The sequence below is a fragment of the Symsagittifera roscoffensis genome, chromosome 1 (assembly GCF_963678635.1).
Source record: "Symsagittifera roscoffensis chromosome 1, txSymRosc1.1, whole genome shotgun sequence".
In the NCBI taxonomy this organism is placed as follows: domain Eukaryota; kingdom Metazoa; phylum Xenacoelomorpha; order Acoela; family Convolutidae; genus Symsagittifera; species Symsagittifera roscoffensis.
Window position 1 is genome coordinate 377576 of NC_087062.1, and position 72089 is coordinate 449664.

The following is a 72089-nucleotide window of genomic DNA, read 5'->3' on the forward strand; positions in this document are numbered from 1 at the left end:
CCTGATACGCGAAATAACAGTTTAAATTCGACCGTCATACACAATGAAAACCTTAATGGAACTAGGAATTTTACTCAACAAGATATTCAAACACCATCACACTTCATAAATGAAGAAATCGTCCAAACAACAACAACTACACAACAAAGTATTTCACCGATACGTCCAAATTTAACAACACCAAGAAATACAAACACTTCACTAGCACAGGTAACCTTACAATCAACCGTTAAACCTTCGGTTGCTCCAAAATATTCACAAATGGATTGTCAAACATATAGACCCATGACAGTACCGTCAAAAACACGCAGAACGTTCACAAGAAACACTTTTGCGGAACACAATTATAATTACGCACATTCATCAAAAACAAACTATCCCCCACGAAAAAATGATAATAATCAGATAAGATCTCGATATTGGGATAACCCAATGGCAACAACCAACTCAAACAAATTTTCAAACTAATTCACATCCTCCACAGGATCGTAGTGAAAATTACCCATTTTTTCTACAAAATAAAAATAAAAAGCAAGCACCTCATCATACGGATTATTTATCCTCTGATGATGATTATTTACAACCAGATATATTTGCACCATATACTCAAGAATATCGTGGACAAGGAGTGCAAAAACCACATACATATCATAGAATTTTTTCTCCACATCCAACAGATACACAAAATCAACAACCAATACAAATGCAAAACCCAATTAATACACAATCTTTTCAACCAATTCAGCCACAAAGCCCAATGATTACACACTCGTATCAACCAACACAAATGCAAGATGAAATACCACTCCCATATTACCTTCAACAACGCGAAATAACAAAAAATCAACTTTCAAACTTTTCACAAATGCCAAATGCCGCAGAATCATTACAAATGACAATGAATCCATACCTTATGGGTGGATCATCAATAACATCAAATAAACCATTAATGGTATTCACAGGAACAGACCCTGAATATTCTGTAGAAGATTATTTAAATGCAGTAACAGCAAATTTAATTTTAAATATAGGACCTGAACCAATTAATACGCCACTACATCAAAATTGGATACATCGACGCACAGCGTTGATACAAACAACCTTAGATGGCGCAGCCCAAAAATGGTTTTCAGTATTGCCTATAGAAATAAAATCAAATTGGAAAAGATTTACACAAGAATTTTCAAAAATGTTTGACTCCGAGAGAAATAAACAACAACAAAGAGTTTTATGTAATGAAATTCGCAGATTACCAAATGAAACCATCAAACAACTAGCAGTACGTATCGAAACACTAGTTCGAAAAGCATATTCATTAAATACGCACGACTATAAAAACACAAAAATGACAGAAATCTTAATGATGACCTTAACACCTCAATTAAAGAAAATAGCAATAAAAAAGAGAGCATCCCATCCCTCCTCAATTCGAGAGCCTGATCTAGATTTTCGAAAACTAGTAGACAAACTAGAACAAGCAGAAATCACAATGAAACTTGAAGAAACAGAAAATCTGAAGTTACAATATGTTAATCGAATTGAAACAAATACCACAAATATCAACAATATACAGGAATCAGATACAGACCTCGTTGAAAAAAATCACTGAAATACTCAATATTTATGAAAAACACCCAAACTTCAAAGGCAAACCATCTTTCAAAAAATGGTGTAAATATTGCCGACGATACGGACATAGTATTTCTGAATGTAGACAAAAACAACAGGACAATCAAAACAAACCTCAAAAATATAAAGAACCAAATAAATCATTCTATCAATACATGAAGAAAGATCAAAATCTACCAAACAAAAATGTATACAGCAACAACAGTTCAGGAAAACCACTTCCGAACAATACCAATTACACGAGAAATCAATCACCATATAACTCAAGTTATGGAGGAAGATCACCAGAACGAAGAAATACACAAAATTCTTCACAAAATCATTATAATCGACCAAATAGTCGAAATAACTACTCCAGATCAAATTCAAATAAAACACAATTTGTTTCTAGATCTAATTCCCAATCAAGGAATAAATACTATCCAAACAATCAATCACGAAACTCATCATATAATAGAAATAGAAACTATTCAAATAATCGAAATAAGTTATTCAAACAACCGAAATCAGAATTACCCGAACAATCGATCAAGGAATAACTCATATAACAGATCAAACTATCACAGATCAAACGATAATTATCAAAACAGATCACGAAACAATTCACAAAATCGACATTCAAGTTATAATAATCGTTATAGAAATTATTCCCAATCACCACATAGAAATAATAACCATTATAATAATTCTAAACATCGCCACAGAAGTAGTACACCCAAACATCAAAGACATATTAATCAAGTACAATCAAATGAAGAAACAACATCAGACCCCCCAGGTATTGATGACACAGAAAATAACGAATTACAACTAAATCAAATAAACTGTGGATCATCAGACACAGAAAGTGATATAGAAAACACTCTCTCCATAAATATGATAGCAGTCGAAAACGACTACGAACCTATTATATATGAACAACCTTTTTCATCACATATATATGAAAATCAATTAGAACTCCTTCACAATTATTATATTGAACCCATCCATACTACACAAACGGCACAAGAAACTAACGAAATCAACACTGTAAATAAATCCAATGAAAATGACAAAACAAAATGCTTGAATACAAATCACATCTATCAAAATATACAAAAAGAACAACCCAAAGAAAAAATTTGGACAATACTATTTCTTTTAGAAAGTCCAAGAAACAAAGAATTTCAACCACCAGATCTTGAAATTGATTTTTTAATTGATTCAGGAGCAGAATCAAACAAAATAAACATTCCCACATGAAATGAAATCAAAACATTACACCCAAAATTAACACCTCTTGCAACCTCCAGTAAACTAGCAACAGCACAAGGATCAACATTGGTAAACTATGGAAAAGTTCAATTATTTTTTCTCCCCACAAGAACAATGGAGCAAAGTAAAATTTTATCCAAGCCATTTAAACAAATATTTCATATCACTGATATTAAACACAATATAATTGGAATACCATTTATCTCTAAATATATAACAACAATCAACATCTTGAATAGTAAAATACTAATCAAAGATAAGTACACAAAAACAAAAGACACAGCCCTAACATTTTTTCAAAGATTAAATAAACAACCACCATTCTTTTCAAAATTTTATCCAATTTATAACCAACAACGAAAACACCTGAAACCACTATCAGGAAACATATATAATTTTTCAATAAAACAAGTTCACCAATATGATAAAAATCAAAATAAACAACAACTCTATATGTCAGACTTTGAATTCAAACCTATCCATAAGTTTTTCAAAATCACAATTTCATCCATAAAATTTTTGAAAAATACGAATTCAGATGTCATTTCGTTACATGTATACAACAATACACCGTATCAAGTAACATTACCCTCAGGACTTTTAGGATATTGCGAAACCAACGCTACAATATCACCAATACATGAAAAAGCATACCGCGTAAATAATATACTCCAATTATTAGATATTTGTCAATCCACAATTCTTAACGAAGAACTATCCATAAATAATATAATAAGTAATGAAAAAAGAAATACAGATTATTTCACAAAAACCCCATATTTCAAACCTACATTCAACATAAATAACTATACAGTGGATCAACAGAAATTTTTAACAATGTTTAACTTCCAACATTCACAAATAACACAAGACGAATTTGATAAGTTAGCCAAACAGCTAATAAAATATTCATCAGTCTATGCAACATCCAAATTTGATGTTGGCAAAATCAGTTTATCACTACATCTCCCGTTAAAACCTGACGCAGTTTTCAAAAAACAAAGAGCAAGTAAAGTACCAATTCATTTACACGATAAAGTGAACAGATTACTCGATATTTTAGAGCAATACAAAATTATCTCACCGGTAAACAAAGAAGAACAACCAAAGGGTAACACATTTATCAACCCTGTTATCATCCTAGCAAAAGGAGAATCATTAAAAATAGTTCTAGACGCTAGATATCTTAATTCACTAATAGACGAATCAAAATGCAATTGGCCTATTGAACCAATACAAGTTATTTTAACAAAAATAAACGGAAAATACTTTACAACCGCAGATATGAATAGTGCATACAATCAAATGCCACTAGATGAACAATCGCGACGCTTAACACAATTTGTTATTGGAAATCAACAATATGAATTCAACCGCCTATTCTATGGAATATCCATAGGACCAGCAGCATTTTCAGCTTTTATGAGCAAAATTTTTAGACCACTGATACTCAAGAAAAACGCAATCACCTATTTAGACGATGTTTTTATGCAATCACAGACCAAAGAAGAAATGTTTAAAGTTTTAAAACACTATCACAAAATACTTCAGAACGAAAATCTGAAGGCCGCCCCCGATAAATCACACTTCTTTTTAACACCAGTTAAATTTTTAGGACACAATATAGAAAGAAAAACAATCACTCCATTAAAATCACGCATTGATGCTATTCAGAAACTTCAACCACCAACAAACAAAAAGAAAATCCAAGAATTCCTTGGAATGTTAAATTTTTTAAGCAAATACGTCTATAAAATGCAATTATACTTAAGACCATTCTATAATATACTCAGACAACAAAATAATTTTGAATGGAATACAGAACATCAAATACGATTTGAAGAAATTAAAAAACTCTTAACTGAACAAATTTCGAATACAATTCCAGATCCAAATCAACCATTCTATGCAATGTGCGATGCTTCGAATTTTGGCATCGGCGCAGCATTATTACAATCACACAATGGTACAAACAAAATGAACCTTATATCAGCAAATTCTCGATTATTCACTCAAGCAGAGCTACGACTCTCAACTCTAATGAGAGAATGTACAGCTATAATTTATACACTTACAGAATTTGAATTTCTGATACTTGGATCAAAACATCCAACAGTTCTATTCACAGATCACAAACCAATCATTTTTCTCTTTACACAAAAGTCCAACCCAAATCACCGAGTTTATAGATTTCAATTAATTCTAATGAAATTTCCAAACTTACATATAGTTTGGACAGTAGGAAAAAATCTTGCATTATCAGACACATTAAGTCGAAATACACCACCTGAATTACTTACACGTAAAACTACAGTTGAAATACCCAAAAATATAAAATTTTACCTTGCAGAAAACGAAACATCACCCCGACTAGAATGCAAATATGCAGTAAAAACTGACAATGAACAATCACAGATAAATAATCTACAACACTTTCCACTTTGTTTAGATTGCCAAAATAACCACTACGAAGTTGATCTACTTGGAACATCAACTTTCAAACCAATTCCATATTCACAATGGATAAAAAATAACACCCAACAAAAAAGAGTAAAACAACACTCGCATAAAAAATACCTTTTCCCGTTGATTGAAAAAGAAAATCTAGCTGATAAAATAAATTTATCAGGACCACAAACAAACGATTCAAAATACACAATAAATCAAGTTTTTGACCTCCACGACCCACTTGACACAATTCCTTTATCTAAATTAGAAATTGAAAAAATTTTTCTCCCTCCAACAGAAAAAATTACAATTAATACCTTGAAACAATATCAAAATCTTGACCCAGTAATTAGACAACTAAAATCATGGCACAAATATAAAACTAAACCCGTAAAGGCAGATACCACAATTTTAGGAAATAAAACACTCCTCCGATATTTTCGAAAATTTAATAATACAACAATTAATGAAAACACAGACCTTCTAGAATACCGATTAAATGAATCTACAGTTCCCTGTCTCCCTTTAAGTATGATTTTCATAGCTTTTCATATCTCACATACACAAAACATTAAAGGACACTCTGGATCAGAGAAAACATATTCAAATTTCATACAAAATTTTTATTTCCCAAATGCACCAATTTGGATAAAAGAACTATGCAATGATTGTATAGTATGTCAGTTAAATAAACCTTATCCAAATCAAAAACAAATAGCACAAAAACAAGATTTTAAAGGACAAACCACCGTATTTCATTTGATACAAAAGGACCAATTTCACCATCATCCGAAGGAAACTCCTACATTATGGTAATTGTTGACGCATTTACACATTATGTAGCACTTAACCCAGTACCACATTGTAACGCTTATTACGCTTACACAACACTTTATGAACACTGGATAGCCAAGTTCGGACTACCCGAAATTTTAGTTACAGACAACGGTACAGAATTCGTAAATAATGAAATCATCACACTATGTCATTTATATAATATCAAACACAAACCACGTACATCTCATGCACCTTGGACAAACGGCTTAGTCGAAGGTATGAACCGTTCACTACAAGAATATCTTAGATGTATCATCAATGGAAATGATACAAGATACACCGAATGGTCAGCAGATGTAAAACTATTTCCCTTAGCATATAATTCACAAATCACGACAACTCTAGGAATGTCACCATATGAAATGGTTTTTAATCAAAAGCCACGCAAACCAATTATGTTTACAGCAAACTCTCATAAAAATGCACAAAGTCATTGTCAACCGAATAAAGACTCAATTTGTTATAACCTACCTTTACACACACATGATGAAGATCATTTTCATCACCCACAAATTCTTAAATTAGCCTCCGGTACACACACCGAATGGATTTTAAATAGAGATAAAAAACACAATGAAATTTACCAAAAAGTAACAAAAAAGTTGTTACAAAGGCAAAACATTAATGAACAAATAAATTCACGCTTTACACCAGCCTCCGATTTAAAAATTGGAACATTTGTTTTAATACCCAATTTTAACACTCAAAAAGGAATTTCTAAAAAATTACAACCCCTTCGTAAAGGATCATACCAAATAATTGCCAAACCCACTGACGTCACATATAAAATCACCGACACAGACCAAAAAGAAATAGTTCAACATCGAAACAATCTATTACCTTATTACCCAAAAGAATACGCACTACGCGAACTAACTCAATTATATTCTTTCACAGGTTTAAAAGTTATTCAAAATAACCCACATACGGAAAATGAAACAAAAGACCAACATGACATTCATCTCGAAATCCAAAATAAAAAATCAACTACAATGAAAAACAATACAAAAAAGCTAGATCAAAATATTCCTCAAAAAGAAAGAAAAATTAGAAAAATGACAGAAAAAATTATACCCCAAGAACAAATCGACAAATCAGAACATAGAGAGTCATCACGACTTAGAAATCAACCACGCAAAAACTATAAAACATTCATCCCACAATCTAAAATATTAAAGAAAGTTGAAATTCAAAAACAGCTTTAATTTTACAATTAATAATCTTTGCACCTCTGAAATATTTTGAACTTTCATTTTTCAAAATAACATGCTGACAGACACGCAGCGATTCTAGTTCAAAATTAGCCAATAGGATTCATCCAATCCGTCACCTTCTATAACTCTAACACAAACCAACTAGACGAACGATATTAAACTCCAGGCATATCTATAACTATAACTTCACAACCTCCAGGTCAAAAATAAGCAAACCATTCCAACTTGACAACTAAAATAAATATCACCATAATATCATAACCCTCCCTTATCTAATAACCCAAAGATCAACAATATTTCCCCAACTCAGACCTCAAATACCCTCCAAACAAAAATGTTAAATTAGCCTAAAGTAAAAGAACGACCATTTTAATTAGCCTAAAGTATAAAAATCTCAAAAATACCCCAGATCACTTGACAAATAAAAATAAAGAAAAAGAAGACCTCCCGAACACCATAAAATTCGCCGCCAAGAATTTTTCACAAAACTCAACCCAATTGTCAAAAAACCAATAAATAATTCGACCACTCTTGAAAATTGCCTCAAACAACAAAAAATATTCGATCGAGAAGCCATTTCTTAAATGCTCTTCTGTCGATCAGTCAACATAATTCTTAACATTTTCATAAACTTTTTAACAATATTTAAACTTTTAATCATATTTCTTTTTGATACCTTTGAAGCTTTTGTAATAATCTTAATCATTTTTTGCAATATTTTTTTAATTTTCTATTCCATATTTGAACTATACCTCCAACTTTCAAAAGCCATTGACCATATCCACAAGTACGATTCACAAAACTTATCTAAATGATACGAACCATTTTTAGTAGAACCGATATTTTTTTACTATTTGAATTTTTTATAACATTTCTATCATCCCTCATCTTGACAATATGCAAATGTATAAAGAAAGCAATCATCACATTCGCCTTAGCATTAATCCTTCTAATTCTTTTTCTAGAAGAATACTACAATAAACATAAATTTTTTCACTAAAAGATATAGATCAAAAACCATCAAAATTGCTAACCAACAATCACACAGTCAGTCTTTACCGACATCATCCCAAGATAACCCAACACCACCTATAACTACCCAAAACCCTCAAACATCTACACGAATTTCTTTTCAAGATAACCCATATACCTTTGAAGAACGACACGCTCGCTTATCTGAACCACTAGAACCAGTTCAACGACAAGCACCTCTAAGTGAACCAACATATAACTTGTACCCAATACTACCACAAGAATTAAGTAGAATACGAAATCTTAGTCAAAATCAAAATACAGTTGAAATAAATAGACAAATTATACATCCTCGACGAAACAGAAATTTTCAAACCCCCCGAGTTCATTTTGATATACCCCAATCCCCATCACAAAGTACTCCAGAAAACCCCAATGGTATATTACCAGAAACCCCTGCACTTCTTTCACAACGTAGCACCTCAAGCCTACCCTCAGATTACTTAGGTTCAACACCAACATCTGAACAAATACGTGAAAATCCCTTTAACCCCCCAAACCAAACATCACGACTACCATATTGGACAACACAATCATTCACACAAGGTGAACCAAATTTAATCAATGATCCAATAGATATTTCTACGGATACAACAACATCCTCATCACTACCAGAAACATTATCACTACCATCAACACCATCAATAAGCCAGATTTCACCGACGCCTTCTACTTTAAATTTCCCAAATAACCTCGACGCTAGATATCGAGAACAATCATCAACAAATATCCCTTTAAGATTAGACTGGAATACATTCACAGCACCCCCACCATTATTTGGACAACACCCAGAAAGTAACCGACTCCACAACTGGGCACTCAATAGATTACAATATAGACAAGACATCCACGAAGACATTCGTGATCATAACATCCAAATACTCCAACAAAATAGTCTACAATTAAAATTTGAAATCACGGTTAAACTAAACAACGTTGCTCAACATCCTTACCCATTAAACCCACCAAATATAACAGCTCAATCACTACCACCACCATTTATAACAACTGAAGTAATATACAAATACGACAGATATACCAAAAAGACAATTGGTTACATCACATTTTATAACCCATACTCAGGATTATCATACACATGTATATTCTAAAAATATTAATTTTTCTCCAACTCTTTTTTCTAGTAATTTCCAATCAGAACATAAATCCTTCCCCCCGCACAGGACCCCAAGATTTATTAGTAACACATTACGATTGTGAAGAAAATGAACAAAAAACACTACACAAATATGCAATAAATCAAGTATCACAATGCGAAACAGAACCACAAGCTATAGAAACTACAAATGTAATAGCGACACTCTATTCAAAAGCCCGAGCAACAACAGTTATAGGATATAAATTCACAGCAACATTTTCTGAAAAGAAAGTACATTGTTCACAAGTCTCAAATGGAAATAAAAACCGACTTGACCACGAATCATTCTACCAGAGTAATATCGAACGACTTTTACATCTCAACCCCGAAGATTGTAAAAACGAGTTACTCAGACTAAATATCACAAAAAATAAAAACACCGATAGAAAGTTGGTGTATTTCCAAGTTTTTGCAGATTCTGTACATCAAGCAGAACTTGAAAGATATCAAGGACATATAAAACTAGATGAAAAATACCCATACAACGGCGCACACGGAAGATTAACTTATGACATACACGATAAACACTGGATACCGCACATTGGTATAAATAACCCATCAAACTGCAAAGCAGACACAAAAAATAAAGGATATCAAGAAATAATGTTTTTCGATTGGAAAATACAACTCGAAAAGATACAACTCACACGCGATTTATCTGACAACACAATGATCTATCAAGGAATTAGATTACCTTGTAAAAACGATCACGGCTATTGTGACCCTACAACACGAACACAAGCAACAATTGTTTGGTTCCCCGAAGACACATGTACATTTCAAGTAGCAAAAATACACGCCCGAATGATAAAATTTCACGAAAAATATTTTATACAATCAATTCCATATGAAAAAGTAAATCCATCACGAAAACAAAGTACTAATTTTAGAAACATTCACAATATAGAAAATAAATTGACACGTTTTCAAATATATCAAGAAACAGAACTTGCATGCAAATACAGAAACCCACTTCACAAAACACAATACTCCGAAATATTAGTTGAATACGAAAAAGGATTCGACATGACCACTGGAAAAATAAAAATCGACCCATATGCCACAAGTCATCCTCTGAACGAAGAAACATCATATATACCAGTTAATTTTCAAAAAAGTAAAGGTCAACCTGGTGGACATCTAAAGCCCCATGACACTAGAAGCACACGTTTACAAGAACTATCACTAATGAATAGTACTTATTTTGGTAATATCCACTATGATATTCACTTAGATATGAAATTAGACTACACAATTAGCCGAATTTTTCAGGAAATGTCACTCTCTGAATTAGAAACACTTCACCAACTATGCGAATTAGAACGAACACAAATCTTACAATCACTTGTACTAGCAGTATTAAAAATACCCTACGCAGGATATTTACTATCAGGAAATAGATCAAATTTTTTAGACTACGAAGGAAATATTTTATGGTTTTATACCTGTACCAAAAAGGTATCACCACTATATGTTTTTGAAGATAAACGATGCTATAAAAGAATCCCTATCTTTTATAAGAATAAAGTACATTTCGTTGACACACTTTCAAGACGAACCTATTTCTGGGATACCGCAGTTCCATGTGGATCAGAAAATAGCCACAATGTAGTACAACTGAACCCTGATGAAGATAAATATTTTCTCCTTACCCCATACCCCACATTAATGCAATCACTCAAAAAATTTTCACCAGAAAGCATTAAAGCTATTGCTCGAAACCCAAATATCGACCTACAATCAATTGGAATATATTCAAAATCCGATATCCAACATCACATTAGAACACAACAATTTCAAGAATTGTTAACACCAATGGACACTATACAAAGACAATCAATTGACCAAAACTTACGCAAACTTGCCGAAACCGAAGGATTTGCAGATATCTATACACAAGATTATAGCGGATATTTTAAAGACATTAAAGATAATATATATCTAAACGGCGAAAAATACCGTCCCCAAGATATATCACCAATCAACATTTTTAGCTTTGTTACACTCAAGAATGAAATTCTTGATTTTCTAGGATGGCCCTATTACATCTTAGAAAAGTTGACTATTCTATACGCAATGTTTAACTTTATAGGATTTCTTTTTTCACTTTCTTTTTCACTTTCACATGTGCTATACACACAAGTCAATAGACAAGAAAGTGTAGCACGCATACTATTTGCAGGATTCTTTGGAATTTTTTCATCATCAATAAACAAAATTCTTTTAGACGCACAAATAAAAGAATACAATACAAAAATAGCAACAAGACAGAACACATACGACGAAGAACATAATAATGTAGAAATAACGCCTACAGCACCACAGTTACCACCCCTACCACATAACCATCCATTATCCCTAGTCCCACGAAATTTTCGAAATTTAGCAATAACACATAATCCAAATTTTAGACCAACCATATCACAAAGTCCCATTCAACATATAATGACACATCATTCACAAGATGAAAATACATATGAACAAATTATAGAACAACCCCATACCACCGCTTTTCAGTCTCAAAATAATAATTTTTTTAGCCCACGATGAGCCGACAACTTGGATCCCTACACCGCTCAAATTCCCACCCAACCAACCTCAACACTCCAATTACAATAATTCCACTTTTTGCTTTCCCGCCACCCGATTTCCCAACCAATAATATAACATCAGGCATGAATTCAGACACTAATTCACATATTTCAGTTTTATACTCCATTTCACAACTCAATAACCCTAATATTGAAACCCCTGATGAATTTGCAGACTCTGAACCATCTCCATCCAATAATTTTCAAACCAACTCCTCAATTTTTTCAACACCCCCTTTTCAACCAATCCCACCAAATAACCCACTTCCATCCATTTCTACACCCTCTTACGCTTCCCAAGTCACCCCAACCTACTCTTCATTTCATTCAGACCGATCATCCAATTCTCCAGATACTCCCCAAATCTCCCAAGAACTAGATAATTTTATCACCCTACAACAACAACCCTTCCACCTTGACACCCCCACTATAAATCAGATTTCATCCACAATAGAATCATCAAACCCACCTACCCCTACACTCTCTTCAGCTTATACCGCATCATTAGCACCATCATCCACACCCACCGAATCATCAAATAGCACTAATAGAGCTTATCGCACTTTCAAAAGAAAATTCCCAAACCATCCATTTCCAACAAAACCAGGAACAGCCCGTGAATATATTAATCATCCAAATCACACTAACACGAAAGATTTTCTAGCAATCACCTTACCTTCATTTCCACAGTATACTTTAAACACCCCTCATGACACTAACGACACACGTAGTTTTGTAGATGAACATGTTTTAATGCCTACACTTCATTGGACATCATATTATCATTTTACTAATCCCCTTTGCCTACCATTATCTAATACTCATATCGATATAGAAAGAAATCAAGATATGCTATACCGACTCACCACACCACTAACACATAGACAATTTACTTATATAGGATATAAAAAGTCACTAAAAACATTCACTGCACCCCGAGCTAACGAATATACGCTAGAATATTACGATCATAACATCATCCGAGCTAACCAAGACCAATTTTTAGATGATGATCGCTTCGCTAACCCACAAATCACAGAAAAATTCTTCATCAAAACACCATATGTATTTACACTCAATATATTTGATCGCAAATTCGACCACGTCATTTCTGAAGCACTAACCGACATGCAAGCTTACGAAAGTTTTAAAGAAAGATTTCAATTATTTTCACAAACCTTCAATTTCCTTGCACCACATGAACGCGATTTGCACTGCTCACACGACATTATGTTACGCACTAAACAAACCCACACATAAACATATTATCGTTTCATACAAAATCATTTTGATCTGCACACTCCATCAAGACAACCACACGACCGTTTTCAGTTTATTAATTCTAAATACACTTCACCATTTTTTCTTAACTTCACATATTGCATCAAAGATACTAACCTTCACGGTATTCTCCTCAATTATGATCCCATAACCCAAATCTATATATTTTGTCCCATCACGAAGACCCTTAACGCAGAAGAATCCAGACCCTTCCTTATCACACATGAATTTATTCAACCTATTGAAATCCCAATATTAGAATTCATCCACAACACTAAATACAATCACAAATTATATAATCTCATTCAAAACACACCTTATGAGTTTGCAGTTGGCACTGAAGAACTAAAAACTATTAAAGCACTTCAATTGCTTTGGCCACTGCTTCAAACTAAAAACATCATTCGCATACTAGCAAAATTACTAACAAATTCCGACATAATACACGACATCTTCCCCCACGGTTTTTTCCCTGACGACTAAACAGGTAAGTATAATTTATATATATTCTTAACTAATAAATTTACATTAAAACTAACCATTCTTTATCCATGTCTCATTTAGATTTTTAGTCTTCATCCCACGATCATCTGCAAAAAACACAAAAGAAAAATAAAAAATAGAAAACTTCTTCAAATTCTTCTAAACTCTATTAATATTTTGCACTAGATAAATATAATAAAATTCATACCAATGTAGTAAATTAATTTATAAATTGTTTCCCCAAAAGCAGTAAATTTAGTAATGATGAAAATTTGTAACTTAATTTTTCCCCAAAACTAGCAGTAAAATTGAAATTCTATGTAGTAAATTGATAAGACGAAAATGCAGTACTAACCTTTTGATATTTTCATTCACTCGCACAAGAATTCTATCCAAACTCGCACAGCTCGCCCACGAAGAATTGTTTAAATAATGAATTTCAGTTTCAAGTTTTCACACTCAACAACTCTAACACACGATAACAAGTTTCAAACTTTCCTTTAACCCGGTTGGAAAGGAATTATATACTAAACAAAACTAACCAACGCAGCTTACTAAACACCACAACACATAGAATAAAAGAATGACTAAGAAAAGAAAACCAACGGTACCCAAACCGGATTAACCCAGTTTAAAACTGGATAATTTATTCTTTTGAAGACTATTATAAAGTCTAAAAAAGAAATAATAAAACACAAAAAATTCGAAAGACAAACCCATACCAAAAACGATTTTTGAAAAAAGGACACAACCAACGAAACATAAGAAAAACCACCACAAACCCGACATAAAACGTTATCACATAACAGGACCTCTCACAGAAACCGCACGAAATCATACTCCCACTCCTGGCCTAACCCACCAGAGAGGACGTCCTGAGCATGCTCTATAGCCGGCCTAACCCACCGCGCTACATCCACGCTTTGTGACCACACTTCTATTTTTAATAAGAGGTACTCAAGGGTGAGTAACTCTTCAAAATAACCGAACTAAAACTAAATGCTTTTGTGAAAACAACTAACCAAAATCATAATTAAAACACTGAACTAATAAAAATTTTATAAAATGTAAATTATACCTTGCAGTATATAGATCAGCATACAACAACCAAGACGAACATCCAAAGACAAAATGACCCCACTACACTCGAAAAAGAATGGCCAACCACAACCAATATGCCGTCCACAATCACAACTCAAAGGATTTAGAGTACGACTTGACTTCGCAGAAAAGGACTTCATTGAACTAGACCAATGACCACCTCGATGCTCAAGTATACGTACAGATCCGAGTAACAAGGCATCCCCTCCACGCACAATCTCCACGCCATTCCCAGACGAGGTCGAACACAAAAGAAGTTCTCTACATGAAACAGAAAAACCCGTCATAGCAAACCATTCTTAAATCAGATTGATTTCGTTGGGAAACACAGTCGTTGTTACAAGAAAACACAACGATTGATATCCATCATTCCAGCGTCCTGTTAATTTACTAATTGTCCTTGAACTAGTGAAGACACTAATGGAACCTGATCTAAACTACATTTTATGATTGGATAAATTAGATATTTTACCACTGTAAAGTATTTAATATTAACCAATCATGATCCATCTAACTAACAACCCACTTATTTGTAAGTGCTGAAATTATTTGTAATTTCAGCACCAGAGAGATTTGAATTTAACTTAGAAATTAGTTGCCTCTCCAAGAGAACTTCAGCAGCCGCAATAAACCAGTATATCCTAGATCTATTGAGCCTAGCAGAGACTAGTTAAACAACCTGAGACTAGATAGTATAAGAGTAAGATTAGGATCGGTATTAGACTAAGAAGTTGCACGAATCTATCCGGCCGAAAATAAGATAGCGTGACGAGCAGACGGTGTACCCTATCCGAAATTACTCTATGAGTTAACCACTTCGGTCCTAACTCACTAATATAGGTTGTGTTATTTTGTTTTTCATTTCAGTCTCAATTTTGAGTTTTTCTTCATTTACTTCAAATTAATCAGCTTAATGATGGGCTTTTCACGCACTCGATTGCGAAAGCGGAAATGGCGCGAAAACTGCAGACCATTTTTAATTTTTGAAAGTGGGTTTTAGTTAAAAGTTTTTCCAGTAGAATAAAAAATTGCCTGTTGATCCAGGCTTTCTCAAATTGGGTTGGTTTTATCACGCTGTCGGTTAGCAATGGCTATCAAATCAGAGTATCGGCTTCAGAGAAGGTTGATTCCATAGTTTGGGTTGTTTTGAGTACTTCAGTGGATTTTTTTTCTCTCCTCTTCCAAGTCTCACACTGCGGCCCCCGTTGGGTTGTTTGTGGGTAGAAGGGGTGTGCTGAGTCCAGTAACTGAGACATCTAGTGATTCTTGTAGCAGTACCCGTTTCGGTGAATCACCAAGCTATGTTTGAGGTGTTCATTTTTGTCTATACCGTATCTGCGGAACAGCAGACAGGAGAACAGAAAAGCAATGAGCATGAGTCAGTGTTAAGCTCGACTGGTGTGCTTGAGGGCTGATAAAACTCGAGTGTCGTAGGGTTTTGGGGAGATTGTAAGAAGTGGGAGAATACTCTCCTCTCCCGCAACCTCCCACTAATCGCCCTAACTGAATTCTCACTCAATTGAAAGGCCCACTCCAGCCTCGCCCAACTAAGCTCCAAATACCCCCTCCCTACTTTAGTCCTTCCTCGACAGACTTCACTCATGTGTTCCCAATGAATGTCAAAAGTGCTTCGTCATCCCCACACCATACCAACCACTTCTTTCAATCTCCTCAAAACCCTGCCACACTCACTTCTCTTTCGCTCTGGTCCAATCCAGTCGAGGCTTCTCCTTCACTCGGGTTGCATCAGCTCTCAAGCACATCAGTCGAGCTCAACGTTGGCTCATAGCTTGGCTATGAAACCAAAACTGTGTCTCTGACTTGGATATGACGACGAAATATCACTCAAGTACTGTAAACAACCAAAACCAAGCAATCACCTTCTCAGAAGTGCTGTACTAACGTGTCAATCGTTCCGGATGGAAATTTCATGCGCTGCCTCTAGATGGGGCAACTACAACAACAACATTGATCGAAAGAACCACAGATATCAAACAGCTCGCCGGAGATAAACAGCTCTAGTGCGTCCAAGTGGAAAAAACTCACCTACCACCCGCCCTCCCCTGCCTCGAAATAAAATCGGAATCTCTGTGTTTATAATTGCTCAGCATGTACTTCATTTATGTTTACTAATTGTGAGGCGCGAATTTGAGAATTTTTTAGTCATGTGATTCTAACAATTTGTGGTTTGTGTCTAAGTTATATTTTTATAACAAGATTAGAGCGTCACGTGTTTCTAAAAAGAGAGTTCCTTTGCGTCTTTAATCTATTTTGTTCACCGCAGTTCGTATGATACGCAGTATATTAGCTACGAAGAAAAAAGTATACCTTACTCTTGTTAGCTCTCCAGAAGGTGTTTAGTTGATCTATTTGTAGCTGCTAATTAGATCTGTCGCCGAAAACATAATTGTTCATTTGAAACTTATTGTGAGCATAGCTCTACCGAAAAAAAAATGTGAGCATGATTGAAAATGCTAAATTTGTCTCTACTGAATGTGAAAATTTATCCTCCTACCGTTCCCAGATCCTTGGCAGGTGATTGGACGGCACATCTCAAACATCCCTCCCCTGCTGAAAGAGAGATCGAGAGACATGCTCGTTACTTGGGAGACAGAGGCCATTTGATCACCTCAATCAGTGCTCCTGACATTGCATCTTCTGGCCTTGTGACAGAGCGAGAGCTGCGGCATATTCTGAATCCGACCAAAAAATACGACTTCAGTTTCGACAATGAAATCGCAGTGACTAATTTGTTTTTCAGTGAGAAACAGAAACAGTTTTTTAAGTTCAAACAGATCATTAAAGCGCCTGACCCGAAAACCATCCAACATTTTCTCAGTTTTTTGCCCATTTTTGCTAAAATTTTCCAGTCTTTGGAGAAGTTTTTGACAATATGCATTCGTTTTGAAGAAAAAAATGACGAGTTGGCTGAGCTTAAAAAAGAGATCAGAAGCTGGAAGGAAAAAAATAGTGATATTGAGCTGGAATTTGCAGTGGGCAGCGAAAGCTTCTTCTGTTTGGAGCCAATGAGAAGGAGTCGTCAGAGGAAGGAAGAAGAAGAAAAGTTGAGATTGCTTTTGGGAAGCATGCTGAGATCATGTGGAGCTGACGAAGACTGCATGTTGACTCTGCAGAGAAAAAACATACTTCTCGGCCGACAAAAACTGGATCTTGTTGAAGATCTGGCAAAGATAGCGAGCAGCTCCGATAACCACAACGGTCTAATATCAATTCCAAATGGCCAAGACCTTATTGGCAAATGTGCAGAACGTGAAACGGATAAGTATGGAACGTTGAGTTGTGAAGCAGTGCGAAAATATAGCGGGGAAATTGCAGATTTCTACGACAAAGTAATCAAAGCGATGGCGGATAAAATGGGAGGAACTGCCGTCTATTCAGTCTCTGAGAAGATGCTGCATAGCTACATCAAGATGGCAAAGGGACATCGATACGAGTTTGACTGGACATTGTTCACGCACAACAGTGTGTTCTTCATTGAAGTCAGTGATGCCAAACATCGTAATAAAGTAAGTTTATAAAAGTGAAAAAGACTTCCTGCTACTGCTTATTTTTAGCCCCATAAAAAGTTTGATTAATAAATGTTTAAATCAATTTCTTCATTTTATATGGTTTCGCTCTGGGGCAAAACCATAGGTTTTTGTTTTCTTTTTCACTTAGTTTAGAGTGAAAGAAGTGTTTACTTTTTTGCAGCTCCTTGATGAGCGTTGTTTTTGTTAAAGAAAAATTTTTTTAGGTTTAAGTTGCTCTACTTCGCAAAAACTGTCACAAAATTGTATTGTCTGAGTTTGAAACTTTATTCAGATAGCTTTTGAAAATTTTTTGATTGAAAAAGCGATACACTATCTTTATGGGAAATTGTATGACAAGCATTTATGGAAAAGGCTTGTCATACCATTTTCATTGAAGGGTATTATATCACTTTCAGTCAACTAGTTTTTTTAGAAGAACCATAAACTGAAGTTAGGGATGAAAATCCGGCCAAATTTGTTCATCCTCATATAAAATCTCAAAAAATCGAAGAAAAAAATCAGTATTTTGAAGCAAAAATTGCGTGCTTGGCAGAAGACGTGTAAAAAAGTTGGTTTTTGCGTTTATAAGTCCAATTCGAAAAGCTACTGTAATTACTTCTTTATACTTTTTGAGCACCATAAAAAGTACTAATTACGACTAAAAATTTACTTTTTCCTTGGACTCCATGTATAAAATTATTATAGGCATTTTTATTGTATGGTCCTTAACCCGGGATCTTTCATAAAACCTCGACCAGGATGTTCGTTGCAATATAGCGATGTTCGATGCATGACTAATTTGTTTAAAAAAAAACGTTTAACCTTTTTACAGGGTCTAGAAGGGCCGGAGTTGCGGAAGCTGAAACAGATATTCACCACGATCGTACCATTTGCACTGCAACTCATTCACTGTCTGATGACACAGCCGTCTTTGAGTATACCCAAGTCCACTCATCGACACTTGATTAAGAATTTCCGTGACAAGTACCTGAAGGTAGTGGTATTTGTGAAAGGCATCAGCCAGAACCAGTGGCGCAACTTTATCTGGTATAACTCGCCGGGTGTCTATATCAGGTATGAAGCTATTGCCGAGATGCCCTTCCGAAACGGAAAGTACCTTATACCGTTCCTCTACATTGCTGCTGTTGATGAAGAAGCAAGGAGTGATTTTCTGGCTGCGAAAGTGCACCAGATGGAAATCAGCAGAGATAGCAGACACAGCCAGTGGTTCTACGGTAAACTGCAGGGGCCTCAGTGTACGTTGGAAGAGTGTCTGAGGACTGCACAATTGCAGAAACAGAAGAACAGTTACGACATGCAAGCACATGTTGACCGAGAAGGGATGCTGCTTAAATGCATGCGATTCATATTCTCCCAGGCTGCACGTGAACACTATGCCTGTAAGTATGTTTGCGGTGTGCATCCGAGTTGTGAAAGATCATTTTTTCTTTTCTCCACCTGCGAATTTTGCGCCGGATTTTGAAAATATTGGCATGCGGAAATATTAAGGTATCACAATTATATTTAGTTTTCAAAGTTAGACTGGTAAAAGCATTGGTTAAAGAAAATTGATGCTCATTTGAGGCGATTGAAAAAGAAAAAGAGCCAAAGAAAGGATCTGTTACCGGCCAACAAATATATAGTTAGATTGAGAGTGGCGGCGTATCATTTTGAATGCATCTCTTCGCGCATACTTTTCAGTCGGCCATTGGTTATACTGTTTGAGTTTCGTTCCGTTCGAGCTCTGATTTAAATATGTAAAGAACAACACCGTGTCAAATGGAAATAAATATTAATGGAAATGCGTCAGTTGAATATCCGGAAGTGATGCATGATGGGATTTGGTCAAAAATTGTTTACCAAATGTGACGTCCCTTGGGTCGGAGAGAGATCTAACAGGACACACTCTTCTCTTCTCCGCAGCATGCTGCATTTCTGCAACAATATGACTTTTAGGCGGCCTCAGCAATCAGCAGCTGGACTTGATCAATGACCGCGCAAACCCCTTCAAGTTTATCTTGGGCGAGCCAGGCACTGGCAAGTCATACGTTTGTATGGCACTAGCCAGAAAATACATGATGGAGCTGAAGTTTGACAAGATATTCTACCTCATTCCGAAAGAGAAGAGAGCATGCAGAACCTTTGTGGAACGATCATTCCGCGACCACTTCGGAATTGATGTTACAGATTGTGGCCACTCGCGTAAGTCTTCTCTTATAATTGTACCACAGTCAACCACCACAATTACTCCGCACAAGTGTCATGGCCGTATAATGTTTGGCCATGTACTAAAATATCAAGCATTTGTATTCCGGGCTCTTTTCCTTTTCTTCCTGCAAGGTTTTACAAGTAATTGTTTCGTTCATATCGTCGGATTACTACTAAAACTAGCATGCTGACTAATTAAGCTTTGACCAACATATTTTGTCTTCCTACTTAACCTTGTAAAACCTCTCGTTCCACGCTAAAATGGAATCTTGTATGAGGTGAGGGTGGAAGAAAAAGCCATATTTTGCTCTCCTCATTCATTTTGAGTAGTTAATTGCCCTTGCAGTTAGCAAAAGTTTAGTAACTGGGTACAAAAATTTTTCCCAGTGAATAACTTTGTTAATCGAACTCGCACGTGAAAAGGCTACATGTGTTTATTTTTCCTAATTATTAAATCGAACTCAAAAAACATTCTTTACATTAGCGTCCTACATCTTATAGGCGTCCTGCTTCTGATGGGCCTTCTGCTTCGTATAGGAGTCATGCTTCTTATAGGCCTCCTGCTTCTAATAGGCCCTCTGCTTCATATAGGCATCCTGATTCAAATAGGCCTCCTGATTCCAATAGGCCTCCTGCTTGTAAGACGAGTTCCGCTTCTATTGGGCCTTCTGCTTCTATTGGGCCTACTGCTTCAAATGAGCCTTCTGCTTCAAATAGGCCTACTGCTTCAAATGGGCCTTCTGCTTCAAATGGGCCTACTGCTTCAAATGGGCCTTCTTCTTCAAATGAGCCTCCTGCTTCTAATAGACCTGCTGCATATCTTTATGAGACGTTGTTGGTGGACAGTTTGTAAATACGATTTTTGGGAATCCTTGTTCCTTATTCGGGATTAACTCTCTAGCATCATGAATGTTTTGTAGCGAGATCGATGTCGTTGAATGTGTCGTCCAGTGCTCATAAGTGGTTGTAATCGTTTTTCTGTGCCAACGTGGGTCGGATAGGTTTTCCCCCTCGCGACCTCGCGCTGTCGGGGACGAATCCCCCTTTGTAATCTTTTGTTTAGTTTCGTCGTCTCATTTTGTCTAGGTTGGTCTCCACTGTTTTGATGCAATTTATATAATTTTGTTTCTTTTAGAATTTTCGTTCGCTGATTTTCAAGTGTGCAGTTGGTCAAGTGAGTTTTTGTTTTGAATCTGATGACCGTTTTCGATATGTTTGGAAATTTTGAAGTGCACTTGAGATTTCAATTGAGCTGTTGCGTTCCTTTTATTTTTGCTCAGTTGATTTGGAGCTCGATTTCGAGTGGCTAGTTCGTTGAGTATGACGTCAATCAACTAAAGATTGGAAATGAACGAGTCAATTGACGCCTCAACAAATTCCTCATCTTACTAGCTGGGGTGTAGTGCTAATCCTAATGGGTTTCTGAGCGTATAGTCTATTAATCCCACTTTTGTTCCTGTCAAGTGTTTTTATATCAAATGTAAATGGGATTAATCTATTAATCTACCTAGTGAGCTTGCTTTGGCTAGTGTTTGATCGTTCGCTGGCGCTTAATGCACTAATTAAAGCCTGGTGGTCTGTGATGAAGGTGAAGTTTTTGCCATATAAATAGTATTTGAAATGTTCAATCGCCCACTCGATCCATAATAATTCTACCACTCGATCCTTAATAATTGTAACTCGTTTACGGAGTAGACGAGTATAAAAATACTCGTATACTCCGTAACGAGCGAACAATTACAGACTAGCCTGCTTTGGCTAGTCTTTGATCGTTCGCTGGCGTTCATTGCACTGATTAAGCCGGGTGGTCTGTTGTGAAGGTAAAGTTTTTGCCATATAAGTAGTATTTGAATTGTTCAATCGCCCACACGATCCTTCATAATTCTAACTCGTTTATGGAGTATTTTTCTTCTAGGGAATTCAAGAACCTTGACGCATATACAATTAGTACCCAACCCTCGTCGGTGAATTGTTCGAGGACAACTTCTAACCCAAAAGTAGATGCGTTACATATCACCCGGGTCTCTAAGTTTTGGTTTAAGTGTTTGTTTGTGTTAAAAGTGTTCAGTTTTTTCAGATGCGAGTTTTAGGATGTCATGGAATGCTGATGTGTGCTTTGGCTCCAAATCCAAAGTTTTGTGTTTGTCTGAACTTTTTAGCAATGGTTTCAGTGCGGATGCAGCTTTTTTCGAGGTTCGGTAGTATCATGTGAGGTGATGTTGATGTATCGAACTCATGAAATTTTTAGTTGTTTGAATGTTTTCGGTGTAGTGGTATTTTGTATTGCGTCGGTTTTACGAGTTAGTGATTTAGTGCCCTCGCTACTTAAATGGTAGCCAAGCCATTTTTCCTGTTCGCAGGCGAACTTGCATTTGTCCAGTGAAATTGCTAAGTTTTCGTCGTTTAGGTTTTACAACACCTTGTGTAATAATTCTTTGTGTGTATCTTTTGACACTTTTGTTACAATTATTATGTCTTCAAGGTATGCAAATGTGTTTTCGAAATTTGTGAGTGTGAGCTCTATAGCTTTTTGGAATTCGCCGGCATATCCGTGAGGCCATAGAATCCCGTTTGGAACTGATAAATTCTCGTCGCTTTGCCCCCATTGAAGCTGAACTTGCACTGGTTTCTTGTTTCCACATCCAGAGCGATTTGGAGTATGCATAACGTAGATCGATTGTCAAGAATAGTGTTTTCTGTTTTGCTTCCGTCTTGATAATCGGTGCAATTTTGTCTAGTAATAATTCGATGTTGGGCATTTGATATTTTTAATGTGGATAAATTTATTGATTTTCTTCGAATCTATTGCCAGTTTCACCGTTTTGTTCTTTTTTACTGTTATGAAAATTGGGCCGATGAACTGCTTGTCTGAACACTTATCTTGTTTGTTGACGTGATTTTGATATATCAGCTTGTTTAATTCCGCTTCTACTCATTCTTGTAAATATATTGGTAGTCGTCTTCCTTTTTGTTGTATTGGGTTATGTATCAAGTCTTTTATGAATTGAGTTCGCTTTACGTGGTTTTTTTTCCCGATTCGAACGAATAATTGTTGGAAATTCCCTTCAACCCAGTTTTTATTTTCCTTGTCTGGTGCTGCTTCTTTTTCGTGGATACTCAGGACCTGGTTGTGTTTTGGTTTGTCTTGTACTGGTCTGATGCCGATTTTTGGTAAAATGCTTCACCCGATGATATTAGCTTTTTGGCCGCCTACAATGATGAATGGTGCAGATTGGATGGTCCATCCTCCGGTTTCCACCGCCATGATCACATTTGGATCACTGTATTTTCTATTGTAACAGGCAAGGTTTCGAGCGGCTTCCTCCGATGGGATATTTTTGAATATTACTGAGCGGTCGGTCTTCCTGGATGTCTATGGAGTTTCGTACTTCAAATGCTTCTGAAATCGCCAAAACAGTAAAGCTGTCTTGTGGGATTTCTTCTCAGCCGTTTGATGATGTAAATTCTGCGTACGTCACTGGGTCGTTGTTGTCTTCGTTGTCAGTGATTTCCTCTTCGTATTTCCGTTGACTTCTGTTTGTCTCTTGCATATAGTTAACATTTGTTGATCTGCAGACTTTTGCGAAGTGACCACGTTTAGCGCGATTCGTGCTTATTTTGTCTTTTGCTGGGAATGATTGTAAGTGGTTTGGACCAAAGTGTTTGCCTTTGTGTTTGCCTTTGTAACACCTTCTGTTCTGTTTATTATGCTGACTTTGATAACCTCACGCGTTGTAGTTTCCACGGAGGAAACTGTTTCGTCCTCTTTGATTTCCCCCGCCCATTTGATTGTTTTGATATCCGTTGGTGCCACCTCTTCCGCGTGAATGAATATACCCCATCGCTTCCTGTTTAAGTTTTGTTGTGGTTGTTGATGTTCCAAACCGATTTGTTTTCATTGCCTTGCTGTGCTCTATACCTTTTTCTCTCCTAATTGCGTGTTCGTACGCTGCCCGTGGGGACTTAGATCCTGCTAAAACTTATTCGGCTATCTTTTCGTTTGACATATGGGCCGTGACGAACCCATTCGTCTACTCTGTCCCCAGAGTAGGCCTGTGATGCTAATAAATCTACGAGGTCCGCATGAAATTGTTCCAACGTCTCGTATTTTGTTTTCGAAATATGAAGTTCTATCGTTCATAAGCTATAATTCTTGTCATGACGAAGATACCTTGAAAGATTCGCATGCGGTCTCTTGTCGCCGATTGAATGTCAAGACTCGGTCTTTTCTGGTGCAATGGTCGTTGACCTTCTGCTCTCAGACATAGAAATATATAACTTCTTAAATTGGCATCCGCCTCATCCCAAAGTACGTTGTTGCAAAAAACGCCTTTGTCTCTGATTTTTTTTGTGTTTTCCCAACTGACTTTTTTTCTTGGTTGCAGATATCTCGGTCGCGCTTTTGCGCTTCTGTTTCTCCATTGATTTCAACTTTGTAGGTTGGTTCGATATTTTGGAGGTTTTGCTCCGAGCAAAATTTTTACCTCTATTCCGTCTTTGGCAAACCCAGCCATTTCCATCATGGCTGCCCACTTTGAACATTCCAGTGGTGGTTCTACTGATGCATTTTGCCAAAATGGTGGAATACTCAGCGGGTTCCTATATCCTGCTAGCTGCGCAATGTCATACCGCTGTTCTAGAATCCGAACGGATTGGCTTTATATCTGAATACTTAGTTCTGTCTAAAGAGAGATAACTGAATTCAAGGCAACTGACCGGTTAAGCTCACCGATACGTTTAGTTCATATCGGTCTAGGCCATCTGCTTGGCCTTCGAATGAGAAGTATATCTGTATAAATACATCATATTAATTTACGCCAATCCGCCTGACCTAAAAAAGGTACAATTTTCGAAGAGTTTATGATAAAAAAAATGATAGTTAAAAGTTTTTTCGTGGTAAAATTTTAATTTGATTTAAGTTTGAATTTCAGTAGGACAACTGAACTTGAACTTTGACTTGTTTTAGAGAAAATTGTGATTGCAGACTGCCAAAGATCAGTTCTGGAGCAATTGTTAGAAAAGGAAGCTGACTACTTTGGCCGAAAGATGGGCCTGATAATTGACGAGTGCCTGGTGTCTTCACTGAAGGAGACACTTGAATTGGGAGGAGGACTCTCTCTCCTATTTCCCCATTTCGACATGGTCTGCATTAGTGCTTCGGTGGGGGGTCAGATGGAGTGCAAGCAGGGCCACTACGGACTCCTATACCCCACTGGATTCCACAGATACGTGTTAAACGTCGGCTACAGAAGCTCTAGTAGTATCCTCCTCTTCAACTCCAAGATGCTGCACTCCATCACCAGGTGTCCACTTGACTCCAACCACATATTATCCCTTCTATCATCCATTGTAGCTTCCTCTCTCATAAACGGAAGCCACCAAAAATAACATTTTGAAGGGTTTTCCATTTTAATTTTCCATTGGCTGCAAGCTTTTAGGAAGTCTGGCTATTTTCATTTTAAATGCCCCTGTAACTTTGTTTACTTTCGTTCCGTTAATTCCTTCATTTCCTATTTCCTAACTAGCCTAGCGTATTGTATAACAGGACTGCTGGTATCAGGGCACAATCCTAGACTATCCTAACTATAGATGTCAGACTGTCAATATCAAATCTTAAGCATTAAACTTTGAGTCGATATAGGGGCATAATATAAACAATTACTTTGTCTAATTTAATTTTTTTAGAGATTTGAAGGTGTTATTTGCCGCACATAATTACCGCGTTAACAGAACGGACGTTTCTCGGGTGAAACGATAAGAAAAGAAAGAATTTCGTTAATTACACTAGCAAACAGAGTGTGTTAGTACGAACCTTTTTTTTCCAACTTAAGTCGCAAATGTTGGTGCCACGGTTGGGGCACTTGTACGGGTTTTTGATAGAATGTGCTTTGACATTCGAATAGTAATAAGTTAACACTGTTGATGCGTTTTTAATTTATCAATTGAACCGAAAAAGTTATTTGTTTCAAACAACATATCAATAATGAAAACTCGATTTCTGAAATTTTCTAACTCAATATATCTCGCAATTTTTTGAAATGCTTAATTTATACATAATGGTTTTTATGCTTTGCAATTTGTTACATGCAAAATTAGTGTGGATGCCTTCAGTTTGTTATATTCCAAATTATTACTTGCAAAATTGAGTCTATATGTGTTTGGTGCACTTTTGGGGAAACGCATTCGCAATTTATTAGCAAATGTAGCTGCTTAATACTCGACTAGTTATTGTCTGTTATTAAACTTTTTATTTAAGCGTGGCTGAGTGTATAGTGCCTGAGACTCAAAATCTCTTGATTGCATTAGGTCGCAGATTCGAATCCTACACATAGCCGAGTTTTTGCTAATTCGAGGCTTATTTCTACTTTCTCTTATTTCACTTGATAGAGCTAATTTTTGGGCGTGTTTTTGCAAGTGTTTGCGAAGCGCAGCTTCGCCTCTGTAAAATGTGTAAATAATCAATTATTGCGACAAATAGAGACCATATAATGGGTTTTTAATGCATTATAACATATTGTAGTTCATTTTTAATTTCAATAAAATCGATCGTTTTCTTTACATGAAATCCATAAAAAGTGATCACATGTGTAGATGTTCACTCTATTTCGCCCCACGTCTTACAGTCACCGCCTCCATCCCCCGCCCCGCCTCCACTTATGCGCTAAAAATGCAGAAGGGCAAAGAGGGTGAGCTAGGCGAGGGCGCATTTCTATTTATTTACTTATCTTGAGTGTACATCAAATAATCAAAGAGCAGACGTCAGATTACTAATTTAGCCCAAGAAAGGATAGTAAGAAAGCCAGAAATAGGCTTGTTGAACGCTACGCTAACAATGAATCAACAAAAATTAATCAGAGCAGTTAAGTTGCACCAAAAAATTAAAATTTGTATAAATATGCATTCAAAACAAAAACTTAACACAGGTAGCTCTGGGGTGAAGCTGCTGAATATTCGGCTTCATAAATTAACCTAAAGGTATAAAAAACTAATATAATTTGTAAGATTAAGAGCAGTAAGATAAGACAAACCAGGGTCCAGCTCAACTCAGCCGGGAAACCAAGTTTCTCCGATTTTTCCTCACTTCCTTTCCTTGAGTCCACGCGCTGGTCCCTTCGACGAGGTAGCCAGCAGGCCTTAGAATGCACTCAGAGAAGTTAGAAACCTCAGCTTATTCCTCACTTCCTTTCCTTGAGTGCACGCGCTGGTCCCTTCGACGAGGTAGCCAGGCCTTAGAATGCACTCAGAGAAGTTAGAAACCTCAGCTTATTCCTCACTTCCTTTCCTTGAGTGCACGCGCTGGTCCCTTCGACGAGGTAGCCAGCAGGCCTTAGAATGCACTCAGAGAAGTTAGAAACCTCAGCTTATTCCTCACTTCCTTTCCTTGAGTCCACGCGCTGGTCCCTTCGACGAGGTAGCCAGCAGGCCTTAGAATGCACTCAGAGAAGTTAGAAACCTCAGCTTATTCCTCACTTCCTTTCCTTGAGTGCACGCGCTGGTCCCTTCGACGAGGTAGCCAGGCCTTAGAATGCACTCAGAGAAGTTAGAAACCTCAGCTTATTCCTCACTTCCTTTCCTTGAGTGCACGCGCTGGTCCCTTCGACGAGGTAGCCAGCAGGCCTTAGAATGCACTCAGAGAAGTTAGAAACCTCAGCTTATTCCTCACTTCCTTTCCTTGAGTCCACGCGCTGGTCCCTTCGACGAGGTAGCCAGCAGGCCTTAGAATGCACTCAGAGAAGTTAGAAACCTCAGCTTATTCCTCACTTCCTTTCCTTGAGTCCACGCGCTGGTCCCTTCGACGAGGTAGCCAGCAGGCCTTAGAATGCACTCAGAGAAGTTAGAAACCTCAGCTTATTCCTCACTTCCTTTCCTTGAGTGTACGCGCTGGTCCCTTCGACGAGGTAGCCAGGCCTTAGAATGCACTCAGAGAAGTTAGAAACCTCAGCTTATTCCTCACTTCCTTTCCTTGAGTCCACGCGCTGGTCCCTTCGACGAGGTAGCCAGCAGGCCTTAGAATGCACTCAGAGAAGTTAGAAACCTCAGCTTATTCCTCACTTCCTTTCCTTGAGTCCACGCGCTGGTCCCTTCGACGAGGTAGCCAGCAGGCCTTAGAATGCACTCAGAGAAGTTAGAAACCTCATCTTATTCCTCACTTCCTTTCCTTGAGTCCACGCGCTGGTCCCTTCGACGAGGTAGCCAGCAGGCCTTAGAATGCACTCAGAGAAGTTAGAAACCTCAGCTTATTCCTCACTTCCTTTCCTTGAGTCCACGCGCTGGTCCCTTCGACGAGGTAGCCAGCAGGCCTTAGAATGCACTCAGAGAAGTTAGAAACCTCAGCTTATTTCTCACTTCCTTTCCTTGAGTGCACGCGCTGGTCCCTTCGACGAGGTAGCCAGCAGGCCTTAGAATGCACTCAGAGAAGTTAGAAACCTCAGCTTATTCCTCACTTCCTTTCCTTGAGTCCACGCGCTGGTCCCTTCGACGAGGTAGCCAGCAGGCCTTAGAATGCACTCAGAGAAGTTAGAAACCTCAGCTTATTCCTCACTTCCTTTCCTTGAGTCCACGCGCTGGTCCCTTCGACGAGGTAGCCAGCAGGCCTTAGAATGCACTCAGAGAAGTTAGAAACCTCAGCTTATTCCTCACTTCCTTTCCTTGAGTCCACGCGCTGGTCCCTTCGACGAGGTAGCCAGCAGGCCTTAGAATGCACTCAGAGAATTTAGAAACCTCAGCTTATTCCTCACTTCCTTTCCTTGAGTCCACGCGCTGGTCCCTTCGACGAGGTAGCCAGCAGGCCTTAGAATGCACTCAGAGAAGTTAGAAACCTCAGCTTATTCCTCACTTCCTTTCCTTGAGTGCACGCGCTGGTCCCTTCGACGAGGTAGCCAGGCCTTAGAATGCACTCAGAGAAGTTAGAAACCTCAGCTTATTCCTCACTTCCTTTCCTTGAGTGCACGCGCTGGTCCCTTCGACGAGGTAGCCAGCAGGCCTTAGAATGCACTCAGAGAAGTTAGAAACCTCAGCTTATTCCTCACTTCCTTTCCTTGAGTCCACGCGCTGGTCCCTTCGACGAGGTAGCCAGCAGGCCTTAGAATGCACTCAGAGAAGTTAGAAACCTCAGCTTATTCCTCACTTCCTTTCCTTGAGTCCACGCGCTGGTCCCTTCGACGAGGTAGCCAGCAGGCCTTAGAATGCACTCAGAGAAGTTAGAAACCTCAGCTTATTCCTCACTTCCTTTCCTTGAGTCCACGCGCTGGTCCCTTCGACGAGGTAGCCAGCAGGCCTTAGAATGCACTCAGAGAAGTTAGAAACCTCAGCTTATTCCTCACTTCCTTTCCTTGAGTCCACGCGCTGGTCCCTTCGACGAGGTAGCCAGCAGGCCTTAGAATGCACTCAGAGAAGTTAGAAACCTCAGCTTATTCCTCACTTCCTTTCCTTGAGTCCACGCGCTGGTCCCTTCGACGAGGTAGCCAGCAGGCCTTAGAATGCACTCAGAGAAGTTAGAAACCTCAGCTTATTCCTCACTTCCTTTCCTTGAGTGCACACGCTGGTCCCTTCGACGAGGTAGCCAGGCCTTAGAATGCACTCAGAGAAGCTAGAAACCTCAGCTTATTCCTCACTTCCTTTCCTTGAGTCCACGCGCTGGTCCCTTCGACGAGGTAGCCAGCAGGCCTTAGAATGCACTCAGAGAAGTTAGAAACCTCAGCTTATTCCTCACTTCCTTTCCTTGAGTCCACGCGCTGGTCCCTTCGACGAGGTAGCCAGCAGGCCTTAGAATGCACTCAGAGAAGTTAGAAACCTCAGCTTATTCCTCACTTCCTTTCCTTGAGTCCACGCGCTGGTCCCTTCGACGAGGTAGCCAGCAGGCCTTAGAATGCACTCAGAGAATTTAGAAACCTCAGCTTATTCCTCACTTCCTTTCCTTGAGTCCACGCGCTGGTCCCTTCGACGAGGTAGCCAGCAGGCCTTAGAATGAACTCAGAGAAGTTAGAAACCTCAGCTTATTCCTCACTTCCTTTCCTTGAGTCCACGCGCTGGTCCCTTCGACGAGGTAGCCAGCAGGCCTTAGAATGAACTCAGAGAAGTTAGAAACCTCAGCTTATTCCTCACTTCCTTTCCTTGAGTCCACGCGCTGGTCCCTTCGACGAGGTAGCCAGCAGGCCTTAGAATGCACTCAGAGAAGTTAGAAACCTCAGCTTATTCCTCACTTCCTTTCCTTGAGTCCACGCGCTGGTCCCTTCGACGAGGTAGCCAGCAGGCCTTAGAATGCACTCAGAGAAGTTAGAAACCTCAGCTTATTCCTCACTTCCTTTCCTTGAGTCCACGCGCTGGTCCCTTCGACGAGGTAGCCAGCAGGCCTTAGAATGCACTCAGAGAAGTTAGAAACCTCAGCTTATTCCTCACTTCCTTTCCTTGAGTCCACGCGCTGGTCCCTTCGACGAGGTAGCCAGCAGGCCTTAGAATGCACTCAGAGAAGTTAGAAACCTCAGCTTATTCCTCACTTCCTTTCCTTGAGTCCACGCGCTGGTCCCTTCGACGAGGTAGCCAGCAGGCCTTAGAATGCACTCAGAGAAGTTAGAAACCTCAGCTTATTCCTCACTTCCTTTCCTTGAGTCCACGCGCTGGTCCCTTCGACGAGGTAGCCAGCAGGCCTTAGAATGCACTCAGAGAATTTAGAAACCTCAGCTTATTCCTCACTTCCTTTCCTTGAGTCCACGCGCTGGTCCCTTCGACGAGGTAGCCAGCAGGCCTTAGAATGAACTCAGAGAAGTTAGAAACCTCAGCTTATTCCTCACTTCCTTTCCTTGAGTCCACGCGCTGGTCCCTTCGACGAGGTAGCCAGCAGGCCTTAGAATGAACTCAGAGAAGTTAGAAACCTCAGCTTATTCCTCACTTCCTTTCCTTGAGTCCACGCGCTGGTCCCTTCGACGAGGTAGCCAGCAGGCCTTAGAATGCACTCAGAGAAGTTAGAAACCTCAGCTTATTCCTCACTTCCTTTCCTTGAGTCCACGCGCTGGTCCCTTCGACGAGGTAGCCAGCAGGCCTTAGAATGCACTCAGAGAAGTTAGAAACCTCAGCTTATTCCTCACTTCCTTTCCTTGAGTCCACGCGCTGGTCCCTTCGACGAGGTAGCCAGCAGGCCTTAGAATGCACTCAGAGAATTTAGAAACCTCAGCTTATTCCTCACTTCCTTTCCTTGAGTCCACGCGCTGGTCCCTTCGACGAGGTAGCCAGCAGGCCTTAGAATGCACTCAGAGAAGTTAGAAACCTCAGCTTATTCCTCACTTCCTTTCCTTGAGTCCACGCGCTGGTCCCTTCGACGAGGTAGCCAGCAGGCCTTAGAATGCACTCAGAGAAGTTAGAAACCTCAGCTTATTCCTCACTTCCTTTCCTTGAGTCCACGCGCTGGTCCCTTCGACGAGGTAGCCAGCAGGCCTTAGAATGCACTCAGAGAAGTTAGAAACCTCAGCTTATTACTCACTTCCTTTCCTTGAGTCCACGCGCTGGTCCCTTCGACGAGGTAGCCAGCAGGCCTTAGAATGCACTCAGAGAAGTTAGAAACCTCAGCTTACTCCTCACTTCCTTTCCTTGAGTCCACGCGCTGGTCCCTTCGACGAGGTAGCCAGCAGGCCTTAGAATGAACTCAGAGAAGTTAGAAACCTCAGCTTATTCCTCACTTCCTTTCCTTGAGTCCACGCGCTGGTCCCTTCGACGAGGTAGCCAGCAGGCCTTAGAATGCACTCAGAGAAGTTAGAAACCTCAGCTTATTCCTCACTTCCTTTCCTTGAGTCCACGCGCTGGTCCCTTCGACGAGGTAGCCAGCAGGCCTTAGAATGCACTCAGAGAAGTTAGAAACCTCAGCTTATTCCTCACTTCCTTTCCTTGAGTCCACGCGCTGGTCCCTTCGACGAGGTAGCCAGCAGGCCTTAGAATGCACTCAGAGAATTTAGAAACCTCAGCTTATTCCTCACTTCCTTTCCTTGAGTCCACGCGCTGGTCCCTTCGACGAGGTAGCCAGCAGGCCTTAGAATGCACTCAGAGAAGTTAGAAACCTCAGCTTATTCCTCACTTCCTTTCCTTGAGTCCACGCGCTGGTCCCTTCGACGAGGTAGCCAGCAGGCCTTAGAATGCACTCAGAGAAGTTAGAAACCTCAGCTTATTCCTCACTTCCTTTCCTTGAGTGCACACGCTGGTCCCTTCGACGAGGTAGCCAGGCCTTAGAATGCACTCAGAGAAGCTAGAAACCTCAGCTTATTCCTCACTTCCTTTCCTTGAGTCCACGCGCTGGTCCCTTCGACGAGGTAGCCAGCAGGCCTTAGAATGCACTCAGAGAAGTTAGAAACCTCAGCTTATTCCTCACTTCCTTTCCTTGAGTCCACGCGCTGGTCCCTTCGACGAGGTAGCCAGCAGGCCTTAGAATGCACTCAGAGAAGTTAGAAACCTCAGCTTATTCCTCACTTCCTTTCCTTGAGTCCACGCGCTGGTCCCTTCGACGAGGTAGCCAGCAGGCCTTAGAATGCACTCAGAGAATTTAGAAACCTCAGCTTATTCCTCACTTCCTTTCCTTGAGTCCACGCGCTGGTCCCTTCGACGAGGTAGCCAGCAGGCCTTAGAATGCACTCAGAGAAGTTAGAAACCTCAGCTTATGTATTACTAGATGTAGTACTAGTTTAAGATTTATTAGCTGTTTCATATTGCATTTTCTTAGTTTTAACTATTCACTATCCTCACCGGTGAACCCACTAGATGTATTACTAGTTTAAGATTTATTTGCCTTTTCAGGTTGCATTTTCTTAGTTTTAACTAGTCACTATCCTCACCGGTGAACCCACAAGATGTATTACTAGTTTAAGATTTATTTGCCTTTTCATGTTGCATTTTCTTAAATTTAACTAGTCACTATCCTCACCGGTGAACACACTAGATGTATTACTAGTTTAAAATTTATTTGCCTTTTCATGTTGCATTTTCTTAGTTTTAACTAGTCACTATCCTCACCGGTGAACCCACTAGATGTATTACTAGTTTAAGATTTATTTGCCTTTTCATGTTGCATTTGCTTAGTTTTAACTAGTCACTATCCTCACCGGTGAACCCACAAGATGTATTACTAGTTTAAGATTTATTAGCTGTTTCATATTGAATTTTTTTAGTTTTAACTAGTCACTATCCTCACCGGTGAACCCACTAGATGTATTACTAGTTTAAGATTTATTTGCCTTTTCATGTTGCATTTTCTTAGTTTTAACTAGTCACTATCCTCACCGGTGAACCCACAAGATGTATTACTAGTTTAAGATTTATTTGCCTTTTCATGTTGCATTTTCTTAGTTTCAACTAGTCACTATCCTCACCGGTGAACACACTAGATGTATTACTAGTTTAAAATTTATTTGCCTTTTCATGTTGCTTTTTCTTAGTTTTAACTAGTCACTATCCTCACCGGTGAACCCACTAGATGTATTACTAGTTTAAGATTTTAAGATCTATTTGCCTTTTCATGTTGCATTTTCTTAGTTTTAACTAGTCACTATCCTCACCGGTGAACCCACAAGATGTATTACTAGTTTAAGATTTATTTGCCTTTTCATGTTGCATTTTCTTAGTTTCAACTAGTCACTATCCTCACCGGTGAACACACTAGATGTATTACTAGTTTAAAATTTATTTGCCTTTTCATGTTGCTTTTTCTTAGTTTTAACTAGTCACTATCCTCACCGGTGAACCCACTAGATGTATTACTAGTTTAAGATTTATTTGCCTTTTCATGTTGCATTTTCTTAGTTTTAACTAGTCACTATCCTCACCGGTGAACCCACAAGATGTATTACTAGTTTAAGATTTATTTGCCTTTTCATGTTGCATTTTCTTAGTTTTAACTAGTCACTATCCTCACCGGTGAACACACTAGATGTTTTACTAGTTTAAAATTTATTTGCCTTTTCATGTTGCATTTTCTTAGTTTTAACTAGTCACTATCCTCACCGGTGAACCCACTAGATGTATTACTAGTTTAAGATTTATTTGCCTTTTCATGTTGCATTTGCTTAGTTTTAACTAGTCACTATCCTCACCGGTGAACCCACAAGATGTATTACTAGTTTAAGATTTATTAGCTGTTTCATATTGCATTTTTTTAGTTTTAACTAGTCACTATCCTCACCGGTGAACCCACTAGATGTATTACTAGTTTAAGATTTATTTGCCTTTTCATGTTGCATTTTCTTAGTTTTAACTAGTCACTATCCTCACCGGTGAACCCACTAGATGTATTACTAGTTTAAGATTTATTTGCCTTTTCATGTTGCATTTGCTTAGTTTTAACTAGTCACTATCCTCACCGGTGAACCCACAAGATGTATTACTAGTTTAAGATTTATTAGCTGTTTCATATCGCATTTTTTTAGTTTTAACTAGTCACTATCCTCACCGGTGAACCCACTAGATGTATTACTAGTTTAAGATTTATTTGCCTTTTCATGTTGCATTTTCTTAGTTTTAACTAGTCACTATCCTCACCGGTGAACCCACAAGATGTATTACTAGTTTAAGATTTATTTGCCTTTTCATGTTGCTTTTTCTTAGTTTTAACTAGTCACTATCCTCACCGGTGAACCCACTAGATGTATTACTAGTTTAAGATTTATTTGCCTTTTCATGTTGCATTTTCTTAGTTTTAACTAGTCACTATCCTCACCGGTGAACCCACAAGATGTATTACTAGTTTAAGATTTATTTGCCTTTTCATGTTGCATTTTCTTAGTTTTAACTAGTCACTATCCTCACCGGTGAACACACTAGATGTTTTACTAGTTTAAAATTTTTTTGCCTTTTCATGTTGCATTTTCTTAGTTTTAACTAGTCACTATCCTCACCGGTGAACCCACTAGATGTATTACTAGTTTAAGATTTATTTGCCTTTTCATGTTGCATTTGCTTAGTTTTAACTAGTCACTATCCTCACCGGTGAACCCACAAGATGTATTACTAGTTTAAGATTTATTAGCTGTTTCATATTGCATTTTTTTAGTTTTAACTAGTCACTATCCTCACCGGTGAACCCACTAGATGTATTACTAGTTTAAGATTTATTTGCCTTTTCATGTTGCATTTTCTTAGTTTTAACTAGTCACTATCCTCACCGGTGAACCCACAAGATGTATTACTAGTTTAAGATTTATTAGCTGTTTCATATTGCATTTTTTTAGTTTTAACTAGTCACTATCCTCACCGGTGAACACACTAGATGTATTACTAGTTTAAAATTTATTTGCCTTTTCATGTTGCATTTTCTTAGTTTTAACTAGTCACTATCCTCACCGGTGAACCCACTAGATGTATTACTAGTTTAAGATTTATTTGCCTTTTCATGTTGCATTTGCTTAGTTTTAACTAGTCACTATCCTCACCGGTGAACCCACAAGATGTATTACTAGTTTAAGATTTATTAGATGTTTCATATTGCATTTTTTTAGTTTTAACTAGTCACTATCCTCACCGGTGAACCCACTAGATGTATTACTAGTTTAAGATTTATTTGCCTTTTCATGTTGCATTTTCTTAGTTTTAACTAGTCACTATCCTCACCGGTGAACCCACAAGATGTATTACTAGTTTAAGATTTATTTGCCTTTTCATGTTGCATTTTCTTAGTTTTAACTAGTCACTATCCTCACCGGTGAACACACTAGATGTATTACTAGTTTAAAATTTATTTGCCTTTTCATGTTGCTTTTTCTTAGTTTTAACTAGTCACTATCCTCACCGGTGAACCCACTAGATGTATTACTAGTTTAAGATTTATTTGCCTTTTCATGTTGCATTTTCTTAGTTTTAACTAGTCACTATCCTCACCGGTGAACCCACAAGATGTATTACTAGTTTAAGATTTATTTGCCTTTTCATGTTGCATTTTCTTAGTTTTAACTAGTCACTATCCTCACCGGTGAACACACTAGATGTTTTATTAGTTTAATATTTATTTGCCTTTTCATGTTGCATTTTCTTAGTTTTAACTAGTCACTATCCTCACCGGTGAACCCACTAGATGTATTACTAGTTTAAGATTTATTTGCCTTTTCATGTTGCATTTTCTTAGTTTTAACTAGTCACTATCCTCACCGGTGAACCCACAAGATGTATTACTAGTTTAGATTTATTTGCCTTTTCATGTTGCATTTTCTTAGTTTTAACTAGTCACTATCCTCACCGGTGAACACACTAGATGTATTACTAGTTTAAAATTTATTTGCCTTTTCATGTTGCATTTTCTTAGTTTTAACTAGTCACTATCCTCACCGGTGAACCCACTAGATGTATTACTAGTTTAAGATTTATTTGCCTTTTCATGTTGCATTTGCTTAGTTTTAACTAGTCACTATCCTCACCGGTGAACCCACAAGATGTATTACTAGTTTAAGATTTATTAGCTGTTTCATATCGCATTTTTTTAGTTTTAACTAGTCACTATCCTCACCGGTGAACCCACTAGATGTATTACTAGTTTAAGATTTATTTGCCTTTTCATGTTGCATTTTCTTAGTTTTAACTAGTCACTATCCTCACCGGTGAACCCACAAGATGTATTACTAGTTTAAGATTTATTTGCCTTTTCATGTTGCATTTTCTTAGTTTTAACTAGTCACTATCCTCACCGGTGAACACACTAGATGTATTACTAGTTTAAAATTTATTTGCCTTTTCATGTTGCATTTTCTTAGTTTTAACTAGTCACTATCCTCACCGGTGAACCCACTAGATGTATTACTAGTTTAAGATTTATTTGCCTTTTCATGTTGCATTTTCTTAGTTTTAACTAGTCACTATCCTCACCGGTGAACCCACAAGATGTATTACTAGTTTAAGATTTATTTGCCTTTTCATGTTGCTTTTTCTTAGTTTTAACAAGTCACTATCCTCACCGGTGAACACACTAGCTGTATTACTAGTTTAAAATTTATTTGCCTTTTCATGTTGCATTTTCTTAGTTTTAACTAGTCACTATCCTCACCGGTGAACCCACTAGATGTATTACTAGTTTAAGATTTATTTGCCTTTTCATGTTGCATTTGCTTAGTTTTAACTAGTCACTATCCTCACCGGTGAACCCACAAGATGTATTACTAGTTTAAGATTTATTAGCTGTTTCATATTGCATTTTTTTAGTTTTAACTAGTCACTATCCTCACCGGTGAACCCACTAGATGTATTACTAGTTTAAGATTTATTTGCCTTTTCATGTTGCATTTTCTTAGTTTTAACTAGTCACTATCCTCACCGGTGAACCCACAAGATGTATTACTAGTTTAAGATTTATTTGCCTTTTCATGTTGCATTTTCTTAGTTTTAACTAGTCACTATCCTCACCGGTGAACCCACTAGATGTATTACTAGTTTAAGATTTATTTGCCTTTTCATGTTGCATTTGCTTAGTTTTAACTAGTCACTATACTCACCGGTGAACCCACAAGATGTATTACTAGTTTAAGATTTATTAGCTGTTTCATATTGCATTTTGTTAGTTTTAACTGTTCACTATCCTCACCGGTGAACCCACTAGATGTATTACTAGTTTAAGATTTATTTGCCTTTTCATGTTGCATTTGCTTAGTTTTAACTAGTCACTATCCTCACCGGTGAACCCACAAGATGTATTACTAGTTTAAGATTTATTTGCCTTTTCATGTTGCATTTTCTTAGTTTTAACTAGTCACTATCCTCACCGGTGAACACACTAGATGTATTACTAGTTTAAAATTTATTTGCCTTTTCATGTTGCATTTTTTTAGTTTTAGTTAGTCACTATCCTCACCGGTGAACACACTAGATATATTACTAGTTTAAGATTTATTAGCCGTTTCATATTGCATTTTCTTAGTTTTAACTAGTCACTATCCTCACCGGTGAACCCACTAGATGTATTACTAGTTTAAGATTTATTTGCCTTTTCATGTTGCATTTGCTTAGTTTTAACTAGTCACTATCCTCACCGGTGAACCCACAAGATGTATTACTAGTTTAAGATTTATTTGCCTTTTCATGTTGCATTTGCTTAGTTTTAACTAGTCACTATCCTCACCGGTGAACCCACAAGATGTATTACTAGTTTAAGATTTATTTGCCTTTTCATGTTGCATTTTTTTTAGTTTTAGTTAGTCACTATCCTCACCGGTGAACACACTAGATATATTACTAGTTTAAGATTTATTAGCCGTTTCATATTGCATTTTCTTAGTTTTAACTAGTCACTATCCTCACCGGTGAACCCACTAGATATATTACTAGTTTAAGATTTATTTGCCTTTTCATGTTGCATTTGCTTAGTTTTAACTAGTCACTATCCTCACCGGTGAACCCACAAGATGTATTACTAGTTTAAGATTTATTTGCCTTTTCATGTTGCATTTTCTTAGTTTTAACTAGTCACTATCCTCACCGGTGAACCCACAAGATGTATTACTAGTTTAAGATTTATTTGCCTTTTCATGTTGCATTTTCTTAGTTTTAACTAATCACTATCCTCACCGGTGAACCCACTAGATGTATTACTAGTTTAAGATTTATTTGCCTTTTCATGTTGCATTTGCTTAGTTTTAACTAGTCACTATACTCACCGGTGAACCCACAAGATGTATTACTAGTTTAAGATTTATTAGCTGTTTCATATTGCATTTTGTTAGTTTTAACTGTTCACTATCCTCACCGGTGAACCCACTAGATGTATTACTAGTTTAAGATTTATTTGCCTTTTCATGTTGCATTTGCTTAGTTTTAACTAGTCACTATCCTCACCGGTGAACCCACAAGATGTATTACTAGTTTAAGATTTATTTGCCTTTTCATGTTGCATTTTCTTAGTTTTAACTAGTCACTATCCTCACCGGTGAACACACTAGATGTATTACTAGTTTAAAATTTATTTGCCTTTTCATGTTGCATTTTTTTAGTTTTAGTTAGTCACTATCCTCACCGGTGAACACACTAGATATATTACTAGTTTAAGATTTATTAGCCGTTTCATATTGCATTTTCTTAGTTTTAACTAGTCACTATCCTCACCGGTGAACCCACTAGATGTATTACTAGTTTAAGATTTATTTGCCTTTTCATGTTGCATTTGCTTAGTTTTAACTAGTCACTATCCTCACCGGTGAACCCACAAGATGTATTACTAGTTTAAGATTTATTTGCCTTTTCATGTTGCATTTGCTTAGTTTTAACTAGTCACTATCCTCACCGGTGAACCCACAAGATGTATTACTAGTTTAAGATTTATTTGCCTTTTCATGTTGCATTTTTTTAGTTTTAGTTAGTCACTATCCTCACCGGTGAACACACTAGATATATTACTAGTTTAAGATTTATTAGCCGTTTCATATTGCATTTTCTTAGTTTTAACTAGTCACTATCCTCACCGGTGAACCCACTAGATATATTACTAGTTTAAGATTTATTTGCCTTTTCATGTTGCATTTGCTTAGTTTTAACTAGTCACTATCCTCACCGGTGAACCCACAAGATGTATTACTAGTTTAAGATTTATTTGCCTTTTCATGTTGCATTTTTTTAGTTTTAGTTAGTCACTATCCTCACCGGTGAACACACTAGATATATTACTAGTTTAAGATTTATTAGCCGTTTCATATTGCATTTTCTTAGTTTTAACTAGTCACTATCCTCACCGGTGAACCCACAAGATGTATTACTAGTTTAAGATTTATTTGCCTTTTCATGTTGCATTTGCTTAGTTTTAGTTAGTCACTATCCTCACCGGTGAACACACTAGATATATTACTAGTTTAAGATTTATTAGCCGTTTCATATTGCATTTTCTTAGTTTTAACTAGTCACTATCCTCACCGGTGAACCCACTAGATGTATTACTAGTTTAAGATTTATTTGCCTTTTCATGTTGCATTTGCTTAGTTTTAACTAGTCACTATCCTCACCGGTGAACCCACAAGATGTATTACTAGTTTAAGATTTATTTGCCTTTTCATGTTGCATTTGCTTAGTTTTAACTAGTCACTATCCTCACCGGTGAACCCACAAGATGTATTACTAGTTTAAGATTTATTTGCCTTTACATGTTGCATTTTTTTAGTTTTAGTTAGTCACTATCCTCACCGGTGAACACACTAGATATATTACTAGTTTAAGATTTATTAGCCGTTTCATATTGCATTTTCTTAGTTTTAACTAGTCACTATCCTCACCGGTGAACCCACAAGATGTATTACTAGTTTAAGATTTATTTGCCTTTTCATGTTGCATTTGCTTAGTTTTAACTAGTCACTATCCTCACCGGTGAACCCTAAAGATGTATTACTAGTTTAAGATTTATTTGCCTTTTCATGTTGCATTTGCTTAGTTTTAACTAGTCACTATCCTCACCGGTGAACCCACTAGATGTATTACTAGTTTAAGATTTATTTGCCTTTTCATGTTGCATTTTCTTAGTTTTAACTAGTCACTATCCTCACCGGTGAACACTAGATGTATTACTAGTTTAAAATTTATTTGTCTTTTCATGTTGCATTTTTTTTGTTTTAGTTAGTCACTATCCTCAACGGTGCACACACTAGATATATTACTAGTTTAAGATTTAATAGCCGTTTCATATTGCATTTTCTTAGTTTTAACTAGTCACTATCCTCACCGGTGAACCCACTAGATGTATAATTAGTTTAAGATTTATTTGCTTTTTCATGTTGAATTTTCTTAGTTTTAACTAGTCACTATCCTCACCGGTGAACCCACTAGATGTATTACTAGTTTAAGATTTATTAGCCGTTTCATATCGCATTTTCTTAGTTTTAACTAGTTACTATCCTCACCGGTGAACAAACTAGATGTTTTACTAGTTTAAGATTTATTAGCCGTTTTATATTGCATTTTCTTAGTTTTAACTATTCACTATCCTCACCGGTGAACCCACTAGATGTATTACTAGTTTAAGATTTATTTGCTCTTTCATGTTGCATTTTCTTAGTTTTAACTAGTCACTATCCTCACCGGTGAACCCACTAGATGTATTACTAGTTTAAGAATTATTTGCCTTTTCATGTTGCATTTTCTTAGTTTTAACTAGTCACTATCCTCACCGGTGAACACACTAGATGTATTGCTAGTTTAAGATTTATTAGCCGTTTCATATCGCATTTTCTTAGTTTTAACTAGTTACTATCCTCACCGGTGAACAAACTAGATGTTTTACTAGTTTAAGATTTATTAGCCGTTTTATATTGCATTTTCTTAGTTTTAACTAATCACTATCCTCACCGGTGAACACACTAGATGTTTTACTAGTTTAAGGTTTATTAGCCGTTTCATATTGCATTTGCTTAGGTTTAACTAGTCACTATCCTCACCAGTGAACCCACAAGATGTATTACTAGTTTAAGATTTATTCGCCGTTTCATATTGCATTTTTTTAGTTTTAACTAGTCACTATCCTAACCGGTGAACACTCTAGATGTATTACTAGCTTAAGATTTATTTGCCTTTTCATATTGCATTTTCTTAGTTTTAACTAGTCACTATCCTCACCGGTGAACCCACTAGATCAATACTAGTTTAGGATTTATTAGCCGTTTTATATTGCATTTTCTTAGTTTTAACTAATCACTATCCTCACCGGTGAACACACTAGATGTTTTACTAGTTTAAGGTTTATTAGCCGTTTCATATTGCATTTGCTTAGGTTTAACTAGTCACTATCCTCACCGGTGAACCCACAAGATGTATTACTAGTTTAAGATTTATTCGCCGTTTCATATTGCATTTTTTTAGTTTTAACTAGTCACTATCCTCACCGGTGAACACTCTAGATGTATTACTAGCTTAAGATTTATTTGCCTTTTCATATTGCATTTTCTTAGTTTTAACTAGTCACTATCCTCACCGGTGAACCCACTAGATCAATACTAGTTTAGGATTTGTTTGCCTTTTCATATCGCGTTTTCTTAGTTTTAACTAGTCACTATTCTCACTGGTGAACACACCAGATGTTTTACTAGTTTAAGATTTATTAGCCGTTTCATATTGCATTTTCTTAGTTTTAACTGGTCACTATCCTCACCGGTGAACACATTAGATGTATTACTAGTTTAAGATTTATTAGCCGTTTCATATTGCATTTTCTTAGTTTTAACTAGTCACTATCCTCACCGGTGAACCCACTAGATGTGTCACTAGCTTAAGATTTATTTGCCTTTTCATGTTGCATTTTCTTAGTTTTAACTAGTCACTATCCTCACCGGTGAACCCACTAGATCAATACTAGTTTAGGATTTGTTTGTCTTTTCATATCGCGTTTTCTTAGTTTTAACTAGTCACTATTCTCACTGGTGAACACACCAGATGTTTTACTAGTTTAAGATTTATTAGCCGTTTCATATTGCATTTTCTTAGTTTTAACTGGTCACTATCCTCACCGGTGAACACATTAGATGTATTACTAGTTTAAGATTTATTAGCCGTTTCATATTGCATTTTCTTAGTTTTAACTAGTCACTATCCTCACCGGTGAACCCACTAGATGTGTCACTAGCTTAAGATTTATTTGCCTTTTCATGTTGCATTTTCTTAGTTTTAACTAGTCACTATCCTCAACGGTGAACACACTAGATGTATTACTAGTTTAAGGTTTATTTGCCTTTTCATATTGCATTTTCTTAGTTTACACAGATAAGTCAAACTTCACCCTGCACGTAGTCTCGCTCTAAAACTGAACGAAATTGATACATCTTTGCATCGATCAGAAGTCTTGACACAATCACCCAAGACTACCCACGATCAAAGAGACCCACCTTGAAACAATCTCTTCCATCTAACACGAACAAATACATCTCTCTCCTCTTCAAAGAAGTCGCTGCTCACAAGTCGCTGCTGTTCAGAAGAAACGAGGAAACTTACATCACCCGTCCTTCACTACAATAAAAACTAAAAACTCTCTAAACCTCGGATGGGTGGAACCATTTCTAAACTAGTATTTATAATTGGATATAAATATAATTCGCTATCTTTATAAAATATTACTACTAACAAATCATACTCCATCACTAACATTGACACTTATTTGTAAGTGTTGAAACTACTTGTTGTTTCAGCACCAGAACAATTTGAATAAATCTTAGACTACAGTTGTCCTCTTTCTGGATAAAACTCCACGAACTTCTATGCGAAAACCAGTATACACTATATGTATTGAGACTAGGAGATATAAGAGTAAGATTAAGATTGGTATTAGACTAAGAAGTTGCACGAATCTATCCGGTTAAAATAAGATGGTGTACCTTATCTGAAATTACTCTATGAGTATAACCAAAAGGTCATAACTCAAAGTCGAAACATATCTGAGCTAGAAGTATCTTCAATACAGAAGTAAGACCTTAAGCAGACCTGTTGATCTGAATTACTGTTTCCATGGATCCGTTATATAGGTGTTATATATGATAAATACTATTGTCATTTATATTTTGGGACCATTTTCTTTCTTTTTTTCTAACCCATTTCTAACCCATTTGAGCGAAACGCATTCGCATTCTCATTCATGCTTTGTTCGTTTTGTCCGGATAATATAAAGCAGATGCAGGGGCGGAATGGGGGTTGGGGCAGCGGACGCCCTCCCTCCTCAAGGATCTGACTCCCTGCCTACCCAAATTTTTCTAAAGGCGCCTTTGACGCCAAAATATACTTAATTTGAGGGGGAGCGCGCCGAAAAAACGCAATTTTTTGGTTAAAAAAATTCAAAAAAGTGCCTAAAAACGCTATTTTAGGCCTATTTTTACAAATTTTGCCTACAAGGCAGAAATTTTGGCCAAAAAAGGTCTTTTTAGTGCTTTGGGGGAACTCGGGAAATCATTTTGGTCAACAAAAAAAGGTCGGCAAAGTTTTTGGAAAATCTGCCCCCCCCCCCTCTCTTTGGAAGATCCACCCCTGAGCAGATGAGTATGTTTTCTACTGTTCAGAGGCCTAAAATGGTGTCTGTAATATCTTTTTATGACATTAGCGACACCTGATTTTTCCGAGAGAACCTGCTTTATGGCACGGATTTTTTAGAAATTTATCATTAGTACTATGATAACTACATTATTCCACGGATAAGTTTTTCTTTGTTTGCAAAGGTTATTGCTCGTACAGTTTTCGTTAAACGGAATCAAATGGAGTTTTTTATTTAGGCAGCACATTTGCGGGAAAAGCATCTGCTTAATATCCCCTCGGGTATCCAATGAAGACAACATTAGGATTGAAATGGAAAGAGATGTCGAGAAACGAAACAAGTTTGTGAACAGTTGGCGAACAAGTCTATCGCTATCGGACCCAGCAGAACAATGCGTCATTATATTTAGAGATGGTTGCTCTAACTATTCGCCCGAAAAAGGGACAGCACTCAATAGTTACAGCATCGCTACTTTTGTTAACGCGCCTGACGATGGAATTCAAAATCTGCTCTTTTCAGGCAGCGAATTTGATCGTGTGCTGATTATTTTCGATTCAAATGCTAGTATTCGGGACAGCACAGAGACGAGACTGAATGAAGAGGAGCACCTGACAAAAGGACAGATCTTCGGTCAAAACCTTCTCATTGCCACATCACGGGCAAGGAAGTCACTGACGTTTGTGGTCGCAAACGAGCAGCAAAAAGCTGAGCTGGAAAGTTTTAGATCAGATGAGAACAGCCAGTTGATAGTTGCTCAAATGATTGGCAACGAGCAAAGAGAGCAGTTGTTGTTTGAGAGTAAGCTGAGCGGAAGAGTGGAAGACATTTGTGAGGTGCTTCGTATTTCAGTGCATCGAGAGCACATCCCATGTCTGAACAGGTGCTTGGAGGCGATTGAGAGGAGGCACAAGCAGATGGGAGACGACTGCAATTCCAACATATCAGTTGAGAGTGTGTTCGTGGCGGTTGTGTTGCCAGCCTGCATTGGTAGGAAGAAGAGCGAACACTTTCTCGGCCAACTGGGACAATTCGTCAAGAGTCGTCGCCACATGGCTGACATGATAAACGACTGCTCCAACACAGACGCTGAAGACAAGTTCACTCGCTGGACTCTATCGGCCTACTGCCGAGGACGAGTGGAGGCACTGGATTGGCGCATGCAATTCCCTGCTCCAAATTTACCAGCTGGAACAAAAGTGACTTTGTTCAAAGGACTATTGACTTCAGCTATGAGGGAAGGTTCGCTAAAAGTAGTTGAGCATGCATTTGAAAAGGCTTCCAAGTTCTTAAAGGTTCCAGCTGATGATATAAGCGGCTTGATCGTGAGCCAGAGTTTTGACATTGACTTAATTAAACAGCAGTCGCTTCTGTCCATTGCAACCCGGACCAACAAAGACCACGAATTAGTACGATACTTGCTGACTAAAATGCGTGAATATGATGAGAGTAGTAAAAATGCAAATATGAGAGCAAACATTCTGAAACAAGCGATCGAGTGGTCTGTACAATACCGATCCTTCCTGATGCTCCGAACACTCATTGCAGAAAAGAACGAGCAGCACTTTGATCTTCTGGTAGAACTTTTGAAGGAGCTGAATCTGCAGCCACCAAGAACAGAAGCGTGTGATATTGTAATCGGTTTCATTGCACGAGTTGAAAGATTCGCTGAATGGACAGAGAAGAATAAAGGGAGATGGAAGAGTGAGGAAGAGACGAAGCTGATCGGATTCATCCGAGACCTCAGCCGCAGACTGCAGAACACAACTGCCCCCCAACCAACTACTTCAGCACTCTAACTTATACAATTGAACAACTTGTAATATTGACATGTAGATTTGGGTATATTTTCTTATTAATTACAGCAATTAAACAAATTATTTCTCGGCAAAAACTAAACATTTTCTCGGCTATCAAATATTGTACATTTTTCGTGTTGTATTTATTGTAAATAATTTTAGAAGCTAGTTAGAATTGTATCTATCCTTTTAGCTTATCCTTGAAGAAAAAATTCATAGATTTAGTTTTTTTATGTATTCAAGCAGCAAAAGCAGCATAAATGAATTGAGTACAATTAGAGCTCACAATTAAACTATATCAGCCATGGTATGAAAAATGAGTCACTATATGAGTAATGCTAGACAGAGTTGTTGACAGAATCTTTATCTATTGCCCCCTTTGGTACCTAGTTACACATTGCCACCCCTTAAAATAGACTAAGTAAACGATTTAGAGGTTTATCATATGTGAATTTTTACTCAGTAATTAATTACCCCTTTGATTGAGTAACGAATTACCAAATTGAGGAAAATGATTTCTTACTCTGCGGAAAAATCTTGAACTTTCAGTCCATTTTCGAACCGAAAACAATCAGAATTAGTTGCGCTAAACTCTTTTCCGTTATTTTTTACTGAAAAAAAAACAAACCAAAACTGTCGAAATAGAGGCACCCTCCTACATGGCATAAATCCCAAATGGCATTACTCAGTGAATTCCCTCACCGAATGACAAAAACCAAACCGCGACGTGAAACTGTTGAAACGTGAAAAAGTTACAAGTTTCCAGACAATTTTCACCCGCAAATGTTTAATCAATACTTGATCCGATATAAAATTAGAAAACAGTCAAATGAAGGTTTTTTAAAAAGGAAGGGAAATGCAGTTTCTAAAATGACGGATACTTTTAATGAAAAACATTTTTTATTGAAAATGAAAAATACAACCATGAATTTTTTTGGCTCTGTGACGAAACTAAATGCTGCTCCACCGGGGTCCCTTCTATATGCCTGAAAATAACGACTCGACGACACAATCATAAGTTTTTTAATCAAGTCTTCAAAGTTATTCAATGTTACTTTTTTTCAGAGTATTTGGAGAGTATAAGATTCCTTTGCTTTGATGTCTTCATCATATTAAAAGGACAGGTTTACACCGATATATGTTACAATTACGTTTAAAAAATCAAAAAAATGGACCTGGATGTATTGTCACAGAAATTATATTAGACTTTGACCCCGTTTTTGAGATGAGAAACAACAATTCTAAAACTTCTAACCTAGACTTCATAAATAATTTTTGATACCATTATAGGACTTCCATCATAGACGTTTCTGGGGTATGCCGGTCGAAGTTAGTGTTGAAGTGAAGAACGCCTGAACCTAGTAAATAATAGGTGAACTCTACGGCCAGGAACTTATCAGACATAAATGCTATGATGGTCTCGAAAACAACCTAAGACCACGAGAGTCGAATTTCAAAACTCGTATGTTTCTGGCTACAAACAAAACCAGACAGAGCTCGATGTTTTCATTTTTTCTCCAAAGCAATTTGTCTTAAAATCCCAAATTTGAATTATTTACACCTTAGAAAAACGGAAGAATGAACGAAAAATGAACACCTTTTTGCAAAAGCTGCTGCAACAAGTTTTCTTCCAGTGTGTTATGTCCTCCATTAATTTTGCAACTTATTTCAAGAAATATCGGCAAGAGCCTTAAACTTACCATTTGAAAACTTGGTTGAACTAAATTGTGCTAAACTTACACAACAATCTCATAACAACGTTTATGCCAGGAATGACTCTGAGAACTTTAAATGCAAAAGAAACTACTGAAACTGAATACTGTTCCGCCAGGTTCCCTTCAAGCATTAGAATGTGTACATGTCCATAAACTCGTCTAGTTTCACATTTCTATATGCCTGATTATAATTGCGAACACGATTGTATTTAAAAACTAGAATTGTTTCCACATTTTCTTCAATACACTCAAGAACGTTGCCCACAGATGAGAAAAGCCAATGCCACAGTCAAATTTATTCAAGTCTCCAAATTTTTTAAATCAAGTTTACGTTTTTTTAGGTTTTGGAGAACTCAAGATTTCTCTCGTGGGTGTTTTCACAAAAAAATTAGGATTGTATTAATATATGCTACAATTAAAATATAAAGAAAAATTCAAAAAACGGACCTCCAACAATTTTTTTTGTTATTTGTTTGTATCGACAATATCATTGTTTTTATAATTTAAAAAACTTAGCTTTTTTGAACATTTTGAGACAACTTGTTTGCTCCAATTTCTACTGATTTTACACAACATTCTCACCACAACGTTCTCACACGAGGTGTTTGTGGAACTCGACCAAACGTTTGGATGTTAAATAAAATGATACAAAATGACTAACATATGGAAAAATCTCACGGGCGTTGTCATATTGGGTACCTAGCTCATGTTCTTCGAAAAGTTTCAACGCAAAATGTAAGAAATGATGCCTTTGAGACGTAATCGGAATGACACTTTTCAAGAAACTCTTGATAATCGACTGTTACACCTTCATAAAAAACGCCCATTTAAAATCATCAACAAATTGAACGTGTAACAGTCGATTCTCGAATGGGCGTAATTGTCTATACGTTAACTGTTCGAATACTCATAGAAACTACAAGAACAAGAAAATCAAAAACTTGTTCAACTTTCGACAGAAAGAGCATCACATTAAACGTTTTAATAACATATTCTAGACTTTTTTCATTCCACTGGGATATTTAAATGTGTCAGAAAATTGAATATTTTAATTTTAAAAAATTGCAGTATTCTGACAAAATTTTAACATAACCCAGTCAATTTTTAACACACTAATGTTAACAGTTATGTTATAAAATGAATCTTTTTTATGATTCATGAAACGCTGCATTCATTGCTTTTTTGTGTCCTAAAAGTAAAGAAAAAACCGTAAATTGAAAATCACAAAATCTTTTAAATTATCAGAAAGATTCGTAAAATTACAAAAAAATGCTCAAGCATCAGAAAAGTCAACGCTGAGGAATAGGTTGACAAAAAACGGCAGCCTTTTTTAAGCACAAGCTTTTCAATTCGCAAAAAAAAACAGTGACAGGATTCAAACTGCAGACTTTCGCAAGGTCAGATATGATTGTTAGCTCGAAGTCGAACGTGCAGATTAGGTGACGATGACTTGGAGTTAACTGTAACTCAAGCCAACAGATGGTTTAGCGATTCTGTTAAAGAAAAATTCTGCTTGAAATGTGTAGCCTACATTTTTTAACGCTTTCTGCTTGCTAGCCTAAACACAAAAAACCGCAGCGAAATAAAACTTTAATTTTTGCACAAGAAGAAATTGATGAGGGTCTTCTCACTGATCATTGACAAATAATTATTTTTACTGGTAACGTAATGATCTATCTAATGCAAGATTAAGAGAAAAAGGTTAGCTCTACTAATTGCTACTGCTCCAAAATCTGCGCAAGGTCTTTTACAGGAAAAAATTAGCAGTTTCAATAGCAAAAAAGATAGCTAAGTTAAAATAGCGCAAAGTTTACCAAAACGCTTCCAATAAAAAACATTTTTACGCACGCGAGCCAGTGAGAGTAGTCTTGGGTAAGAAAAAAGTGCTGACGCATAATATAAGACTACTCTCACTGGCTCGCGTGCGTAAAAATGTTTTTTATTGGAAGCGTTTTGGTAAACTTTGCGCTATTTTAACTTAGCTATCTTTTTTGCTATTGAAACCATTGAGTAATCGTGAGCAAAAAGCAAAATTCTGTATATTGTCTTTGTAAAATGCAGTTGTAGTTCAGAGTGTACTTTTTTTCAGCGTGAGTGACATCTTCGCTCTTAAAATATTCATATTAAACATACTGTTCAATTTAGGGAAAAAATATGTCTTTCTGTACAAATTTGTTCAAAAATTTTTAATGACACGAAAAAATAGCCAAAATAAAACCTTCAAAAACACAAAAAAAAAAACAATTTTAAATTCAGTTGAAAGCCTCAGAAATTTTGAAATGTAAAATGTAAAGAAAAATTCGCCGAATCACAGATGCTCCGGTCAAAGATTTATGGTAGATAGAGAAAAATAACTTTGAGATAAGGTCACTAGGGCATATGGGCAAAAATAACCATTAATTGTTTAGCAGAACTTTGGGGGCACTCTCAGAAACAAAACATAACCAAACGGCAGTTAGGAAAAAGTTAATTAACGCAAGGAAAAAAAGTCAGTTCGAGCTAGCTAAAACAAATGGCAAGTTTTTCATTCCGCTGGTAAACCGAAACTTAAACTAAACCTTCGAAACTAGAAGCCGTCCATGTTTTTTGCGACTTTCACGATTTTGCTGTTCGATAGTCGATTTTGCCTTCCTTTTACGCATAGGCCAAGCTACGCTTCGCAAACACAAGCGAGAAAACGACTAAACGCAGCTCTATAAAGTGAACTAAAAAAGAAATACGAATTAGTACGACGTTGTTATTTATCTGATTCGAGCCTGCGAGCTAGAGAGTCTCGCGTTGTCTTATCTGGCCCGCGGGGGATTTGAAATTTCCTAAAACTGGCCGCCAATGATGCAGCTGTAGATGAAAAATTACCGATGAGAACAAATATAACTAACTAGTGCTAAGTGCGGTGTTGAACCTCCGAAAAGTAGCTCAGGAATCTCAAGTCCTTCCCTCTGAGCCACGAACACTCGACCAGCGGCAAAGTAGTCAACAATAAAGCAATAAAAAGATGCTATGAAATTACCAATGCTACAGATCGTATCTATAGCAAAAGTGCCACAAAATGAGCACTTTCATTTGCGAGGTTGAAAAAATGTAGAGTCAAACTAATACAACAAAAAAATGAACTGAAGAAATCAGAAGTCAAACAGCGAGCTATCACATTTGAGGGTGAACAACTCTTAGGACTTTTTCTGTAAATTATTATTACTACTATAAAAGAGTCTTCACTGCGTTCATCGGCTCTTGAAAACTGTTTCTTAAATTGCACCGCTTGATGCAAATCACAGGTAAGTTCGAAAAAACTCAGTTTTAAAATTTTTAGAATGTGTGGGTTGGCAAAGAAACGACTCAACTAAAACGGAAGTGATTTTTTGCTCAAGGTCTCAATACATATGAGAGTTACACCTCACTTTTGAAACGTTCATTAAAAAACTAAACTAACAAAGTCAATTATGCTTAACTGAGTTTACCGCAGTATTGAGCATTACAGCAGAATGAGTATGCAAATTTTTCGGAAACTAAGTTCCGGAGCCAGAGAGCTCTTAGTATCATTAGAAATCATCAACAGCTCATTGTCTATAATTATATTTCAATTACAATGTTTTTGTTTTTTGGACTGTTCATTTGCATCAAAATGACATCATGCTTTTGGACACGATGAGAGATAACTGTTCTGTGAAAGGGAAACAGTCGAGGAACAGCTGGGGGTACTTGAGTTGTGCTTGGATCCAGCCCTCGGTGAGTCTGACAGTGCAGATGTTGCGCTCAATGAAGCCGAGTGCTGCTCGCTTGAGAGTGACAGCATTGTGCAAGTAGGACAACACCAGTCTGTGGACGACGTTGTCCACTGTCAGGTTAAAAGACAGCGACTCCTCACACAGTTTCACCAGCGACACTATTGCGTATTTGTCGGCCACCGGCAGCAGAGAGTCCGCCAGCAGGTCCAGTCTGGCCACTTGGCCAGTGTAGATGAAGTTGATCAGCTCCTCCAGAATATCCCACTCCACGTCCTTCAACTCAATCTGGTTCGTCTGGTTCTCCTGCGACGGGTGCATGAACATCGCCTGAAAGAAAGAAAGGAAACTCCACAAGACAATACTCGAATAGCTAACATACTCCTCCGTCCGCGCACCAATTCAGCCTCCCCTCCGACTACCCATTTACTATAGAAACAAAGCCCCTATTTCCCCTTGCGTTTACTATGCATTCACATCAACTCAATTTTTTTTCATGTTTAAAGGCCGAGGGTGAAATGAAAACCAAACTCGATATGGCGTCGAGCGCAAAAAAAAGACCGTAAAGAATTTACAAACTTTTTGATTGTTTTGAAAAGAAACTTTAAAACAAATTGAAATGCTCTGAACGTACTTTGTTATCGGGATTAAAATAATCTTGTCGCTTGGTTGCCGATGGCTATGCTCGATCCGTTGGTGTCTTCAAATAAAACCGCAAAAAAATTGTGCAATGAGAAACGCGCGACACATCGGAAAAACAATACTTCGCTATAACACATTGCTTGTATACAAAACTTGTGGTTTCTGTGATTCGTAGAGGATCTATGAAAGGCTATCCCACCTTTCTAAGCATAGTCAGTTTCTTATTACCCCACACTCCAGACTGAGTTATTTTGCTGAGCTAAGCTCTTTTTTGCTACTCAAGGCCGTTTCTCCAAGTGAACGCCTTAGCATTATGATAAGTGCCTCTATGCTACTATAAAGTGATCAAAACAATTACTCCAATTAACACCCTGAAAAGCCTGCAGGGGAATTGAATTAAAAAGGTATTCACACATTTCGTTCTTCAAATCGTAAATTGAAGATAGCGGCGGTTAATTAACTGTGTAATAAGTTAGAGGCGAAATGTGTGCAATGTGTGAGGGGCGAAATGTGCCACTAAATTTAAGAGGAGCGAAATATGTGTCGGCGAAACGTGGGACATTCAATTAAAAATAGGTATGAAGCACTCCTCCCTCGGCCTCTGGAGGGAAAAAAGGGGAGGACAAGCATTAAGTGTGACACAAGTATTGATAAAGCGGGTGGGGATTTGATAAAGTGAATAGTGTAGGCATGATGTTTTATTGTGTATTGGTATTGTGTATTACCCTGAAGATGGGAGACCTGGCTGCGAGAAGTGCCTTGTGCACATGTAGTTTCTTGTCCCCACACACTAACTGCACGTCACTCAGACTCTTCTGAGAGAGGAGGCTGCTCAAGTCCATGATGAGGTCGGAGTGGGCCAGGGCCTTGCACTCCACCCCCTCCTACACAACACAACACAACACTCATCACAGGCAGCATATTATATTTGATACAGAAATGACTCAACACTTATCTAACACAACACTCATCACAGGCCAGCACATGTCCATCACAGGCAGAATATTTGATACAGAAATGACGACTCAACACTAATCTTTTGCCTTACCTTTCGTTTGGTCTCGTTCAGAATGAGTTCCAAGTAGAGCTGTATGTATCCCTGCTTGTCCATGTGCTCCTGCTTGTGCTCATTCTGCCCCCCTCCCCCTCCCCCTCCGCCGAGGATGAACTTGCCCACACTCTCCTTGTTGAGGAACTGGGCCCAGCCGATGCCCCCCTCGTCCGTCTGGAAGTCCTTCTCCCCCAGCACTGTCACGTCCATCCGATCAGTGAACACACCCGCCTTCACTCATGCAAACATACAGTACATAAACACCAATCCTACTACGACAAAACTCTCTTCGTTATACTGCTCCAAGTGCTTTTATCTCAGCATTTTTGGTTATCATTCACTCTGCGCGTTAATTTTGCTTCCCGCTTTAACTTAGCGATTGTTAACTCCGAATGCGAACTAAACTAAAAAGGATTAACTTGGTATAAAATGCAACATTGTCTTATTTAGCTGAGAAACCCGAACTATTTATAGACCATCAGCATCCACACTCATACATATTTGCTCCACACTCATACATATCTGCTACATGTGCTTCGAAACTAAATATTATTAGAATTTGATCAACATTTTATGATTTCGCATAAATATTACACAAATGAAATTATGAAGCGGACCTATAAGGAGGCGAAGCAATACAAAATTATATTTCAACACAATAACAAAATTATATTTCTACCTTCAATGAAATAATTAGCCGCAAAAAATGTATACCGAAAACAAGCATCTGTGTCTCGTACCCTTGAAAACTTACTACCAATATCCACCACTAAACCAGCTACACCAAGTATAAACGGACCCAATTTACGGCATCCAATCTAACTTTGCGTGTAAAAAGTTGGAAAGCATAAACCCAAATTATGTATAAATTATGCACTTCGAAAAGACTGCGATTGAGATGAAAATTTCTGATGCGCAGTTTTTTCATTGTTGTGGTTACAAACAATTAGCTTTTTTCGGTTCATTTGATGAATTAAGCATGCATCAACTGTGTTAACTTATATAACTAATCGGTTACATAGCAGTATTTAGACAACCGCGTATTCAGACTCGTCAGTATTTAGACAAATACTGTTTCAACCAATCAGAATCGAGACAAAGAAGAAATTAATAAATAATGATGATTTATTTTGGATTATTTATGTCTTTTCTCGATTCTGATTGGTTCATACAGTGTTTGTCTAAATACTGACGAGTATGAATACGCGGTTGTCTAAATACAGGCTGCACTCCAACTAATCGAATGTCAAAGAACGTGCTGTCACAAAGCCGTAAGGGGGCTTCCCAGACCGTGGAATCCCTCATGCGCGAAGGACCGAATGCGCGAAAATACAAATCAGCCAATCAGATTTCAGTAATCTGAAGTTTGCAAAGAAAGTAAACATTTCCAGAGACTAGAATATTGATATTGGCCGAAAATAAAAACGGCAGAAATATGCAAAATTTTCAAATTGTCACTGACCGCCGCCGAATTGGAACAAATTTCATATTTCAAGGGTTTCGTTATAAAAGAAGCGAAATATTGCTTCATTTAATTGAATGGCAATTGCTTCTTTTCCAAATTTGACTTTCGGCTAAATTTATTTTCGGTCATTCGCTCACAAGTTTTTTCGCGCATTCGGTCCTTCGCGCATGAGAATAGCCCCCTCCCAAACTGGCAGTTATATTTGCGACTTAGGTTGGACCAGGTATACTCGTACTGGTTACATAGCAGTTTTTTAGACAACCGCGTATTCAGACTCGTCAATATTTAGACAAATACTGTTTCAACCAATCAGAATCGAGACAAAGAAGAAATTAATAAATAATTATTTTTTATTTTGGATTATTTTGATTATCTTATCTCGATTCTGATTGGTTCATACAGTATTTGTCTAAATACTGACGAGTCTAAAGGGGGAGGGTTCTCATGCTTGAAGGACCGAATGCTTGAAAAATTTCAACCAACCAAAATCGCTAAGCGTTTCTATTGGTTTAATGCCTTTCTCACAAAATCGAAGTCAATATTAACAGAAAATGTATTAAATCAGTGGAAAATAATCAAAAATATTACAAATTGCGGGTTACAACCGCAATACTATTCAGATAATCAACAAGATTTATGAGGTCAAAATCATAAGAATTTTTAAGTCTTGAAAACTCATCTGCTTATTATCTAATCGGTCAATATGAACACTAATGGCCTGGATTTATTTTCTTACTTTGAGATTTCCGCGATTTACTTTGAGATTTTGAATACTCAATTCTGATTGGCTGAAATTAAGCTTAAATTAATTTCAAGCATTCGGTCCTTCAAGCATGAGGGACGCCACCGAGTCTAAATACAGGCTGCACTCCACTCGTACTTTTACAAGCTGGCGTCCCTCATGCTTGAAGGACCAAATGCTTGAAATTAATTTTAGCTTACTTTCAGCCAATCAGAATCGAGTATTCAAACTCTCAAAGTAAATTGCGAAAATCTCAAAGTAAGAAAATAAATCCAGGCCATTAGTGCTTATATCCATCAATTAGATAATAAGCAGATGAGTTTTCAAGACTGAAAAATTCTTATGATTTTGACCGCATTAATCTTAATGATTATCTGAATAGTATTGCGGTTGTAACCCGCAATTAGTAAATTTTTTTATTGTTTTCCACTGATTTAATACATTTTCTGTTAATATTGACTTCGATTTTGTGAGAAAGGCATTTAGCCAATGAAAACGCTTTGCGATTTTGATTGGTTGAAAATTTTCAAGCATTCGGACCTTCAAGCATGAGAACCATCCCCCTTTTACAATACGCTATGACTTAGATTCAATCAAGTTTTTGCCAAATGTGGTCTTTTGTAATTGGAGAGCGTAAATTGCTTTCCTTTAAAAAGAATCCAAAAGTCACACGCAAAAGAAATCGAATTTGAGCGCGATCAGATTTTCGTCTTTAAAAAAGATAGTTGCTGTGCAATTTGATATTTTTAAATTTGTTTTCTGGACTTTTTGTCGCTTTCATGGGTAAAACAGGAATCAAAATTAGGATCCACTGATTAGGTTACAAACGCCTAAACAATAGTTTAATCATTTTGAGCGTGGCTTTCATGCGGGTATGATTTACTCAGCGGTGAATTGGTCTGAAATGCAGACCAGTTTTTCTCAATAGCAACGTTTCATGTTTTGTATCGAATAACAATCGATTGGGCTTCAATATGACACTAAACTTGACCCCCAGCGATCTTTCTTCGAAGTATTCAAAATCGAGCGGAAATAAAAAAAGATAATCTTGTGTTTTCTTCTCACCCATTGATGGAGGGGAGGGTAGCCGGAATAATAATTTTAAAAAACATCTGACAGCGAAAAAGAACGGCCCTCACTTCGTTCAATGACCATTTAAACACTGCAGCAAAAGAATTGCGTCGAAGTAGGAAGCGGAAAGGAAAGAACCTTGAGGTGAACATAGGTGAACTCCTGCTTGCAATAGACCAGCCTCAAGTACAGTGACATGTAGTTGGAGCTGCTGGACGAATCAGCCACCGCCGCATGTGGCTGCTGCTGCATCAAAGTAGTGCTACTTGTTCCCGCCACACCCACACCCACACCCGATGCCCCTTGAGAGGCGGGGTGTCCTGCTGGTGTGCCCATCGGTGCATGTACACCACCGCCTCCTCCCCCTCCCCCTCCCCCTCCCCCTCCAAGTGTATTGTTCACTTCGAAGTCGGGCGTGCCCACTCTGAAAATGGGCTCACATGATACTCTCTTTGGAAGCCAATTCGATCCATACACGAATGCGAGCGAAGCAAAATGATGATAAACGGGCAGGCGTAATAAAAAACCCGTGAAGTATTTTTATAGACTTCATTAACTACTCCTATTTTACCATCACTCCACAAACAACAACCGGCTATACTTGTTCCGACCATTTGAAAAATGTGGAGCAACTTTGTATACGGATGTTTTAGTTTTTTATTTTTGTTTTCCACGAAAAATCAGGTGCCACAAATAATCATCGGCATGAGTAGAGTTATATATCATATTAAAGCCCGTTCAGTCGTGATTCGAAAATTAAAAACTTTGTGAAAACATTCTGTCGAGAAAAAACGATTTGAAAATTTTGATTTTTGGTCTTATTTCGAGCTACTGTAAATCGACAGTAATTTGAAAACATTGTATCTTTTTCAGACTATAGTCGGAATAATCTGTGCTATCTGAACAGTAATCGTCTACCCTGGTTTCTGTTCGTACTTGTTTTTATTTAATTTTGCAGTTTTAATATTTAATAGCAGGGAACTGTAAACATAAGAAGTGAACTTCGGACTAAATTGTCCGTAAGATTATTCCCCACGCTGATAAAAAAAAGATTATTCCCCACGGCTTTAGATTATTGCACTGATTAAGCAGATGCGCAGAAAATACCAGAATGTAGGGAAGGTCAACGAAAAAATATCACTTTACCAGTGGAAGCTTCCATTTTCGGATTAGTATTTTGACATTCACATTTTCCAAAACAATGCCAACAGACAGTTGGAAAACATGGCCAATCAAAGATTGGAAAAGAGTGCAAGTAAACAAAAAAAAAACACTGACTTTGTTTTAAAAAAACTTTCCAGTTTCAAAGAAAAAAATAGATGCCCTATAAGCTCTTTGAATTTGTAGAACAATTTATGATTGGGGCTTTTTTGATAAAAATGAACTCATTTTGAGAAAACTGGATCAATAGGTAAAATTTTTAATCTGCTTGGAAACCTTAAAATAATTTCTACTTTGAAACTAGAAATCCTTCACATTTTTTTCGCGCAGTTTACACGTTCGTATTTGGAGAGTGCAATTTACCAAACTTTCATCAGATGAATTTAAATTGAACTCAAAAAGTGCACATAAGCAGAACTCATAAAAGTGCACATGAAGGCATTCAAAAATGCAATAATATGTATGAATGTACTTTCTGCAGTTATTAGAGCATTTTTAGTCTTTTCCTGAATAAATTAAGAAAAAAAATCATCACGACTTATATAAGAGTCTGAACTTTGTTCATCGACTTCTCTCATTAGAAATGGTGCAGTGCAGTAGAAGACTCGCCAAAAGATAAATAACGAAAAAAAAAATTGACCGAGAACTAGTGAGTCCACTAAAAACAATTTGAACAAGGACAGCCGGTTACTGTGCAAGTAGCACAAAATGCTCCGACCATTTTCTTAAACTACGAAGTTTCTTTTTTTTTCAAATTAGTGTTGTTTTAATGCTTGGCAATGAAAAGATCGGACTAAAACCTAAAATTTAGTTCTAAAATCACAGTAAAATCGGGTAACCGTTTATTTTTTCAAAAACTGACTGGAGAAAACAAAAATAGTCTAATCGCTTGCTTTACTCGCTCGAAATTAGACTTAACTGAGAAATTTCAAACCATTTTTCTCCACACTGGGACAACTTTATGAATGCCGTTCGAATCAAGTCTGAGAGGGCTTTAATCTGATTACGATGATTATTTGTGATAAATGCTTTTGGATGAAAAACAAAATAAACCTGCTCGCTCACGTTATTCGCCCAAAAATCTCAAAACAGAGGCGAAGCTGAGCTTCGCACAACTTGCGATACAAAACAAGAAAGCCGATAAGTAAAAAAAAAACTCGAAAATGTCGAAAAAAAACTAGATCTATCAAAAAGAATTAATAAGTCACACTCACCCTTATAACACGAGCATACATAACCTTCTTTGCGGTTCGAATGCAACATCATGAGGTTACTAAGCCAATATAAAATAGTTCAAACCTATTAAGAAAAACAAAAAAGTCTGAAACAATTCAAAAAAATATGACTAACCCTCAAAACACACACACACACACACACACACACACACACACACACACACGCACACACACACACACACACACACACACACACATATATATAAATATGGAAGAAGCAATATGAGCCACTTCAGCCGATTTTATGATGGTCGAAACCGATCGAAAAAGAAAAAAATTAAACAAGAAAACTTGAAAAAAATTGTTGTCATAAAATATCTTCTAATATTATTTCTAGCATTTTGTGCAATCATAAAAATTTATCATAAATTTATCCTTGAAACTACTTAAAAATAGATCACTAATCCGATTTAAAAAAAGCCGAAATCATTTGGGCAGAATAAAAACTTGAAAAAAATTGTTGTCATAAAATATCTTCTATTATCAGTTCTAGCATTTTGTGCAATCATAAAAAATTATCATAAATTTATCCTTGAAACTACTTAAAAATAGATCACTAATCCGATTTAAAAAAAGCCGAAATCATTTGGGCAGAATAAAAATTTTAAGCGAAAAAAAAAAGAAAATACACGCAGTCAAATTTGCAAATAGCAGAAAAAATCAAAACACTAACGGCAATTGCAATATAACTAGCGTCGAGAAGCAAAAAACATATCTATGATGCTGCAAACGAACTGAAAAAACAAGCAGACAAATAATAAGCCGGCACATTTTTTTATAACATAACATTTCCCGTTTTGAAAAAAAAAACGATATATTCGAACCCAAGACCTTTGCTATCCCAGGCGTATTCGTTAACTCCAGACCAAATGTGCCGGAGACGCAAAAAATGTGAAGTTATTATACAGAGGCGAAGCTGCCCTTGGCAAACACTAGCGAGAACACAACAAAAATCAGCTCTATAAAGGTCAAAAGGAAAAGAAATAAGCCTCGAAGTAGTGAAAATTCGGCTACGTCTCGGACTCGATCTGCGACCAAGAGATAATGAGTTTCACAAACTAACCACTCAGCCATGGACGTTTAATATTCACAAGCACTAGCTACAAACAAAGTAGAAAACAGATGCTACGAAATTTCCAATGCTGCAGATTGTGATTATTAACTTTGTTCTCAGAATTAAGTGAACAAAAAAGCCAATACATAAGTGAACACTTTTAATGAACCCTTTTATTTGCGAGTTAGGTTAGAAAAACAAGATTCGTACCAATACACTAACCCTCGCAATCTTGCTAGTGTAATAAACTGAATCTACATTTACCATTTCTAATTTTGACCTCTGTGAACAAAGTTATTTACGGGGAAAAAAGTCTAGTACCCAATTGCAAGGGGGGTTAACAAGTTTTTTTCTAACACTGGTAAAAAAAATTCACTCGCTCCATTCCATTTATTTTTTGTGGTATCTATTTTGCGGGAAAAACAAAAAACTAAAACACGCCCGAATACAAAGTTCCTCCCCATTTTCAGTGGTCGGAACAACAATTTATTGGCTGAATTATTTACAGTATCGAAACATCAGTAAAACTCCCCAGTAAAATATAAGTAAAATATCATAACGCTTTCATCTTCGAACCATTTTTCTTGCGTCAATTGAGTCCCTCAGAAAAACCCCGTTGACAAAAATTTTACGAAATCTGAGACAAACGAGCAATCAGTTCAGTGGATAAAAAAATGGAGATTTGAGGATATTGGCAGGTAATTCGGCTGCAACAATTGAGCCATTGCGCAGCACGATAGAAAATAACTCCAAAAGTTTCTCCTCAAACAAATTGCCCCGTATCGTCTTTTTGCAGTTTGATGCACTTTGCGGACGACCGGCGCAAAATCGCAGATCATATGTCCTTTGCTTTTGGAGGAAAAACCGAACTTCGAGAAAAAAAACAAAGACTGAGTTGGGAAAATAAACTAGCAGTCCATTGTGGAAACTTTTTTGTGCTGTTGTTTTTGGAAAGCAGCAAGAAAACTCAATGTAAAAACTTGCGGATAATGACCATGAATAAACCCTCGAACTTATGAAGATAAATGCTTACGGGTGGTAGAAACTAGCTTCATTAATCTTTAGAGCCACATCTGACAATTTCAACAACCTTGAATAAACCCTCGAACTTATGAAGATAAATGCTTACGGGTGGTAGAAACTAGCTTCATTAATCTTTAGAGCCACATCTGACAATTTCAACAACCTTGAATAAACCCTCGAACTTATGAAGATAAATGCTTACGGGTGGTAGAAACTAGCTTCATTAATCTTTAGAGCCACATCTGACAATTTCAACAACCTTGAATAAACCCTCGAACTTATGAAGATAAATGCTTACGGGTGGTAGAAACTAGCTTCATTAATCTTTAGAGCCACATCTGACAATTTCAACAACCTTGAATAAACCCTCGAACTTATGAAGATAAATGCTTACGGGTGGTAGAAACTAGCTTCATTAATCTTTAGAGCCACATCTGACAATTTCAACAACCTTGAATAAACCCTCGAACTTATGAAGATAAATGCTTACGGGTGGTAGAAACTAGCTTCATTAATCTTTAGAGCCACATCTGACAATTTCAACAACCTTGAATAAACCCTCGAACTTATGAAGATAAATGCTTACGGGTGGTAGAAACTAGCTTCATTAATCTTTAGAGCCACATCTGACAATTTCAACAACCTTGAATAAACCCTCGAACTTATGAAGATAAATGCTTACGGGTGGTAGAAACTAGCTTCATTAATCTTTAGAGCCACATCTGACAATTTCAACAACCTTGAATAAACCCTCGAACTTATGAAGATAAATGCTTACGGGTGGTGGAAACTAGCTTCATTAATCTTTAGAGCCACATCTGACAATTTCAACAACCTTGAATAAGCCCTCGAACTTATGAAGATAAATGCTTACGGGTGGTAGAAACTAGCTTCATTAATCTTTAGAGCCACATCTGACAATTTCAACAACCTTGAATAAACCCTCGAACTTATGAAGATAAATGCTTACGGGTGGTAGAAACTAGCTTCATTAATCTTTAGAGCCACATCTGACAATTTCAACCTTGAATAAACCCTCGAACTTATGAAGATAAATGCTTACGGGTGGTAGAAACTAGCTTCATTAATCTTTAGAGCCACATCTGACAATTTCAACAACCTTGAATAAACCCTCGAACTTATGAAGATAAATGCTTACGGGTGGTAGAAACTAGCTTCATTAATCTTCAGAGCCACATCTGACAATTTCAACAACCTTGAATAAACCCTCGAACTTTTGAAGATAAATGCTTACGGGTGGTAGAAACTAGCTTCATTAATCTTTAGAGCCACATCTGACAATTTCAACAACCTTGAATAAACCCTCGAACTTATGAAGATAAATGCTTACGGGTGGTAGAAACTAGCTTCATTAATCTTTAGAGCCACATCTGACAATTTCAACCTTGAATAAACCCTCGAACTTATGAAGATAAATGCTTACGGGTGGTAGAAACTAGCTTCATTAATCTTTAGAGCCACATCTGACAATTTCAACAACCTTGAATAAACCCTCGAACTTATGAAGATAAATGCTTACGGGTGGTAGAAACTAGCTTCATTAATCTTCAGAGCCACATCTGACAATTTCAACAACCTTGAATAAACCCTCGAACTTTTGAAGATAAATGCTTACGGGTGGTAGAAACTAGCTTCATTAATCTTTAGAGCCACATCTGACAATTTCAACAACCTTGAATAAACCCTCGAACTTATGAAGATAAATGCTTACGGGTGGTAGAAACTAGCTTCATTAATCTTTAGAGCCACATCTGACAATTTCAACAACCTTGAATAAACCCTCGAACTTATGAAGATAAATGCTTACGGGTGGTAGAAACTAGCTTCATTAATCTTTAGAGCCACATCTGACAATTTCAACAACCTTGAATAAACCCTCGAACTTATGAAGATAAATGCTTACGGGTGGTAGAAATTAGCTTCATTAATCTTTAGAGCCACATCTGACAATTTCAACAACCTTGAATAAACCCTCGAACTTATGAAGATAAATGCTTACGGGTGGTAGAAACTAGCTTCATTAATCTTTAGAGCCACATCTGACAATTTCAACAACCTTGAATAAACCCTCGAACTTATGAAGATAAATGCTTACGGGTGGTAGAAACTAGCTTCATTAATCTTTAGAGCCACATCTGACAATTTCAACAACCTTGATTAAACCCTCGAACTTATGAAGATAAATGCTTACGGGTGGTAGAAACTAGCTTCATTAATCTTTAGAGCCACATCTGACAATTTCAACAACCTTGAATAAACCCTCGAACTTATGAAGATAAATGCTTACGGGTGGTAGAAATTAGCTTCATTAATCTTTAGAGCCACATCTGACAATTTCAACAACCTTGAATAAACCCTCGAACTTATGAAGATAAATGCTTACGGGTGGTAGAAACTAGCTTCATTAATCTTTAGAGCCACATCTGACAATTTCAACAACCTTGAATAAACCCTCGAACTTATGAAGATAATGCTTACGGGTGGTAGAAACTAGCTTCATTAATCTTTAGAGCCACATCTGACAACTTCAACAACCTCGCAACGCTCTATCGCCAAAAAAAACATAATTTACTGAAAATTATTCAACCTGATATTCAAAACATTGTCAAGAGACAGTTGGAAATACGTATATGAACTGAAAGAAGTAAACTTTCAAAAATATATATAACAATGAAACTCTTTGAATGTGAAAACAGGTGGTTGCAAAAGTGTGTAACAACAAGGACACCGAAAAAAAAGGACATTCGAAAAATTTAACCCCCAATCTTCAAATTTCGAAGAAAATATCACGTTGAAGCTCTTTGAACTTCAAGAACACTTTGTTTATTATTGAAAAGTTTTTCTTCAAGTTATTCCATTCAGAGAAAACTGGATCAATAGGTATTTTTTCTGGTCGATTTTTGAACCATCAACTCATTCACGTTTTTCGCACTTCTGCTGTTCGATACTTGAGTTAGCCTTCCTTTGAACAAAATAAATGAATTGAAGTTAAAAAGAGATCAAATGTCAAACCGCAAAAAAATAAAATTCGTGTTGGAACAATTTTCAAGACTTTCTCCAAAAAATCATTATGACCTATATAAGTGATAATCACTTCTAAAAATCAAAACTGAAACCGCAAAAAAATGTTGAGTGAGAGCAACTAATAAGTTTTCTCCAAAATTTACTTGGCAAAATGAATGAAGTTTTTGTCTTGTTTGAATAAGGTTACCTTGAAGAATTGGAGGGGTCATTTGGGATACTGTTGGCGGCTGTGGCATTTATGAAGCCACTCTGTTCGTTGGGGTTGTTCCTGTTGGCCGACGAGGAAGGTGCAGCGCCACTGCTCAAAGTGCTTCTGAACAGCCTCCTCTGATCAGGAGCACTATACTTGTTCAAGTTATTGCACGTGGGTACTTGCTGGTTCGGTTCTTGTTGCATCGAAACTGCTCCTCTGTCTTCTATTTAAAGATAAATTTTTAAAAACTGCATTTGAACAGTTTTTTAAAAACTGCATTTGAACAGTTTTATTCAAAGACATTTTTTTAAAAACTTCATTTGCACTAAACCACAGCCCTATACTTTACAGATCAGACGCGCAATTACTTATTCGAAGCTGATTACTTATTCGAAGCTGATATCGAAGCGCAATTTTTGCCAATATTTTCATTTCTATGGAAAGCCAATTTTGACTCCCTGCAAACATGGATTCAACAGTCAAATCTCTCAAGATATTAACGTGAGAACAATAAGTCAAATGTCCTACGCTTATTTATATTCTAAAGCCAAACCAAATCACAAAGCAAAAAGTAATTTTAACTAACTTTTAATAACTCGAAGCGTACGAAAATCGAAGAGGAGTTAGCAACCATAACTAAAAACAGTGGCCAACACGGATGCGTTCAGTGGCGAAATAAAAGAATGCAAATAGCAAAAAGTTCCTGAATGGACCGTTTTTAATTCAAAATGAACTTACACAGATTACAAATGGGGAGAAAGTCTTGTTAATTGCTGTACTTTCAGAAACTCATGACACTTATTTGGGAGAAAAGTTTGTTTCTTTTTAATTTTCTGTCAAAAATGTGCGTAAGCAGCAATTACAGTCTCGCATTCTTTTGCTATTGCAAATGAGTTCTTAGAAACTTATCGTTCTTAATTTCTTGATCATGTTCGGCACTCTTTTACTTCGGCATTCAAGGATAAAACACGTGCTAATAAATTCATATTGCTATGACTTGAACCGCCAATAAAAAACCGGATGAAACATATGCTAACAAATTGCTATAATTTCCACCAAAAGTGAGCACTTATGTTTGCGAAATCAGATGGAACAAGAAGAAGCATTCAAGGATTATACACTCTTGTTGTCGAAAATATATTCACAATTAACAACGCGCTCAAATGTACACTGAGCAAGTTCCACACCAAAATGACACACAAAAACCATGAGAAACTTTTGTTTAAAAATCTTCAAAAAAAGGAATTAGAATGACTCGAGGAATTAGCATGACTACTGCATTTTGAACAAAAAATTGCATTGTGGAAAAGAAAAAAATCCAAAAGAATGATTCAATTTTGTTAAAAACCAGAAAAACATTAAGCAAATACAATTACGAATTTGTTGATTTGATCATATACTGATGCATATCTTCAAAGAATATGATTGATGCAAAAATCAACGTAAGCAAGGATCGAGTTCAAAACTTCGTTCAGTGTTCCTTTGAAATTAATTCAGAAAATTTTTAATCTATACTAACGACTGCAACTAGATTCTGCTAATATTGAAATTACGGTGTTTTTGAATAGAAGATAAACATGGATAAAAACCTTACAAGTGGATACGCATTATATACAATACATTCATTTTTGTTAATAACTATATAAAAAGTATTTTTTTTTGTTTACATCGACTAACTGAACCGTCTTGCGTGATTATCAATTGTTATTTTCTCTAGTTTGTAAATAAAAAAAATTGACGAATTAGCGCGTTAGCCATGCATTATTTTGAAGACAGAGAGAAATGAATATTCAGATAAATGAAATTCTCTACTTTTTCTAGGTTTTCAAGAAAAAATTGCAATGGAAATAGAACGTTTGAGTAAACTTTTGTAACCAGTCTGAAAACTTTTGCATAGAGGATTCAAAAGGGAAGTAGATATTGCGTGTCTACAGGAAGCCAAATGGCGTGGTCAAGAAACTAAGAATATCGGAGAAGGCTTCAAACTGTGCTGGTCTGGAAGCAAAGAAGCAGCGAACGGAGTCGCTATTGTTGTATCCAGCTCACTCGTTGACAAATTTCTTGAAGTGAAACGAGTATCGGACAGGTTAATACTATTGAAGACTATTATTGGATTGACTATTTTCACTGTCGTGTCTGCTTATGCTCCAGAGACTGGACGCGCCGAATACCAGAAGACCGCGTTCATCGAAAAGCTTGACACGGTATTGAACAATGTTGATGCTATCAATGGTGAAGGTGATTGAATGAACACGTCGACAGTCAAAGCTCTGGTTTTGAGTCTGTTCACTGCGGTTTCGAGAACAAAAACAGATTTCTTGATCATGTTCAGCATTCTTTTACTTCGGCTCTTGTGAACCCTTCGGCATTCTTGTGAACCGTCACCAAAAAAGCGGATAAAACACGTGCTAATAAATTCATATTGCTATGACATGAATCGCCAACAAAAAAGCGGATGAAACACAAGCTAATAAATTGCTATTCTTTCCACCAAAACTGAGCACTTATGTTTGCGAATTGAAATGGAACAAAAAAAACATTCAAGGATTATTTACTCTTGTTGTCGAAAATATATTCACAATCAACAACGCGGTCAAATGTACACTGAGCAAGTTCGACACAAAAATGAAACACATAAACCATGAGAAACTTTTGTTAAAAAATCTTCAAAAAAGGATTTAGCATGACTAATGAATTATGAATAAAAAAATTGCATTGTGGAAAAAAACAAAAATCCAAAAGAATAAACAAATTTTGTCAAAAACCAGAAAACATAAACAAATACAATAACAAAATTGTTAATTTGATAATTTACTGATGCATATGTTCAGAGAATATGATTGATGCAAAAATCAACGTAAGCAAGGATCGAGTCCAAAACTTCGTTCAGTAATCCTTTGAAATAAATTCCGAAAATTTTTAATCTATACTAACGACTGCAACTAGATTCTGCTAATATTGAAATTATGGTGTTTTTGATTAGAGGATAAACAAGGATAAAATAACCTTACAAGTGGATAGGTAATATATGCAATATATTCAATTTTGTTGAAAACTTTATACAAAGTAACTTTTATTTGTTTACATCGACTAATTGAATAGTTTTGCGTGATTATCAATTGTTATTTTCTCTAGTTTGTAAATAAAAAAAGTTGACGAATTAGCGCGTTAGCCATGCGTTATTTTGAAGACATATTAAGAGAAATTAAATTCTCTACTTTTTCTACGTTTTCAAAAACATGCAATGGAAATTGAACGTTTGAGTAAATTTTTGTAACCAGTCTGAAAACTTGCACAGAGGATTCAAAAGGAAATTAGACATTGCGTGTCTACAGGAAGTCAAATGGCGTGGTCAAGAAATTCAGATATCGGAGAAGGCTTCAAACTGTGCTGGTCTGGAAGCAAAGAAGCAGCGAACGGAGTCGCTATTGCTGTATCCAGCTCACTCGTTGACAAATTTCGCTAAGTGAAACGAGTACCGGACCGGTTAATACTATTGAAGATTAATATTGGAATGACTATTTGCACAGTCGTGTCTGCTTATGCTCCACAGACTGGTGCGCCAAAAACGAGAAGACCGCGTTCATCGAAAAGCTTGACACGGTATTGAACAATGTTGATGCTATCAATGGTGAAGGTGATTGAATGAACACGTCGACAGTCAGAGCTCCGGTTTCGACTTGACTCTGTTCACTGCAATTTCGTGTACGGAGAACAAAACGGGGTTGCAGTCAGGTTACTCTATTTTGCTTCAGCGCAGAACTTGCAAATCGTGAATACTTGGTTCAAAAAGCCTATCGAGCAGCTAGTCACTTTTTCCACTGGCCAAATCAAAACGCAGATCGACTACATCCTTGCCAGTGTGAAACATGCTAGGCCGCGAAACACGAAAACCATTCCTGTTTTCACAAAGCATAACATGCTTGTGGTGGATCTCGAAATGGATTGCAGGCTCACCAAACCGAAACATGTGCCCAGGTTGCGAGCTTTCAAACTTAAAAATTTGAGCATGAGAAAAAGCTCAACGAAGAAATAGGTAGCCTGGAGATCCGCAGCTGGTCTGACCTCAGCAAAAAGCTGAGATCACCGCTGAACAAGTATGTGATACGTCAATTAACAAGAAAGATGTTCATGAGACGTGGTGGTGGAATCCAGAAATGTAGAGTTTAACGATTGCTAAGAAAAACTATTTCAAGCTCTGGCGTCGGGATGAAACACAGCAAAACTGGGATAGCTACATTGCAGCGAGGCGAAGCGCCAAGGCGGCTGCGAGAAAAGCAATAAGCGAACATGCGCAGCGTGCAGTAGAGCAAACAGACAGCAAACGCCTGTTTAGTATTGCGAAGCAAAGGGCACGCGAACAGTTGGATGTGATTGGCTAAATTGTTTCAAAGACAATGTTGGCTAATTGCATATGTGCCCAGTGGCTCGGAAGAGTTTACAAAAATCATTTAAAAGTTATCATGAACGACGAGAACGAGTTTGTTGCTGAAGAAATACCCGCATTCAGCGGACCGGGTGAAGAGTTCAATGACACAAGTGAAGCGAGCTATACACGGCATCCGGACCCACAGTGGTCAACACTGCAATGATTGAAGCTGCTGGATACTACAGAGTGACAATGATAAGAGAAAATGCGAATGATGTTCTGCTGAAAAATACCTTGCCCGAAGAATTGAAGCATAGTTCACTGGTTTCGCGGTATAAAGGTAAAGGGAATCTTTTGTCAACTCTTCTCGTAGCATCAACCAACTGGAACATGGTTTCAAGATTGTTGAGATGTTATTAGAAACTTTTCATCGGAAGCTAACCCGAATAGTCGATAAACAGTTTGGATTCATCCCCGTATGGGGAACAGTAGGTGCGGTGCGATCTTGATAACAAGGCAAATTTGCGAGAAGTATTTGGCGAAAAGCAAAAAACTGCACTTTGTTGTTGTTGTTGTGAATTTTCAGTAGGATACTGATGGGATGGGGATTCTCAAAAATTTGTCCAGTTATTTCGGCACATGTTGCAGTCACAGAAGAGGACCCATGTGCACTTGTTTTATTCTGAGAATTGATCGTCGTAAAACTTCCACATCATCTGTATCAATCTTCGCTTTAATCCTCGCAATTCAATTTTCTGATTTAGTCAGTTTATTGGACGGCACGTCCTAAATGTAAACTCTCCTCTAGCTTTTTCAGTTCTGATCTTGTTTAGGTTAAAAATTTCTTTCGTTCTTCCTGGATTTTCAATTTTTGCCGGGAGCTTAATGTGATCGTTTTCTTCAAGCATGAATTTCGCCATCATCAGTAAATCGTTCAGCTGGAGAAACAACGCCAGAATCGTTTCCCGTGATCCATTTTAAGACTTTCTTTTGGAACCTTTCTTATCTCCTTAAGTCGTTTCTTGAGATATTGTAAATAATTAGACCATACGTTAGAACAGGAAGTATTAAGGATTTGTACAGACCAAGTTTTATGCGCATTTTGACTTTGAATTCTAAGTTTCTGCGGATGCAATAGAACGTTTTATTCGCTTTCGACATTCTTGAGTCAATATGGGTTGTCCATGTTAAATGTTTGGACACATGTATTCCTAGGTCCTTTATCACATTCGGGCTTTCCACTGCTGTTTCACAAAGAAGGAATTCGTGTTGATTTCTTCTAAACTCGAATTTAAAACATTTGCCCAGTGCCAGACTCATTTTGTTTTTGTCTACCCAGTTTTCAACACTTTTAGGTCCTACTGGATGTCCTTTGTGTCTACATTCACTGCTAGTAATTTTAGGTCGTCTGCAAAGATATGTGGGTCACTAAATTTCAATACTTCAGGAAGATCATTTGTGAAGATGCAAAAAAAATAATGAACCAATCAACGATCCTTGTGGTACGCAACTTGTAATTTCTAAAGTTTCTGATGAGAAATTGTCAGCACGAACAAATTGTTTCCTGTTGCTGAGATAGTTTGAGACTATTTCTAGGAAACAGCCTCCAACTCCAATGTTGCTCATTTTCTGTAGTAGTTCGTAGTGCGGGACTTTGTCGAATGCCTTTGAGAAGTCAGTATAGAATGCGATCACATGGTTTTTAGCGTTCTTGTCAATTGCTTCGTAGATTTCTTTCAAGAAAGATAACATGTTTGTAACAACTGAACGGTTTTTAACAAAACCGTGCTGACTTCTTGTGAGAAATTTGATGAAATGGTCGTACAGCGCTGAATACATGCATTTTTCCAGGAGCTTACTCATGATATTTAGGAGTGACACCGGCCGGTAGTTTTCCATTAGTCGTTTGTCACCTTTCTTGTAAATAGGCGACACAGCCGCAACTTTCCATTTATCTGGTATTTTCCTTGCCCTCTTGATGTTTTTAAAAGCGCAATGCACAATTGTGGTCATTTCACTGGCCGTTCGCTGGAAGAAAATCTGTGGGAGTCCATCTGGGCCCCGCGATTTTGTTATGTCAAGCTCTGTTATAAATTGGTTTCAATATCTTTTTGAGATACTGAACTTACTCAATATCGTGTTTTCGGACTTCATGTCACTGAGGTTGAAGCTTGATTTGGGCGAAAAGACCAAATTCATTCAAAAAGTTCACTTTTTCTTTGGCTTTGGAAACAGCTATGTCGTCCTTGATCATAGTCTTTGGGAGAGTTTCTGATTTTTTCAGACTCTTGAAAGCGTTTGAAAATTAAATGTGTGTTACGAGTGGACATCGCATTTTCCTGATAAATTAATCTATCTTCCTCTTCTGCTTCTTTCACCATTTTATCAAGAGATAGAATGAGATTTCTGCGGTAGCTTGTATGTTTCAATTTGTATATTCTAGTTTGTGTTCGCAGTTTTATCATGATGTTTGAGGTACTTGGCGTAATCCATGGCGGAAGTGATAGGCGACGTCTCGTTCTTCTGGGCACATGTTGGTTTACCAAATTTTCCAAATAGTCTTGGTGTTCCTCGCACATTCTATTGATGTTTGTGTGACATACTGGTGAGAAAGGCTCACTTAGTATTTATTTCTTGATTTCGTTATAGTCCACGCTACCGAAGCTTCGAAAGTTTTCAATAGCGACTTTTACCTCATGGTGAGGACATTCAAGTAGAATGCTGATTGCTTTGTGGTCAGAGCAATTGTAAATTTTTCAGAAATTTTCGTCAGGAGTCGCATGAATTGAGTTTTCTTCATTTTCGGTACTGGATCTTCATTGATTTGGAGAAGACGTTTGGCCGTGTCCCACGGGCAATCATTGTTGAGGCACTGCGGTACTAAGGGATACCAGAGCAATTAGTAAAGGCAGTTATGGCCAGGTCTACTAGTACACGAACAGCGGTGCTTGTGGACGGTGAAATGTCTGAAGATTTTGAGGTTACAGTTGGAGTTAATCAAGGTTGTATCCTCAGCCCTCTGCTATTTATAGCAGTCATGCAGTACGTCACCGAGTCGGCCCGAATAAAAGACATCATGGAGCTACTGTATGCAGATGATATT

General features: G+C 37.3%; 2 protein-coding genes across 2 annotated transcripts in view; one reads left to right on the forward strand and one right to left on the reverse strand.

Annotated features, from left to right (window-relative positions):
* The first annotated feature begins 17318 nt into the window (after positions 1–17318).
* Positions 17319–46658, forward strand: LOC134856895 (uncharacterized). The gene is made up of 5 exons (XM_063873190.1): positions 17319–18553; positions 19389–19956; positions 20513–20758; positions 25731–26067; positions 44941–46658. The coding sequence occupies exons 1-5, from the start codon at positions 17498–17500 to the stop codon at positions 46496–46498; spliced, it is 3765 nt and encodes a 1254-aa protein (XP_063729260.1). The 5' UTR covers positions 17319–17497; the 3' UTR covers positions 46499–46658.
* A 4976-nt stretch (positions 46659–51634) lies between these two features.
* Positions 51635–72089, reverse strand: part of LOC134856892 (speckle-type POZ protein-like) — a 21770-nt gene continuing 1315 nt past the window's right edge. Inside the window, exons 2-6 of the mRNA XM_063873187.1 lie at positions 64612–64840; positions 57045–57330; positions 53626–53859; positions 53303–53461; positions 51635–52265 (exon numbers count right to left, since the gene is read on the reverse strand). Coding sequence (XP_063729257.1) covers positions 51831–52265; positions 53303–53461; positions 53626–53859; positions 57045–57330; positions 64612–64840 — 1343 coding nt within the window. The 3' untranslated portion in view covers positions 51635–51830. The remainder of the gene's footprint in view (positions 52266–53302; positions 53462–53625; positions 53860–57044; positions 57331–64611; positions 64841–72089) is intronic.

What these genes read in the sequence shown, in the direction of transcription:
- LOC134856895 (XM_063873190.1), top strand. Translation starts at nt 17,498, where the DNA reads ATGCTAAATTTGTCTCTACTGAATGTGAAAATTTATCCTCCTACCGTT. An exon ending in TGCACGTGAACACTATGCCT is followed by an intron (nt 19,957 to 20,512) that starts GTAAGTATGTTT and finishes TATGACTTTTAG; the next exon opens with GCGGCCTCAGCAATCAGCAG. An exon ending in ATGCTGCACTCCATCACCAG is followed by an intron (nt 26,068 to 44,940) that starts GTGTCCACTTGA and finishes TTTTTTATTTAG; the next exon opens with GCAGCACATTTGCGGGAAAA.